The 60,948-nt window shown below is 36.8% G+C and overlaps 2 protein-coding genes, 2 long non-coding RNA genes and 1 pseudogene across 4 annotated transcripts; 3 read left to right on the top strand and 2 right to left on the bottom strand.

Annotated features, from left to right (window-relative positions):
• Window positions 1-904: 904 nt before the first annotated feature.
• Window positions 905-1,489, bottom strand: LOC148696910 (uncharacterized). Its single transcript, XR_015962112.1, has 3 exons — window positions 1,350-1,489; window positions 1,088-1,249; window positions 905-986 (listed from the first exon to the last, which is right to left on the bottom strand). It is a non-coding gene; the product is annotated as an uncharacterized LOC148696910 (long non-coding RNA).
• Window positions 1,490-3,705: 2,216 nt separating this feature from the next.
• Window positions 3,706-4,704, top strand: LOC148696909 (uncharacterized). The gene is made up of 4 exons (XR_015962066.1): window positions 3,706-3,740; window positions 3,917-3,972; window positions 4,074-4,158; window positions 4,248-4,704. It is a non-coding gene; the product is annotated as an uncharacterized LOC148696909 (long non-coding RNA).
• A 534-nt stretch (window positions 4,705-5,238) lies between these two features.
• LOC137721858 (serine/threonine-protein kinase TOR) lies at window positions 5,239-31,517 on the bottom strand. Its single transcript, XM_068460885.2, has 56 exons — window positions 31,269-31,517; window positions 30,578-30,916; window positions 30,419-30,493; window positions 29,836-30,107; window positions 29,151-29,310; window positions 28,884-29,027; window positions 28,585-28,754; window positions 28,269-28,473; window positions 28,012-28,191; window positions 27,216-27,368; window positions 26,817-26,938; window positions 26,580-26,679; window positions 26,388-26,483; window positions 26,011-26,141; window positions 23,573-23,675; window positions 23,313-23,495; window positions 22,974-23,066; window positions 22,811-22,846; window positions 22,332-22,430; window positions 22,141-22,239; window positions 21,821-21,983; window positions 20,033-20,157; window positions 19,861-19,913; window positions 19,066-19,189; window positions 18,774-18,959; window positions 17,949-18,101; window positions 17,725-17,877; window positions 16,096-16,167; window positions 15,856-15,984; window positions 15,688-15,749; window positions 15,361-15,458; window positions 15,088-15,197; window positions 14,844-15,017; window positions 14,104-14,169; window positions 13,289-13,357; window positions 13,079-13,189; window positions 12,341-12,481; window positions 12,124-12,252; window positions 11,833-11,998; window positions 11,535-11,749; window positions 10,845-11,051; window positions 10,401-10,514; window positions 10,103-10,306; window positions 9,795-9,875; window positions 9,179-9,253; window positions 9,036-9,102; window positions 8,796-8,956; window positions 8,479-8,652; window positions 8,049-8,177; window positions 7,876-7,959; window positions 7,230-7,291; window positions 7,078-7,150; window positions 6,858-6,992; window positions 6,252-6,425; window positions 5,910-6,175; window positions 5,239-5,482 (listed from the first exon to the last, which is right to left on the bottom strand). Exons 1-56 carry the CDS (start codon window positions 31,347-31,349, stop codon window positions 5,464-5,466), a joined length of 7,365 nt encoding a protein of 2,454 aa, XP_068316986.2. The 5' UTR covers window positions 31,350-31,517; the 3' UTR covers window positions 5,239-5,463.
• A 21,419-nt stretch (window positions 31,518-52,936) lies between these two features.
• On the top strand, window positions 52,937-53,584 carry LOC137724335 (agamous-like MADS-box protein AGL62). Its single transcript, XM_068463076.2, has one exon. It carries the CDS (start codon window positions 52,937-52,939, stop codon window positions 53,582-53,584), a length of 648 nt encoding a protein of 215 aa, XP_068319177.2.
• Window positions 53,585-56,953: 3,369 nt separating this feature from the next.
• Window positions 56,954-57,663, top strand: LOC137724901 (agamous-like MADS-box protein AGL62 pseudogene; annotated as a pseudogene).
• Window positions 57,664-60,948: the final 3,285 nt, after the last annotated feature.

Here is a 60,948-nt window from a genome sequence, read left to right as displayed (position 1 = left end):
CACTTCTCAAAACTTTGTAACCCCTCGCCGTAAAACAAGTATAATTTCTCAGAAAATAAACATATATACGTATGTACAAATATGCCAAACATGCTCCAAATATGCCATTCATGCTTGAGAATATGCCATTCATGCTTGAGAATATGTCATTCATGCTTGAGAATATGTCATTCATGCTTGAGAATATGCCATTCATGCTTGAGAATATGCCATTCAGAATCTCATACTCAAATATAAATGCTCAAGCGTAATTCACATCAATAACATATAATCTGGCAGCCGGGAGTCACCTAACGTGACCTGTACGGCTGCACCTAGAGCTCCACTCTCAACTCAATATCTGAATCTGCACACGAGTCGGAACCACCTATTGTGGTCTGTACGACAGGCTGGGTGTAATATATATATGCTCTAGTGCTACGATCACGTGAAGCTGGGCGATAAATCGCGGGTCACCTACAAGTCGGAACCACCTAATGTGGTCTGTACGACAGGCTTGCACCTAACTTGGATCCAAGGCGAGCATGCGGTGCTGGTGAACATACACGTGAAGGCTGGGCCCTGGCCTCGGGCGGGAGCACTAACACCGGGGGTGCAGATTATGAGCTCTCTAATCCTCTCAAACTACTACTGCATACAAACATGAATACCACTTACCTGGCACTTACCTGTGCGCCCACAGCACCAAATACACATATATAAATGTATGCCACTACTAATGCATGTGATGATAGTATTTCAATCGTAGCTTACCTGGGCCTCCTCAGCACCATGCAACAATATGCATAATTATGGTAATGCACATATTAAAATATGATGCATATATGACAGGATATTCAATTCGTATTTCTTTTAAAATACGTCAAGCATACGCATATATATATATATACTGAAAAATAACTGCCCACTCACTGATCACATCGACGTCTCGTAGGTCCCTGAACCTCCCCTAGCTTGGTTACATTCTTCCTCTGTATAATTTTCACCTATACAAAAAGTAACCAAATTGACGTTATTTAACGCACATACACCAAACATTCGTCCATAACTTTCTCATACGTTGCTCAATTTGGGTGTATGAATATACCACGGTGATCTACACGACGTCACGAACGCGTGACAATTTTCAGAACTCAATTTGGAGCTCTCACGCGCCCCCACGCGCCCTGTTCACGCGCTGCCCACGCGCGCGTCTTCTTCCTCGCGTCGCCGGACTGGTTCCGCCGGCGGTGGTGTTTTGCCGGAATTTCTGGGTAAATTTCAAAGTGTCATAACTTCTTCATTTCTTAACCATTTTCGACGTACTATATATCAAAATGAAGGTATTGACGAGACGAACAGATCCATACCTGCCTTGACCCCTAACTCGTCGTGGTTTCGCCGGAAAACCCCTCGAAAGCTCCGGCCAACTTTGACCACGATGATCCCGACGTCCAAACTTCTCCAACGAAGTACTCCGAGGCTCCTTGGGACCTCACTAAGACATCTATAAGCTTCAAAATCCCAAAAACAAGCTAGATTAAATTCGCATGAATAGTGTTCAAAACGGATTACCTCGAATGAAAATGGTATGGTTGTACTCGTACGAGCTTCACGAGTCCAAAAATGCCCTTGGTTCCTTCGATCCATCAAGGTTTGGGTGATTTGTGTGTCGTCCGTACGTTTTTGAAGAAAGAAGAAGGAAGAACGGAGCTTGGGAGAGAGAGAGAGAAATGACAGAAAAGAGACAGAGGGAGAGGAAAACACGGGAGAGAAAGAGAGTGTGTGAGTGTGTGTGTGGTCCTACAACACTACACAACACAACACTACACGTAAATGTAACGAACTAGGGGTAAAAAGGTAAATTCACACATACGTTTTTATAATCTCGGGACGGGATGTCACAATTTTAATAGTAGTTTTTTAATAATTAAATTATTTTGTGGGTTTTTATTTTTTTTATTTTTTTTATTTTTTAAAATTAGTACCTCATAATAGGCTAGCAATAATTTGATTCAATTTATCTATTTCTTAACACGTTCAAAACATCTTAAGAGACGTGTAATGTCAGTTATAAAAAATATCATTCACACGCGGATAATAAGTGATTAAATTAGTTATCAAATGATTTTTTTTTTTTTAACAAACGATATTATCTATATTAAGGGGGAGGGTGGGTTTAGCCTCACAATGGGCTAACAACAATGTGATTCAATCAGTTGTTTATTAAATATTATTTTCTCTATTTTTAATGTAAATTCTATAAAGACCAATTTTATTATGTGACTTCAGCTGCTTTAATTGGTTTATAAGGGATTTCTTCTAGCATGGTCTAAGATTATTCATTTACTTCAAATATTTGGCTTTCCTTTTGTCAATTTACACACACACACACACACACACACACACACACACATATATATATATATATATACACATTTAAAACGTGTAAGTCGCGCATAACACGTCGTGATTCAAAAAAATGTCTTCTGCACTCGCATGAGCGCATGCATAGAGGCTAGAAGTCCATAAAGGTAGTCAGTCATCAGTCGTTTCTCTCTCCCGTGTGTCACCTGCAAATTGAATATTCCCTCGCAATATCCACTCCTTCCTCCTCCCTTTCCTCTCTCATTTTAGAGAGGTTTTTCAGTGTGACCGACACATGAGGTGATACACCACGTGTCACTATACAAATGGTGGTATATGTGTATTAAAAGTTAATAACTTAAAAAATAAAATTTCTCACCACTTACATAAAAACACGTGGTGTACCATTACTTACATAAAAATATTTAATGTATCACTCGTATGCCCATTATAATTAAAAATTTCACCTCATTTTACTCTCAGTGTAACAAGAACATCATCCCAACAACCCCACTCTCGCACGCGCCGCGTGGAGTATCCGATCCGTTCGTAAATTAATCTCCGTAGTAGGATCCACCTCACACGACGCGCGATTCGCATATCTATATATAGTCGCGTACAGACGCTCATTGATCAAGGGCAAAGTGTGTTTTTCTTGGCTTTTCCATCCAATCTTCTTCTCCAGTGGGTATCTGGAATCTTGCTGTCTGGTGTCTTTCGCTTAGACAAATTTTAAATAGGGGAATATTCCATCACATATACCCTTTTGGGGTTGAGAGGAACCCAAAGTCAATTCTTGGTGCTTGCTTCTGTTTTCCAAAACTTATCAAAACAGTAATGATTTTCCCACTTCTGTCTTACTTTGAGTACTTATTTACAATCTTGTCCTTCATCCTCTATGTAATTGCATGGATGAATTTGGACTAAGTGGGGTGGACAATTTGCCCCTTCTTTTAGGTGCCTTTACATTGGCTAAACCTGCAATTTGTATGATTGATGGCATTAGGTTAAGATGACATGAGGTTATTTCTTTCGAATATGATCGATGTAAATAAAAAATAAAACAGTTACAGGGGTACAATATATATTTGGAAAATAATGTAATAACTATCAATAAAAGTAGGGTTTTTTTTTATTAGGGTTTTTATGTTTTTTACTACTTACCTGTTTGTTTGTCAGATGAGATGGACATTAAACAGGTTTGTCATTGCAGATTGTTAATTGTGCTCGAAAGCCAGACTCTTGACGAGTCGGCAGCCGTAAGCTTGACTTGATGATTGTATTTTTTTCAAACCTTGTATAAGACCATCTCAGACTAAAAGGTCAAGAGGGTCGAAAATAGTCCGAAAATAGTCCGAAAGCAGATGGTGCAGACCTGGACCCTAGTGTTGCTGGTAACATCCGTTAACAATGTTTAATATACTGGTTGTTATGAATAAAGCTTTGTCCCTATTTTCTTCTAACTTTTATGACTTTTCGTGCTGTTTGTAAATGCTGTTTCAATGACAACTTACTAAAACTACCTTATTGTTCCTTGGACCCCTTATTTAAAATGGCATTATTGTTGCAGAACTTCCTCAACAACCTTTGTTAGAGAACCTTGCAAGGGAGCTCCGCCAACGACTGGTATCTCTCTCTCTCAAGTTTGGCAAGGCAATGGTAGAAGTTAGCAACGAGTTCTTGTAAGTGTTCCGGCTGATTGTACTAATACTATGCTATTTCTCTAGGGCCTTAGGCTATTCAATGTCGATATGATCCGAGAGCATGGGACAAAGGATGTTTTTTATGTCGTCGACATCAACTACTTTCCAGGTAAGTACAGTTTGTTCACTTAATCTACTGTATGTTGACAATTGCAAAGTTTCCATGGTGTGTATTGAAATGTTTTGAACGAATTACAGGTTACGGCAAAATGCCAGACTATGAGCACATATTTACAGATTTTCTACTAGGCCTTGTGCAGAGCAAGCATAAGAGAATACCCGCTACGTAACCACTGCAAGTACCCACCGTATATGATGTTTCTTGCAGGCAGATGCACGCCTCCTCGGAGTTTGAGGAACACTTGCATCTTTTAACTCGTGTAATTACCGAATGCCCCTGTACGGAAGGTTCTTGCTGTCCGAGGCCTGTTTGTGTTGTTGCTAGGCTTACGAGTAGCAATTGTCTCTCCTGTACGTGTAAATTTCGATTTCATGTTGGGCATTTCTCGTAAAGAGTCCGACCTGGTGACACCGCCGCCTCTGACGGAACTGTGTTATAGAGCCCCTCTTTCCCACTGCCACTTCTCTGTCTCTAGGTTTTATGTTTTTGGCTCAATCTTTACATGAATTTTGATAGAAACTGCTCCCGAGTACATATTGCTTCTTCTTAATTGATGAACTTATGAAAGTTAAATATCGACTACAAAGCGATATATTGAAAAACTGGTCCTAGTTTTTGCAATTGAGATTAACGTATCTCCATCCAACTTGGAGTTCACCACCACAAGAAATTAATGGTTGCATACTTGGGCCAACTTATGGAATACAATACAAGAAGGGGAAGTGGGTTAACGTCTCAAACGTTATTGTGAGATATTAATCAGGGTTTTGATAACCAGTTCGTTTTTTGTTCTTTATTTGTATGTTAGTCGGAATATTGCAGATCATCTAAAAGTTGTTCAAACCGGGACACCACCTGAGAGAGTGCCATTCTCCTAGACCCTAGAGTCTAAGAAAATCATGGTCACCCACCGTTTGATTTTAACCAACACTGGAGGCGAAAGTACAACAACAAAAATTAAATAATCGCCTACCGTTGGATTAGAATAAAATAGCAAATGGCAGGTGACCACAATTTCCTTGGGCTCTTGTAGTCTAGAACATGACTGATCACTAATATGCAATGATATGAAACAAATCCAATCTTGCACTTTAATAATGTATTACATACACAAGCTACATAGGAAGAGATTTGTTTCGCGTATAGCTTCCACCTACTTTATACAATACCATTGGTTGGCATGGCACATTTTCTACAAGAATACAAAGCATACTCCTTACAAGGTCATGCTGTGGCCCACAAATACGTACAAACAATATATACATATACACATTATGTACAGTCGGCCGCTGCTTACCAAAACGGACACCACCTGAAATAAGCACAACAGCCGTTGTTAGACAAACGCACATTCTAAATCGGTATACAGAACTGAGAAAAAACACAGCATGACTTCGGCATCCAGATTGATTGTATTTCACCTTTGCGGCAGTTTATATTATTCCCACTCAATAATATAGCCATTCACCCAACGATTGCTAGGCGAGGTGAACAATATATGAATGTCGGTATTAAGTGTCTTTGATCCCACCAAACTGGTGTGTGTCAGATGAGACTTTGGGCATTGAGATCCCAAACAAAACCAATCATAGGTTGTCACAAACCAATAGACTTCATATGCCAAACCTCCATTCATGTCAGGCAAGGACCGAATGAGTACACATGCACATGTGTTTAATTATTCTAAAACTAGCTTTAAAGAAACTGGAGATAAAGAGGAAAATTTTCAAACATCTTACCCGACATAATTTTGGCATAAATTTTCACTAGATGATGCTTGGATAATCAACTTTTGAACTTGCTGCTTAACAGATAAACTATGATCAACTTCTCTACTGTCTCCAGAAATCAGCGTGCTGTGGTCAATTGCATGTTGAATAGAGCTGGAAGATACAGAGGAACTGGCAGAAAAATCACGTCCAGTAAGTTTACTCTTCATCCGAGCCATGACAACCACAGCAAGCTCATTCAAGACCTCATTAGCATCACCCAGTTGATTGACAGCCTACATGGAAAACCAAATAAATGAGCATAACCAAGAACATCATTTTGAAGCATCCTAGGATGAATTTCTGGAATACCTGAAGAAGTTCCCTTTCACGAGCACCTCGTTGAGGTTGGCGAAGCTCTCTATGTTGAGCAGGTTCTTCAGCACCCACAACAGGAGTAACATTACTATTTCCAAGCATTGACATTTGGGGAACTTCATTGAAGTTGAAGAGACGCCAATTGATGAGAGGATCATGGACAAAGGCCTGAAAACAGGTAAACTTAAGAATTAGCTTCCTTACTCAAGGATTTAAAGGAGAATGAATTTAGTGTTGTTCGTTCAATAGGGCACCATCAACGGTATCAACAAAACCACACCCACCCACAAGTCCACCCCATTACTTTGAAATTTTAGATGACAATTGCTTGCTGCGAATAGATGCTTTTCAATGGCATAATACGAAGGCTTAGGTATGTACTGATATCTTGACCTGGATGTTATCACCTATATTGCTGTAAATAATAGTTCATACAGCTCTTTGATCAATTCTCCTTGCAGGTTTATTCAGAAAATGCCCCATTGGTATCATAGTCAGCTTGGTGCTGAGTAAAATACTTCAGAATGAATGTATCCTAAATCCTAATAAAATAATATATAAAGGCTTACTGATCAAAACAAAACTATCTGGTTGCCATACCTCCATCATAGCCATAACGCTATCTTTATGTATTCGTAGGACTTCCATCACATTTTGACATGTTGAACGAAAGTTGCCCTCTATACCACTAACCTCCATTGCTTTCACAAGCATTCTAGTCAACCGAAAAGGGACCTGAAAATACACAAGTATTTATAGTGATTATCTGGAACTGTAAATTAAACATTAACTAAAAGCACATTGCATTGTAGCGTTATACCTTCTCAGGGAACTTTTCCCGGTTCATAGAGGCCTCAAAGCAGTCCCCAAAATCAATGTGCAAGATCTTCCCACTGTAAGCAACAGAATATGAGATCCAAATTACCAATCCACCGTTTGTTGGTCCAAATTTCATGCATAACAATTACATACCTGTAGCGGTTCAGCATAAGATTGCTTGGGTGCCGATCACCTAAGCCAAGAAGGTACCCAACCTGATATAAAAACAGTTAAGTCTATAATTTTACAAGCAGAATTGAGTACTTTGCCACCATTGTAAGAAAACTACGGACCACATTGTTATGACCAACCCCACATATCTCATGGTCAAATCTGTTCATTTTCATAGGTACCCATTAAAGGATCATCCACAGAAATTTTTTCCAAATTGGAATAGCTTCATCAACCGACCCCACTTAGTGTGAAAAGGCTTTGTTGTTGTTGTTGGAATAGCTTAATCATTAGATTATCATCTTTTTCACTTTCATGTTTATTGAAAACATAGGTTTTATGTATTATTCGGAAACAACTAGATTTTAGATTGTGTTGACCTTTCGGCAGGGATGATCTTTGAAAGAAACCTAGAGATATGGTTGGAATTATCAGATCACTTGGTACCACAATGTGGTCCTAAATTTTCTTAAAATGAGGGCATTCTCATTCGGCAATGGAGTCTTAAACTTTTCTTAAAATTAGGGCATTCTGATTCTGAATTTCATTTACATACATGTGTTTACGCCACAAAGAAAAACACATACATGCTCGTGTGTGCACTGCGTGATGCAAATAAAACACTTACCATGCTCATAACTGCTAAACTTCTCGTATAGTTTGTCCTCCTCTCCAGCCATACCTCAGAAGTGCGACTTTTCAGCCAAAGGACCTATGAAAAGCAGCTCTATACACCTTGAGAAAAGGTACTCAAAGCAACCAATGAATACATGAAGAATATGCATTTGGTTAGAATCATACCCTTGCAAGGTCGTTTCCCTCTGTATTGTGCAGGGCATACTCAAAGACTTCCACTTTAGCTATGAGTGGCAAACGATCATAATCCGGAGCAAAACTTAGCAAATACTTGTGCTCTTGATTTAGAGTGATCTAAAACCAAGAAAGCATTTATAACACATTAATACACGTATACCAAAGTTTAGGAACATGCCCCTTTACATACACAGACACACAAACGATTGTTTTATACCCATGGGTACAACACTACAACTTATCTTTGCAAACTGCCTTACAAGGAAGGCTGCCTATGTGTTTCTGCCTGCATAGCCCATAGGTACTCAGGCAATGCAAGACTATGCTAACACTCCCTCTCAATGTAAGGCTGGAGACACTCCGCTAACATTTAGGGCTGTCAGAAAAAAAATGAAGCAATTAAAGGGAACCAACTCACCTTTCTGGCATCTCTGTACTCCCTGATGAGCTGGTTAAGGGTGTCACAGCTTGGAACCCAACCAATTAGTCCACTGTTTGAAGACAATGGAATGACATCATATCGTTCAATGGAGAGATCCTTCTCCTCAGTTTTTGTTGAATTCTCCAGTAGTGTATTCACCAAACCAAAAAGCTAAAAAAGTCCCAGGTCAGGTTTTATGAGTAACTAACATAGCGAGGAGAAGTATTTAGGTCTATACAGAAAGACGAAATACAAATTTAGGAACCCAGTATCCAAATTTGTAACAATTATTTAGGTAAAGAGAAAGGGATTACCTGCATGACGCGTTCATCTTGGCGTAAATCTTCATGTCCCTTCAGCAAGAAGGCATAATCCTTACCATCACTCCCACGAATCGTCAATTTTCTTGGTCTTTGTTTGGATGTTATGACCAGAAGTTGGCATGCAAACGATGCAATTGTTACAACAGGAGATTCTGCAATATGAAAATTATCAATTTATTAACTCAGGTTGAATACCAATACATATCGATTATTGTGAAATTGTGTGCTTACCCGCACGATATTTCCCAGGAACAGCGAGCTCCAAATTACGACATTCCAACAACTCTGGTGAGACGGACTAGTAACCATATGTAGAGAAAAATGTCAGTGAATATATAATGACAGAAGTCAAACATGAAAGGAGATGTCCTTACCTCTAAGTCCAGAGTAGTAAGACTCTGCAGCTGCTTATCTATTCGTCTAAATACATGATAGTAAAGATCCCAAGCCTGATCAAGGCATGGTTTAAATATTTAGTATCTGAGATTATGACAAAACTCAAATAAAATTTTGATGCCACAATCCCTATGCTGTAGAGAAGCAGCAGTTAACATGCATATAAAATCCAAGAACTGTATTCACAAATAAACACAATTGATGAAGAAAGTTTTAACACAAATCATACTATTCACAAATAAACAAACTTTAAATCTAAAGGCAGAAGATGAGGCAAGTTAGCCATGAATGTAAGTGAGATTAGTTGAAAAGTGTAACAGGTAAGCTGTTAGAATGAGAAGGCTCATGCATAATACATCTAACTGACTTCAATAATGGAGAAAGAAATAAGTAAAGGAAAACCACGAATTGGTAAGTATGTTTCCACTGTATCTAGAACAAGGATCCAACTCACACACACAAGATAACAGATTGACCATTTATTACCTAACAGTTCGAGGATACTAATGGATTCAAGTCATTCTTGAAGAAGGACAAGGTTAACCAACTCAAAAAGTAAAACAACCGACATTTTGCTCTAGAAAATCTTCGTACCTGAGTAAGCTCAGCATCTTTCCCTGTTCTTTTAAATTTCATGCAGCACTCATAGGCCTCCAGCAATTCATGACGATATGCCTGAGATTCACACCATGGTGATGTACTCAGAAGTGAACTTAAGCAGAGTTCCAGTGAAGGTTTTGACGAGTGAGAAAGTGAGACAGCAGTTTGCTTAGGAAGGATATAATACTCTGATTTGGCGTTTAATTTCACAGTTAGCTATTCAAGAGGTTGGAAAAATGTTGACTGGCACAAGATGCAGAAACGATTTTAAAACCAAGTGCAACACAAGCAATGAAACCAACCTCAATGAATGCTTTCTCTTTTATGGTTGTATTGTTCTCTTTAGCTCCTTCCTCAAGCATTTCATGGAGTTGCTCCAATTCTTTTAGCATTCCCTCAATGTTATGTTCACCAAAATACAGGCGACTAGCTTCTTCCAGACCCTCATGCCACTTTTCATGCCAAAGTATTGCGACCCGGATTAGCTCCTTTGACACAAGCTGTGCCTGTAGCCAAAATCAACTTTCTGTAAGGGTTTTCTATTGCCAAACAGGGAGAAAGAACCGGAAAAGTTGCTGGAAATTAAATTGAACTATTCACCTGGTCCACAAGCACACCACTATGCTGCCGAACTTTGTCAACCACTTCTTGAGCTGCAGCTTTACGTAAATTACTTATTGATTTACATGCTACAAGGAGAGGGTACATAAGAGCCTGCAAAAGGAATTTAGTGAGTTTAGTACTTAAGCAAGTCTCATTATATGAATTATTGGCATTTAAGTTGCTGCAAGACATGCTACAGGAACTTGAGCCCAAAATGAGATTTAACCTACAAGTTAATTAAGGAGCAGTCGTCACAATTGCATACAACATGAAATTCGACAACAGAAGACTGAATAACTATATGAGGCATTGCAAAGGCGTAAAATACCTTGAGGCTACATGTCTTATGTCAAATGAAATCCAAAATTATAAAGTGAAAAGAAGTAACTAAAATAAGGAACTAGTCAGTCTGAAGAATGCTTTAGTTCATCAAAAGCATACCTGTGGATGACCTTGTCCAATCCGAACCAAAAGCGAATGTATCAGTTCCCTCACAGCATTGTTATTAGAATGTATCCTGGCGATTATTTGAGGCAAAACCACCAGCCATGTATTAATATTAACATGTGCAAACCCTTTCTGTAGTGCCATTTGCACTTCTGCAGTAGCTCCATGGTTGAACCACAATGTAAGAAGACGAAGAATATCCTGCACATAACAAATGAAACTGTATGATAAATGATATTTATGAAATAGAGGTATTATTAATGAGAATAGTATCTTTCCTTTTATGCTTCTATTAGGAATCAGGATATACAAATGCATAGTCAGATATCTATTATAATCCTCACAGATCAAAACTAGCGTAAGTTACTTAGATTCCTACCACATAACCCAATTTACACAGCATGGATGCCTCTCAGATTATAGAAAGTGCAATTTGTATGCAAGAACCTGAAGTTGTAGAGCCAGTGCAAAACATAGAAACCAAAAGGTTCAAAGAAAGCAGGTGATCTATATTAAAGAGAAACTTTATGTACAGAAATCAAGTGAAAGGCCCAGCTCTTCAAAGGCAGTACAGAGACAAATTGAACACTATACAAAATACCCAAATCTGGCTCAGGGGTGAACAGGCAAGTCCAGAATGGTACTCATGTTGCAAATAACACTTAGTCAAGGAATAATATTTACCTGTAAACTATCATCAACACCTTTAGTATTCGCTGAACATGCTATCGAATGAAAATATCCAGTGACCGCTGCAACAACAAACTGTGATGCGACATTTGCACAACCTCTTACATTATAAAGTGACATCACTGCTGTATTAAACAGTGCCCACTTGTGCCATGCCTTTGCCCATTTATTGGCACATTGAGTTGCAGTCCGGAAGGCATTGAGAATTTCTACACAAAATTATAGTTAATTAACAAAAGAAGATTGATAATTTCTGCAGTGGTTATCTGGAACTTAAATAAGCAAATAACACCTTCTATAGAATCATCATCCAATCCAGGAGAAAGAGCCCAATTCCAGTCTCCCAGTATGAGATGCACACGGGCGATAAGTGGAACACTCAGACTACTAGAGCTCATCAAGCCAGACGGGGTAACCGGTTGAATACTAGGTCGACTTGAAAGCTCTACTGCCAAATTCTGAACCATATTGCCCCAGCCAAACAATATACACAATAAGAAATTTTGGAAGTAGGTAGTGCATAGCTAGTTGAAGCAGAAGTACTTGCTCATTGGTGCTTACACAAAAAGGTAAAATTTTCTACCTGTAGCCTAGCAAATGCTTCCTTGCGCTTTATGTCCTCTCCAAGTGACCATTGGTATTCCAAATATGCAAGCATCACTTGTGGGGGCCCATCATACCGCACGCTTTCAGGAGATGTTTCAGGATCATACTGAACACAATTAAACCATGTTCAAACAAACAAACAAGATGAGAATAAATGCAATGCTAGCATCCTTTGATAATTATGTACCACCAACCTGTAAGAGTTCGACTAAAGTAGATCTAGCCTGACTAATTCGCCCACTTTTCCGACAAAGGTAAGCATACTTAAGCCAAGTGTCAATATCTTCTGTTGGAGGTAGAACAAGTGCTCTAACTGCTAAAAGCGCCTGCCATACCTGCATATTAAGTATGGTCACATTTAGAAGTAGCTGATGCAGCCAGAAAAGTTTCAGTAAACCAACCATGAGATGTGGATTGGCATGCATATGTTCTTGAACTGATGTTAATTACAGATAACCCCAGCCTGATGTTGTGGGGGCATGAAACATAACTAGATGGAACAGTCTAGCTCTCTTAGGTTTTTCTGGCCTAGCAGCAATCGCACAATTATTTTCCAGTATCTGTGGATATCAAGATTGTATATACTAGACTATATAATCACACAAATGCAGAAATAATGTCAAATCAATAAAATACATAAATACTGAGTTTTAGTTTTTGTCCCAGCTGTGACCAAGAACATATGGCCAGGTCAAACCACATAAAAAACCAAGAGCAAGGGCTGCAGAAGGTTGACATTAAAGGTCAAAATGTATATATCCAGAGAAGTAAACTTGATTACTTTGACTATGAAGTAACGATCTTAATCCAATAGAAAAAGTTAAAGAAGAAAGTTTATGAATCCAAATGTTACCACATTTCCCTTGGAGCCTTTTATTTATCCGTTCATTTATTAGCTATGCATAAACTAATTATAAATAAAGCATGTTCACCTCAACATTACGTTTTGCTCCTTGTATCCGCTCATTCCACATATTGCGAATAAGTGCTCGTCGTCCTTCAGCAACAGGGTTTCCCAGGGGAAGTGTGCAATAATCAATGACCTGATTATGGATTTTCACATTACGATTCATGCAACAAATATAGAGGGAACAACCTCGCTTCTCAACCCGTCTCCAAAAAGAAAAAAACAAAGAGCAAACCTCCTCAAGTTCTGACAGTTGCTGAACACGGACCATATTGCCATATGCACGTTCATAGCTCTCCAAAACCTACAAAGTGAAGATGTCAATAATCAAAATATCCAAAAGGAAAAACTATTACATGCGGGGGGCTACTGTGGTATCCGGTATATTACATTGCCAAGTTAATGATACTGAAAGTAACTCAGAAAGTTCTGCTGAAAATGGAATGTATGGCTTGCTCTGACCAAGTGTTTCAAACCATTAAATTGCGCGTAATTTTTTTTCAGCCTTTCAGATAAGCATAACCTCGGTATACAAACCTAACTTATAAACATAACAGACCCGTATTATTATATAATAAAGAACGCATCTTATAAGGAAGAAACAGCCAATCAAGTGGAAAACATAAAGGAAAGACAAAATCAATCCATTGAAAACAGGCATATGGAAAGAGGTAACAACTTTGTCCTCCCCATCTTTGCACCTAAGACTAGTAAATCCAACATACTGAACACTTGGACGCAGACACACCTATAACAACAGATGCCATTATTTCCTCTTCTGCTGTATATAGGTCATTCGTAGTTAAGCACAAAGGTCCCATACTGGTAGATTAACCCCCTTTTCTATAAAGCTCAGAACCCCACAAACCTTTGCTTTGGATTAAATTTAGGTCCATACACTTATACAGAACCATTCTGACATAGACAATATATTAGCATTGAAATCAATATGGTCATTATTTCTAAATCCCAGCTGAATGCTTCAACCCCATCATGTGAAACTCAATCACATGGACTCATAGTATAATGAAAAAAATATAGAAGACTCACCAAAGCAGCGAGCTCTGTTGCCAAGCATTTCCTAGCTCTCTCAACATACTCACGTGCTTCATCATACTGTGCCCGGAGACAACAGAAAACAAAATAGAATAGGTCAAATACATTAAAAAACAAAGAATGTTCCCAAATTGTTCAGGCACCCTTACTGGTTGCCACTTAGTATATCCTTTAGGTACAATGAGAACTTCAAAAACTCTCTCTTCTATAATCAATATTGTATATGATATATATATATATATATGTATGTATGTATGTATTATGTACACCGATAATATAAAAACTAAGAAGCTAACTTGACTGTATAACAAAACGTGAACTTTGAAATTCTCAATGATCACTGTCCACAATGAACAAAGAGGCATTCTGTCTCATTCAAATAAGTGGTATTTTTAACGCAAATACAGTGTATTATAATGACTAATCCGTAAAATAAAAAGTTTAACTAAAGTAGACTTTTTCGCATATATTAACCTATTTTGACTATTTGTTAATGAAAAGCATAAATGCTTCAATGGTTTTAATATTTTAATGTCCTGCCAAGCTGATCCTTGCTGATTAACAAATATTCTTACTCATGTTAGGTTCGATAGATATTAGAAAAACAGTAAATGGATGTTTCATGATCTTAAAATGGTGATATATAACTTTTTGAAATGCCATAAAGTAGAATCTATCACTATAATTATATTTTACGTTATCTAAATGTAGATTATGGAAAAAGTAAAGTGTACCTTTCCTCTTCGAACTAACAGAACAGCTCTAAAGAATGTTCCATAACTACTTCCATCCCCACTAGCAGCAGTGTTCCCCAAGCCCCTAAGTTTGGTTTCATCACCATCATCTAACCGTGACACATATTCTGCCATTTGATCCCACTCCCCCATGTTCCAAGCAGCATTAGCAGCCTAGCACAACCAAATTTGTTAAATTATGGAACTAAGGACATAAACAAGCCCTGTTTAATCACAAACCAACCATTGATGCCATTTCCAACCGAGCAGCCGGTTCAGCTGGGGTCCAATATTCCTTGAACAGGTTGTTAAGCTCCTCCCATTGTGCCAAAGCAGCAAGACATCGCATCCGACCTACAGAAGCCACCAATACAAACCATATTCAAAATGCAAGAAAGAATGATACCATACATAAAGATAAACGATTACATGATAATAACAGTAAATTTAAAGATACTTAATAGCACATTAAATATAAAGCGGCGTCCAAAACAACAATAAAATAAGCAACACAGACCTAAAGTGGCATCCAAAACAAGACGTGGACTCGATGCTTGAGAGGCTTTTTCAGTGTAGGCCTTGAGAGCATCGTCCCATCGCTGCAACTTCTCATACCTTAACAAGTAGAGAGATGCAGTGGACAAGGTTTTATATGAGTCATTCTTTTGCAAAGTTAGTAGAAACTAAGTTGCTTTCTTTAAAATAAATGACAATTCAGTAAAGGGCATGGAAATTTCAAGAGAAGAAAAGGCTCCTGAAAATCCTATTGTCAAAGAAAGGCAGGAAAAAAAGGGTTTGTTATAAGGGGAAGAAAATTCTTGGAATGTATACTATTAAAAGTTACCATGACTCCTTGAGTTGAACATCCAAATCTAGTTGGGCAAAGGTCAATATTCCAACTGCAGCCTGAGAAAACACAAATTTATCAATAAATGACAGCCAATGTTCACAGAAATATCAAACCTCAAAATATAGTTAGGAAGTGGCATAATGATTTTCTTTTCCATCGAACCTCATGCTGGTGTAACTGGTTGTTTATATGTATAAGATCTTCAACTACAGCAACAGGGTCCATTTTCTTGGAGCGCGCTCCTTCAAATTCCATTTCTTTGTAATGTAAGGCCTTTGCAAATGCACGACACTGAAATGTAAAATAGATAAGTAAACATACGTGAAACATGTAAGAGATAACAAAAACTGGGATCACCCTCCCAGCCTTCCCAAAAAATGTCAAAAAAAAAATTAACCGTACCTTTTCTGCAAGAGCTCCAAGCAGGCGAATGTCTATAGGAAGAGGCTTCTCATTGTGTTCCATGAACTCTGCCTTCAGACACAATTAATTAAACAAAATCAATAAAAATCCAACCAGGGAAACAGAACTGCTATCTCATGCAAGAGAAAGTTGATGCAGGTCTCATGCAAGAGAAAGTTGATGCAGGACGCAGTTTCCTTTTTTTTTCTTCTCCATATTTCCATACAGAACCTCTAGTTATTTAGTTTATATATATATAGATATACATAATACATGACATAAATAATAGAATATTATTGACTATATACATATATATATATATGTATGTATGTATGTATTGAGGGATACCTTTGTGGTGCTCATTCCTTAATATATTTCAATGATCCAAAGCATCTATATTTTAGTACATCATTCTTAAATCATCCTTGCAATAAATTGGCAAATACAATTTCAAAGAAACACTATTATGACTACCATTTAATTCAATGTCAAATGGTTTCGGATTGGGTGATTTTTGGTGGAGATGATCTTTGAGGAAGACCTAAATGATGGACGGTTGGATCGTTGAAATACGATGTGGAGTGGGCCCCACAAAGGTGTCCTTATTTGAGGAATCTCTCAACGGAAGGAGACTGTGTGTGTGTGTGTGTGTGTCTGTAGAACATACACAATTCCTTTTCTTCTCCATCATCTATATGATAATTTAGACTTAGAGCAAAAGGATGGTGATTTTTAACATTCCTAACAGATTTTTTTTTTTTTTTTTTTTTTTTCATTATTTGTTTGACAAGTGTTTGCCTAATTTTTTGCATGTTCGAATTTGAACTGTAGGTTTATTTAGATGTCACATTTGCCCATGAGATCCTAATTTTTTTTTTTTTTTTTTTTTTTGAGAAGAAATGACAACACTTTATTAAAAAAAATAACATGAATTACAAAATAGTGGATAAGAAATCCACCATCTAGCAAAACTAGCTAAGATCTCTCAAGTAGATCTATTTACAAGTAACATAACGTCAACCAAAATCATGTTACGGCTGCTAACACATATCCCACACTATATGAGAAAGAGAATAATCCCTGAACTCATTCGAAACTGATGCCCAGAGGGCTGCCGACTATCTTACTCTATCCCGTAGTTCTGCTACCCCCACCCCATTATAATCCTAATAGAATATAGCTTTCTCACACTTACTTAAAATCAGTCCCACACAGATAGCTTGGACAAGGGAAAGTAGGAGGTCACATTGGTGAGCCCGACCTAAAAGTTATCTGATGATCCAAGCTGTCTATAGTTAAGGATCATTCTTACAAAAAATCAGCAAAGTTGAACTAATTTTGCTATCAAATTATGATCAAACAAATAGACAAACACGATGTCTCCAATAAAAATTGACCTAATGGTGATAAATTGATAATAATCATGATATTCATATGTTAGCAACATATTACTGACACGCTCCTACTTAAACTATAAATGGACGCCCTCAACAGAAAAAAATTATATACATTCATCATACATAGTTACATACATATATGTAAATGTAATCATGAAACAACAGAGGCTTTAAGCACACCAAGCTAAAATCACACGACTCGTGGAGTAATAATATAATGAAAAAGGCATACCAAGTTAAGAAGTGTTGCCAAAATTTCAGGAGGTAAATTTGGGGATGAAAATGCCATCTCCAAACTTCCAACTAACTGTTCCTCACTAGTCTCATTTAGCTGTGCCCAACAGCTAACAAAACCAGCTGCAAATAGCTCCCGCCCAACAAATGGCTGCAAAAAGGAGGATATCAGAGCGCAAACTCCAATAGAAGTTACGGACAAATAATTATAACATGCAATACCTGCAGCTGTGCAAACCTTGCACAGGTTCGTAAAGCAGGAGAAGGAGATTCCTTCAGAAGTTCAATACTAAAATGTCTCATCCATTCTGCCCAATCTTCTTTGGTACTGCGCTGAGAAGCCTCCCCAGCAGTGCGTAATCGACCATCATTGACCTGTATGTAACTTGTACAAGTCAAAAAACAACTTACAGCCAAAATAAAAAGAAATAGTATTATCATATAAATATGAGGGCAAAGCCAATCAGACATAACTAGATATATGCATCTCGAAAACATACATAAGCAGCACACCAAAACCAGAACACTTATACTAGCATAGACCAAAAAATAATAGATCATGTCATAATAACCCTAGCAAATTCGAATAGCAAATGAAAAGAAACGTTGTCATGTTTAACAACCATATTACGTGCTAAGTTAGATGAACTTAATATCAAAATAAACATTCACCAATCACATGAACAAAAATTTAAAGAAAAGGTTGCGCAGTAATATATTATATGCACTGTGTTTGACACCAACTTCCATGCTTGCAAAACAGTTGCCACTAAATTAGAAGTGGCTACACTATACATGATCTGCTCGACATGTCATTCCTAATAATGTAATACTTTATATTTATAACTAAATGCCCTAGGAACTGCTAGCCCACTGCACTCAGCATGTTGTTCATATATTTAAATACCATCTCACAACATAGTGGCCCCAATCCATACCAGGCGTTTTCTAGGGCACTATATTGATCTTCCAAGACATTTTGACTGCAGCAGTGTGAAACACTAGAGCAAGCAACTTACAGAACGTGTAATCAAGGGAGAGATATACCTGATGGCCTCGAAGTTGTTTCTGCACATCTGACCCAACATCATAAGGGTCAGTCTCTAAATCATTCCAATTGTCAGTAATAACCTCTGCTGGAAGCCGTCGGCTTAATCTTTGAAAAGTTGTACTCCCCAAAATTAGAGGTTCATGTTGCTTCAACCATCCTTCAATTTCCTCGAATTCCTTATGCTGAAATGAAATAACCTTTTTTACTTAATCAGCAAAAGTAAGAAATCACAAACAATGTCTTTTTAAAAGAAAAAATAAGGCAATAAAGTTAGGGAATGAGGAAGACCCTTAAGCGATGTTTCAGCAGAAGTTTGTGTATTGATGGGATAAAAATTGTGAAGTCCTCCCCAAGGGCATGAGCTAGACAATAAAGGGCATCAACAGCATCCTTCCGGAGCTCGTCATTCTTGCTGTAACACAAAAATTTAAACAGCTACGAGTGTTAGATAAGTAACTAAAAAACAAAATATGAACCTAAATTCCATGGTACTGAAGATTCCCAGATAAGTCTTAAGCTACAAGTTATAACATCAAACAGAAGAAAAGGTTCTCCCAAATTATTCATAACATAAAGTGATAAAACCATTAAACACACCCTCAGACATATTCAAGGGATACACACCAACCACACAAAATGGAAAGCCTGGAAATAGTGAAACATAACACACATCCTCAACTTTAGGGCAATGCAATAACAGAATTAGAATAACAGAGTGAGCACTGAGTTAAAGAAAGATCAAAGTTGAAGTCTTGACTTTAATTGTTTAACCATCCATATTATAAAGTACAAATGATGTCTCAAACAAATATTTCTAAAATAAATATAAAAAAATTACAATGAAATGGAAGCAAGCTATCATTAATTGGGATTCACTGCAAAGGAAGGAGAATCAGTTCTAAAACAAGCAATAATAGTAGCCAAAAAAAATATAGGATATAATAGTCTAAAATAGTCATATAAAACAGGAGGGTGTGTTTAAGAAACTTGAAGACAATTTTCAACCAATGTCTAGAAAGACCAACAGTTGCACACGAAGATCAGATCATATAGTTAATGGGCAGGTTATGAAAGGAACCGGACCCATCTAAGACTAGCTTTAAGTGATGCACGAGAGAAGATATGTGACCAGTAACCTGAAAAAAAAAAAATAATAACAACACATTACAATGAACATGTTGTTCAAGAACAATAATCTGTCCAAATATAACTGAAGTACATAAAAAACAAAAGGAGTAGAGGGTGTGATGACAACCTGCACACGAGGGATCAGTTTCGTCAAAGTTTTAATAGCAGCATGTCTTATGTCCACTGAGGCATCAACTTTAAACAAGCGAATGAGTGCAGGAAGAAGAAGATGCATATGTTCATCCAATGTTCCTACATTTGGACACTGAATGAGTCTTTACATGTTGGCATACATATACTCCAGAACAGCAGATTCATATTTTCTTCGTGGTAAAAACGAAGCTTAACAAAATGCTTTTTTGAGCTCCAAGCCTCCAACAGAGGAAACCATAATATCCTTTGGAACTTAAAAGTCCCAAACAGCCAGCCATACGGCCCTTTGAAACAGAAGACCAAAAAGCCTAACATTTCCAAATCTAAAATGAAAACAAGCAATTTCGCACAATCCATTAATCCAAATAGAAAAGGCTACAATAAAGCTATCGGTTACGAACTTATAAATGCTACATTATAAGGTATCTAAAAATCTGATGGCCATTCACTATAAATTTCCATCCAAATATGATGACTAATCTATTTATAAGAAAGCAGACACAAATAAAACAAATAATCCCAGAGCTTTATGCTTATCAATGGAAGCCTTTCTTCCATCAGTCTAATAACTTCATACCCAATCACTTTGAAGTTTCCAGGTCAGTAACTACTCATGGTCATCCAATTACTACCCCAGATTGTTAACCAATATATGTACATCACTTGATGCTTAATTGATTCTTAGATTGTAGAATATGAATCTCAAGTCGTGCTTATATGCAGTAATTTTTCTCCCGGGACATTGTAGTTACCAATGGAACCCTGAATTATTCCAAGTTTTTAACATGTATCTCTGACAGCTACATTAATACAGCTTATGAACAATACAAAGGTGCAGTTTTTTTCAGTAAGGAACCATTTTATCTTCAGCAAATTCTCTCTCTAACCTGCAGTTATTAAGTCATCCATAAATTAAATCCTCTTACTCCCACTTTACCATGATTTAGAAATTAGAATCATACATTAAAACCACCTGCAGGCATTATTTTAATAACTCTCATAATCAACACAAAGGAACTGTTCTAAAATAACAGGAGCATACGTTTGCCCATTATTTTAGGTTCTACTATCTTGAGAAAAAAGACAACAATATTCAAGCAGGACTATCAAATATGAATATTCTACTTTCGCAAGTGTTACAAAGGGGTCAAATTTTCTAACTCTCGCTTGTATTTTACATGTAACTCACAAAATGAAATTCCTTCTTTTCCCAATCTGATTCTTTCTTGCACTTACTCTTTGAGAAATTGCATATCCACACAACCACTTTCCTTAAATTCAAGGCACCATTCTTTTTTGTAAAGAAACAAATTAATTATTAACAGCAGAATTTACAAAAAGTGGAAAAGAAATCCACCAACTAAAATCAAACCTAAAGTACTAAACTAGATTTCTCAAATAGGACTAATTTACAAAAATCAAACTTGAAACTAAACACATTTTACAGTTGCTAACCCACCCATCATTATAGAAGAGTGAGAATAATCCCTAAACTCAGTCGAAACAGATGCCCAAAGAGCTGGCCAGTATCTAACTCGGTCCCATAGTTCACCTACTCCCACTCCCTTAAAACCTTCCAAAGTTCTATTACACTCCATCCAATTCTTCAAGTCACCAATTTGATTCTCAAATATCTATGATACTTTCATTTCATTAACAAGCTAATCCAGTCTTATAAGGATTTTTTACGAGACTTGAAAAATAAGTTTCTAATATCAATAAATATCGATATTCACGGTAATTAAAAATGAAGAGTACTAACCACCAAACACTTCAAGGGTATGGAGGATGTCAAGAACATAAGTATAATCGTTATACCGTTCTGCATCACTTAGAACTTGAATACAACATGGAAGAATATCCGGAAGGTACGTTCGAAATTCATCATTGAGAGCCAAGCAAAGCTGCTCCACCAGATGCAGAACCTGAGAAAGATTACAGGAGAACAGAAAATAATCACAATGGGAATTTATAAAATAAAAATAAATAAAAATAAAAATAAAAAAAAACTATACTTTCAAGAACAAGAGATCAATCTCATGATAAGAGCAATTGTAACCAAAAAGAAAAGGTCAAACTAACTGGATAACCAAGTTGAGGACGGCCAGCAGCAGGAAAACTGAAGGTTGACCATAATTCTGAAATTAGAACGAGCAACTCATGCAGATATTTCCCAATATGCTGCACAGCACATCATGCCCATATATATAATCATCAAGAAATCATCCACAATCACTACATGTATGAAAACTTAAAAGGGGCCAAGACATTACCTGACGCACAATAGACACTAGCGTACCAAGCTTCCATGTTATAAAATCCTTTAAAGCATCATCACATGTCCGGACTATATGGAAGAAATCAGGTAAAACCTACAGGTAAGAAAAATAAAGAAGCATCATTTAAAGCCAAAAAGACAACATAAAAAGTAAATGCACCAGTACATAAACTGCTGATAAGCTAATAACAGGTGTAATTCGAGATAAAAAGAGACAGTAGAAGAGTCATGACAAATGAATCTTGTTTTTTTCTCCCGAAAATTTGATAAATGGACTTCCAAAGGCATGGAACTTAAAATGTGTTTTGGATAAAAAAAGGGAAGATAACGTATAACATAATTCACATCCACAAAACTAAGGTTTGACAGTAAAATACATGTGATTGTCTGTACACATGCTTTCACACACATGCTACTACATGTGCGTAAAGCATAAAACAAAACAAATCACAATTGAAATGTTTATACACTGACCTTTGGTAAGTATGGAACACAACCAACACCCATTGACTAACCTCGCAACAAAAAAGATAACATGAGACATCAAGAACTACACAAATAATAAGAATATAAAAGTAAAATCTTCTAAGAAAAGTAATTCAGAAAAACAATAACCACATTACTATATGCTAGATACCTTGAATATGAACATAAGAGATCCGACCACCTTCAGGTGGTAAGTAGCAAGTGAAGGGTCCCTAAGTATACGCATAAGGGAGTTGATTGCAACCTGTGGTCATAACATATGTAACAAACAACAATGACAGTCATTTATCATATTGATATGCATATTATATGAATGGATTTTAAGTTGTGGATCACCATTGTCCATTGATTGGGTAGGCAGCTCAAATGCAATCAGCGACAATGATGAGCATCATTGTAATCAAATACACACACACACACATATATATATAATTATATATACACATCCATAAAATAAAATACAAAAGTCCTAGCAGGTTTGATGTGCTACCGTAGAATAATAGTCTTCAGGCGTTGCAAATGATGGCCACAGGTCCATAGGCAATTCATCCGCAGATTGAATGTGTTGACCAGATTCACTGGCACTACATGCAACATCTCCATGTGAACCGGGCAGGCTTTGCTGATGTCGTTTATGCACATGAGGGTCTAGAGCACCCATAATTCCGAGAACCTGGTGAAGCCCAAGAACAGGTTAACATAAAAAAAATGGCTACGGTTAACAACCATGCAATCTAATTAAAAAGTTACCTTTAGTACTTCACGTCTTGTAGACCATGCTAATTCACCATTCAGTAACTTCAAGAGTAAGCCAAGTAACAGTGGATATTCATTGTATGGCGTTATGACATACCTGCCAAAATCAAAGAATAAAAGTTTCTTAACACAAACCAAAATGTAATACAGAACTTCATGAAACCTGATGCCAACAAAGTATCTCAAATCGTTGCCCCATGATACCAATAGGTGGACTGAGTCTATCTTCTACGGTTCACAGCCCCCAAATATAAGTGAAAACATTATACACTCATGGAAGTGGTTTTTTTTTTTTTTTTTTTTTTTTGAGAAGAAACTATAACAATTTATTAAAAAAGAAAAGTGAAATACACAGAAGTGGATAAGAAATCCACCAAGAACAGAACAAGAAAATCTCTCAAGAGGATCTGATTACAAGTAGGAAAACCTCAACCAAAATCACTTTACAACTGCTAACATATCCCACAGTATGTGAGAAAGAGAGTAATTCTTAAAATCATTCGAAACTGAAGCCCAGAGGGCTGCCCAATATCTTACTCTTCCCCATAGATCTGCCACCCCCACACCAGTATAATCCTCAAAAATTCTTTTGTTACGCTGCAACCAAATGTTCCAAAAAACTGCCGACACCAGACAACCCCACAAAGCTTTAGCTTTCCTCCCAATTCCTAGAGCCTCAAAATTGGTGCTTAGAAGCTCGAAACAACCCTTTGGAATGACCCAACTAACTCTAACCTCCTGAAACAATTTCCACCACAGTTGAATCGTGTAAGAACAATGAAGGAAAATGTGGTTAACACTCTCCTCCTTAGCTTTACACAAACTGCACCAATGGGGAGAGAAGCAAATAAAAGGGCTTCTCCTTTGAAATTGATCACAAGTGTTGAGCTTCCCAATAGCCACTAGCCACACAAGAACTTTGACCTTCGGAGGAACTTTTGATTTCCAAATCTGAGAAGAGGGTGGAAAATGTTGCACAATCCCATTGTTGCTCAAGAAAGAGCGATAGGATTTGCAAGTGAACAATCCTGATAATTCCAGTTTCCACCTTCTGTCATCCGCTCTTGATTGAGACAAGCGAACAATTTCCACTTTCTGTAATAATCTAGCCGCCTTTTCTATCTCCACCTCATTCAAATTTCTCCTGAAATCAAAATTCCAGCTCAAAGAATTGATAGAAAGATCCACAAAACTTGAGATGTTCTGGTTGTGCATTCTCGATAGCAAGAATAATCTAGGATATTGTTCTTTCAATGGTCCCCCTTCCGACCAACCATCCTCCCAAAACCTCACCCTCTCCCCGTTGCCCACCTCAAACTTGCAACATTGTAGAAACGATTGGAGACCACACGAAATATCTTTCCAGGGGCTGCCACTTGAACCCCGGACCGGAGGATTTGCATTCCACCCATTATCCTGCAGCCCATCCATGCTTCTTATCAACTTGTGCCAGAGAGATTTTGGTTCCTTTGGGAATCTCCACAACCACTTAGCCAGTAACGCTTCATTCTGATTCCTCAAATTCCCCACACCTAAACCCCCTTCCTCCTTACTTTTAATAACTATCTCCCATTTCACCAGGTGGTTTTTCTTTCCTTCCTCCACCCCTTCCCAAAGAAACCCTTTCATTAGTTTTTCTAGGCGTCCAATCACCCAACAAGGAATTTTGAACAAGGACATGTAGTAGATTGGCAAGCTTCCCAAAACAGATTGAATCAAAGTTAATCTACCTCCTCTGGATAAGAAGGCCTTCTTCCAACTTTGAAGTCTTTTTTCCATTTTTTCGAAGTGGTTGGCCATGCATAAAGCAATTTCTGTAACTAGAGTCTCAACCCTTGTTTTACCGCCTACAATTCTCCCTCTCCAGCAAACAAGCTTCTTAAAACCAAAGAGATGCAAGCATAAAGAAGTGACAACCTGACTCCATTAAAATAAGGTAGGCCACCATCTTCCTAGGTCACTAGAGCACATGCAAGACCTAATACAATATTATCTATTGTCGGCTCATACCATTTAACTATGGTTGGCGGGCTTCTTAACAACTTAATATTTGAGATTAACAGTTACTGGGCATAAGATTAGGTAGCCATGAAATCTTTTGTTTGGAAGGGAGGAGGCATGGTCCGCATAACCTGACATACTAACTTGAATACTACTAACAATAACTCAGCAAGGTATCAGTACTTCGGAGTAGTGCTACCTACACTATATTTGTTTCTCTTTTACCATATTGACAAACAAAAAGGAAAACGAGCCCAAAGTTTAATGACCAAATTGACAATTAAATAATTATTCAGTCAGATATGCACATCAAATAAGTAAATAAGCATAAGCCTCAGTGAAGCTGTTTCTAACCCAAGATTAAAGATGAAAATGAAAAAATATATATAACAGAACCTATCATAGAGCAATGTAACAAACACAGTGCATACCCAGTGCTCTGTACAACTTGACCAAGAGTAGCGACAGCCACTTCCCGTTTGGTGACAGCTGTTCCATCCAATAATGCCTCAACAATTAAAGGCATAAGCTCAGGAATGTATATTCGCATTGCATAACCACCCTAGACAGAAGTCAAAACAAAAAAGAGAACAGCATTTATATCAGCATAACACAAAACAATTATATAACAGAGAGAACTACTTTTCATATTCAATAAATTTGTTTTTGTTTTGTTGCCAAAAGAAAAATTAACACATTTTCATGTTCTTCAGCATGCATCAGACACCTCAAACCCACCACCTACCAACCTTCAATCCAAATAAAACAAATGAATAACACCATGAGGAATAAAGCCAAATATACCCACCACTCTAGCCAGATCCCCAACAGTTACAAGAACTCCACTAATAATGCCATTATTTGCGTTCACACCAGTGCCATCAGTAAGCCTTGCAACAAGTGCCTGAACAATCAGATATTTACCATGAGAGAAGGGGAAAAAACAGATCTATAAATGATAGGGGACTAAGATAAACAATCACTAAATGACTTATCAAACCTTGTGTATTGGAGCAATGTATGGAAGTATTAGTCGTTCACAGTTTCGTATTAAACAACCCAGTAACTTCGCACTTTCTTCTCGGCATTTGGTGTCTGCACTGCTGACATAGCAAGAGAAGTCAATATCTGACACTTTGACAGTTCATTCTAGCATTAAAATCATCCGTAAACAACCACTTATTTATTAAAAAAAAAATACTGTACGTAAACAAAATTGATGATCCTTTTACATCACCTTTGCTCCAGGTAAGTCAACAATTGTATGAGATGCCGACGAAGTGCTGGAAGAACATAAGCAGGATTTTTTTCCGACAATCTCCCAGCCACAGAAATTGCAAACTCTCGAACATCAAAATCCTATAACAACATCATAGTATTTTTTTAAGATGGATAACACAAAAGGACAGATCATTTTCACAAACTCTACATTACAAGTAATTTCAAATTAAAATTCAATACATTCCAGCAAAAACCGTACATGAAAACTGCACAATTATAACACTTTAAGCAAAATATCTAAACGAAAGCAAAATAAAAGAAAAACATCAAATATCACATGCATAAGCAGCAATGCCTACATTTCCAATATAACACTTTAAGTCATGAACACGTCTATCTAGAGTAAAAATCACACCTCATCATTCAAAGCAGCAAAAACTGCGCTCAGACTATCAGCCTGTGCCAAAAAATCATCAAAACCTCTATTCCCATGAAGTGAGGAAAATATTGAATGGCGAACAATAACATCAGCGTCTGCAACAGCTTCAATGAGAAGTTTTTCCACTATCTGCAGAAAGGCCAGTATCTAGTTAACAAGCATATACCAAGAAGGAGAAAAAGAAAACTAACATGACTATTCAATGAGATTTTGGGACTTAACATGATACATTACTTTAAAAACATTGACAAATTATAATTATAATAGCAGACTGTAAAAAAGCAATCCAAATTCTTAAGTCTAATGCATATCTAATGAAATACAAAACATTTAAAAGATTAATGCCTTTTATATGCCTCCAATTTGCAAAGATGGCAATAAAAAAGGAGTGAAGTACAAAACATTCATAAAGATTATTGCCTTCTCCAAGCCTCCAATTTGCAAAGAAGGCAAGGCAAAAAAGGAAGGAGGAAGGTCCTCACACTATGGCCAATGGACATATTTAATAGTTGTCATATGACCCATATCAGCATATTTGAACTGAAGGTGTACAACCAAAAGGTACGCATTTATAGGCAAAATACACAATGATAGAAAGTTTTCGTGATCTTTCCTACCAATAATTTGAGCAAAGTAGAGAAACTAGATAAATTGAATAAACATAGTATTGAATAAACTAGACAAGCACAAAATTGGTTTTACAGCCTACAAATGGTTCAAAAGAATCAAAGGTTGGAATGTTTAGCATAAATTTTAATGCTCAAAACCAAACCTCCTCAACAAGACGTCGTTGTTTTCCCCGATTAGACCTATCAGAAGCATATTGCACACCAGAAAAGGAATTTGCAACTAATCTGCAACAACATAGGGCAGCATCTTTCCGGATGGCTCCATCATCATCATCCAAATATAAAACAACTGATTCTCTTGCAAAATCAAGAAGGTCATGGCCCTAAATCATATACCAGCTTCTGTGAGAGACTATAGGTGCATTTAGGATTCACAATGGACAATGGTATTCACACAAACCTTGAAATTAAAACGAGCTAGAGTCTGCAAAGCAAGCTGCACAAGGGCTGAACCACTGAGGTCTGAGACTTGCTGAGGGATAGTCATTAAATTTCCTCTACCCATGCCAACGGCCGACCTTCCCTGAGAATGGTGGGATTTTGAAAGAACCACCGAAATGCTGTCAAGCAACCGATCTTGGATAGTAGGAAGCAAAGGTGGAATACTGAATTAACAACCAATTGAACAGGGAACTAGTCAGTGCACATGGAAGACATAGACTAATCACCAAAATTGTGCAATGTGCAAGGAGAAGTTCTTGAAAACCCCAGGCTACCTGGTAGTTATATGCTCAAGTGCCTCAACAAGCGTAGGGGAAAGACCAGCAGACAACATAACATCCAAAAGACCATGAACATGAGGTTCCATAGCTGGCCCCATTGCTTTTGCTATGTTTCCAACACAAGCCAAAGCCTCAAGAGAGGGTCTACCTCTACGTGGAGCAATCTGGAGAACAAATGATTAATAACAGTCAGAGATGTGTCCACTATCACAGTTACAACTCATAACCTACAACCTACATACACAGCACAGCAAAGATAAATATTATGGTGAGGACCACGATCGTCAACATACCGCATCATGTAAATGAGACGTTATTGTCGGCAAATAGTGGACAAGTTCCCCATCCAAAGCACCAGCCATCTCCCCAAGGGCAATAAAACCACTGGAGCGTTCAGCCGGTATTCGCAAAACGGCAAGAATATGATTCATACATATCTGCAAGAAATAGCAATCCTTACACATTCGGGATGACAAACAGTGAATATAAATGAAACAGATTTTGCCCCGAACCATTCTGCCCACCAGTTACAATATAATAATAAAGGACAGTTGACAAACCGTTAAGTAGTTTGTGACAAATCGATCTCGCAGAAAATGAGCAATTCGAGGTAGCAGCGAAGTTATGCTCAGGCGAACCAGCCTATCCCGGTGCTCAAGATATCTAAGGACAATTTCTGCAACTTCCCTGTACCTTGACATCATAAATTCACCTGTATTCCTGCCCAGATGAAATTAACTTTTTCAAACTGATGAAGGAGCAGTTGATGGCTGGGTCAAAATGTCAAGGTAGCACAAAGTAACACAGAACATGTACATTCTCACATGACTTAAAATAATTTAGGTTTCACTTGCTCACACATTGTGACCATATGTACCCATTTTGGTTTTCCTAAACTCCACCTAATAAAATAGTGTGACTCCTACGTCAGGGTCACATAAAATTAATGCAAAAACCTCATTCAGACCAGCAAGAATCCATCACATTCATAAATGAATGTGCACAATAACAAAGTCTATACCAAAATGGTAGTTAAAATTGCCTGAACATATGTTCACGTGTCTCTTGAAGAACTGATCAACACAAGCTAAAATTCATCGTGGTACGCATTCTGTACATATGTGGTAGGGTTTCATTTTTGCTTGGCCAATCTTGTACATATGATACTTCTAGTGAATAACAATCAATTTTACATTAGAAAATAATAACAATAAAAATAAAAACTTCCCCACAAGCTCTACCAACCTTAAAAGCTCTCCAACTGCAAGTAAAGAACCATGTATGCTGTGAACGGAAGCATTTCTACCCAACCCATCCTGGGCAGCCTCAAACATACAATAATACCATTGCACACGCCAGCGTGTCTCACGTTTCTCAATAACACCAAGGCAAGCACGTAGAGCTTCCACAGCTAGCTCTCGAATAGGCAAGACTGGATCCCTCAAAGCAACCCAAATAGCATCAACAAATTCAGGTACATGAACATTGAACACTGTTGAAGCATTTTCTGCCATTTCCTATAATAAGAAAACATAGAGTTACAGAACCATGTCCTATATCAAAATTTAATGAGAATAGCAAAAAAGAATTTTAAAATTAAAAAGCAAAAGTTCTTTGATATGAAACTGCTTTTTAAGAATAGAACTTTGATGGGATAACATGAAAAGTTTCTTTGAACATAAATGCAGTCTCCTCGGAGAAACAAACTCAGAACCGCTAATCAATACAAACAACAACAGCAGCAGCAGCAACAACAAGGCCTCACCCACTAAATGGGGTCGGCTGCTAATCAATAAATGAGTACAAAAGTAAAAATTGTAGCACTTACCTTCAAGATCAACACAGCAGCAAGACGGCGATACTCAACTCTATCCCCCCGCAACCAATCAAGAGCAAATTTTATCTAAGAGACCAAGGCTTATCAGATACTTGACTATTCTAAATCAAATTCTGTTATGTCAAGGGGGTACACAAAAATGTAACAAACCTGGCGTTCCACTTCATCTGCAGTCATTGCTCCCCCGGCCCTGGCAAGATGGCCCAGAACTCTACTAGCAAGGACCAGAATATCAGTATCACGCTTCACCTCAAAAACAGTCCTTATATAATTAGCAAACTTTGAAACTTTGGAAGAATTCTCTCCCAGCACCACATCTATCAACTCATCAATAGCTCTTAAAGCTCCCAAAGTTTCTGCAACATCACTGCTCTCCAGAAGAGACGAAATTCGATCATACAACTGATCCATGTAACGCGAAAACGCTTCTCCACTGAGGTCACGGGCTTCTTCTTCCAGATGCTTCTTCAAAGCTAGCGAAGCCCCATCCTGTGAAACAGCACAGTTTAAGCAGATTTATGTCCTCTGTTATGGAACAAGCATAAAAGACAAACTTTTTCGGGTAATCTTCGAAAACCATAGGGCCCTCAAAACTATTAGCCTTACAGAGTAGAGTGACCGAGAAAGTTCTTAAATTTGCCTACAGTAAATGAGGTGAGCTTAAAATTGGCCTATTATAATAGCTCCAATTACACTAACTCAATACCTAATTATTCGCAAATTCATAGCTTGCACTACCCACTAAACCTATTTGTTATCCACTTAAGTGAAAATTTTGAATTTCTCGGGAACCAAACAGAAAATAGGAAACAGAGAGAGATAGAGAGAACAAAGTACTGACCTTGGGGCTGCCGCGGGTGCAGAGGTCAGCAAGGATGCGATTGAGAGCGTCAAAACTGAGGGACTGGCCCGAGACCGCCATCTGGCTCAGGCTCCACAAATCCTACAACCCCAACTTCTCCCCCTCCCTCTCTCTCTCTGTATATCCAATTGCAATCTGATCTTCAAGGCATCGAAGCTCCGGCGGGAAAGCAACGGCAGATTGATTCTTCCGCTGGAGACGATGGGAAATATAGACGTTATTACGCTTAAAATTTAACGCAGGTGAAAGGAAAGGGCTAAAAGGGCTTTTGGGGTTTTGACTTTTGTTGGTGGGGTCGGCGGCTGCGCGCGTGTAAGAGTCGTTCAGAATTTGTTTTTAAAATAGTTAAAATCGTTTTTTTGTAAAAATATTTTTTGAACCAATTTTTAATAAAATGCAAGTCGATTGTGGAACTAGAAAATCACTTAAAGTGCTTCTTGCCAGAAGCAACAGTTGTGTACTTCTTGTAAGAAGCATTTTTTCTCAAGGTGTTTTAAGTAATTTTAAAAACACTTCCACACCCTAAATCTCGTTAATTGTATGGTTTGATGCCCATTCTAGGGCGATCATGCTCATTCATTATACCAAAACTCATTAAACCTCAGCAGTGACTTTCTCTCTTTTGTGAGAGTTCTCATTTCCTTTGTGAACGTTCTTCTTACCACCTGCGTGTGAGTGCATCTCCAGCTTCTATTCTCCTCCTCGCTGCCACCGATCCTAGCTATGGCTAGGGCTGGTGGTAGCCCCTTGCTCCTTTTGTTTTCCTTTTCTTTCCTTTTGTCTTTGCTAGTTTTTTCCTCTACTGCTGCATCTGGTTTCACTTCCTCAACTCCCCTTTCTTCCTTTCCTTTTCCTTCCATCTACTTCGTTTTCATCCTTCCACACCCTACCCTTTCCACTTGGCTCACTCCTCCAATGCTCTCATCCTCCAGATCGGCTTCCACTAATCCACACTGTGATGCAAATCTTCACGATTCCCGTTTAGGAGGGAGATGTGTAGAGCTTCGGATTTTTTCAACGCTCGGGTGTTCTCATCACCTTCTCGCCTCGACTTGGCCTTGTTGCCTTTGTTGCTCGTGGGTTGTTTCCTGCGAGCTTACCTCGATTTGTGGTGCCAATCCTCGATGTGCTCTTTGGCGATTGTTGAAGCCTTCTTTTTAGCCACTTTGAGGGCTGATTTGGTTTGTTTTCTGGCAACTGGTTCAAGTCTGTCCTTCAGATGGTAGCAACGGCGGAAGATGCTGCAGTAAAGGCGAAGGAAGTTGCGGCATAGGATGCAAGTTGTTGGTTTTTTTCTGTTTTCTGTTGGGCTTGGTTTTGTTGTACTTTGGTTCATACTTTTGTTGTTGTGTTTGTGTTGTATGTGGGCCTCTCTCTTATAACTATGTGTTGTTGGTAATAAAACTTGGAGCCCAATTTCCAAAAAAAGAAAAAGGAAAAAAAAAAAACTCAAAAACTTTTTTATCAATTTGTTGTTACTTGTACCATAAAGGGTAATTTTTTTTTTTTTTAATTTTATACAAAACCGCTTATAATTCAAAGTAGTTATCATACATTCGTCTTGTAATTTTTCTAAAAAAATTCAAATTAACTTTTTTAGAATGTAGATGTATTAAAAAGTTAATTTCGAGTTTATGTTGATTAAAATGAAGATCAATCTTTTGTGATCGGAGTTATTTATTGTATTTGTGCACATGAATATTCCACAAGGATCATATCACACAAAATTTGGGGTGCATTATGTATTAACGTAATTAATAGTTCAAGTTATATTTAATGTAATTGACAATTAGTCATGTGTGTAACTTAAATGGCAACGACATTATAAGAATTAAAAATAGATTGAATTGTCGAATCTTTGAGAAATTTATGCATCCTTCCCAGTTTGACTGGAGAAATAATTTATACTTTTGATGAACTATATAAAAAAAAACACTATTGAACGGATGCTTTTGTTATCAAATAATTGAAAGAAAATTTGACGTTTTAGGATACATGTTTGATTTTGCAAATAGTATCAAAGTAGCCATCTCTAGCTATAGAGTTGGGAATTAGATCCTCTCCGGATCCCCTCACTGGGGATCCCGAGGATCAATGCATAGTAACTGTTCATCAAAGATCGTGCGGCCACAATTGAATGTTTTTTATATTTTTAAAAGTAAAGCAGTCTCGTTTTGCGTGAAAAATATAAAATAAAAAACAAAAAAAAATGTGGCCGCATGATCTTTGATGAACGGTTACTATGCATTGATCCCCGAGATCCCCAGTGAGGTGATCCAAAGAGGATCTAAATCCATAGAGTTGAATCATTTTCTTGTATAGTGCATTTTTTCCTTCTTTTTTTTATTTTTTATTTTTTTTATCACAAAGACAACTTTCACTAAAATAAAAACTAGTACAAGGCCCAAAAAAAGCTGGGTAAACAGCTACAGAAAAAGTAAAGGGCCCAAACAAAATGAGAGCAGCAACCTAAAACATAATGGGAAGGCCTCCACAAACTTAGGCCCGAAGGTCGTAGAAAACAAACAATAAAAACCCTAACCTCCAGCAACAAAGACCACATCACCGCCGTCGTCACATCCTCAGAGGAAGCCAAACTCTGAATCGAGAAAATAGACACCAAATCCAAGTCTCCTTCACGAAACCTTGCAAATATATACAAACAAAGTAACATATATGAAGAAAGTGAGGCTAAAGGGTATGTAAAATACCCAACACTTGGTCTCGATGAAGATCCGGCATATGGGTTGGGGAAGGGGAATGAAGGAGGAAAGTGGATCTGATATGCAATTTCTGATTGGAGCCTGCAGATCTGAACGCATGATGAGATGGGGAAGAAGTATCACAACTGATGAAGGAGGAAGGGAAATTAAAAGACAGAAAGTAGTAAAAGTAGGCAAAAAAGGTCGGATAAGGGACATGAAGCCCAGGATAGTTGAGACTCGGCTCCACAAAAACTGAGATTAAACTCAGGAAATAATCGAGAATTCAAAAAGTAAGGAGAAAACTAGAAGAGGTGAAGGAAGAGAAGGAGGAATGCAGGGAAGGGGATGAGCATATGAGACGAGAGGGGAGGAAAAAAGGGAGGGGGCAAAGGAAAGAGAACCTGAGAAAACTCAGAAGGTAACTGAGAAAAATGAGGATATTAAGAAATGAAGGAAAGAAGGGAGGATGGATGGATGCCTCCAGCACCCAAGCCAAAGGCTAGGGCCAACAGCGCAATTGCTAGGAAAGTCTTTCACATAGAAGATTTTAGAGAAAGAAAAGAGGAGAATTTTTAGAGAGAGGTTTTCTTCTTGTTTCTTTTCTTAATACACCATTTTTTCCTTTTCATAAGGCAAAAGTACTAAAACAACAAATGAATTTAGGATGATACTACCTCATGGTTGAAGTTGAATTTAGGATGATACAACTTCAACCATGAAGTTATAAGAGCATCCTCAATGAGAGACTTTATATGGGGCTGGAAAAGTGGTGGATATAGGCCAAATTTAGAGCTCTGAAGAATCTTTAAGACTCTAAAAAAGAATCTTTCCCAATGAGAGGCCATATCTCTTTTAGGCTCTATATGGGACTATATATTTATTTATGTAGTAATTTGATTACGCTATAAATTTATTTTTGTCTTAATTTTTCTTAAGTTGATTTTTGGACATGTTTCTTAAAAATCTTTAATGAACTTTTCAACCTAATGAAATTCAAATTTTGACAAAGTTAGATTTCATCACTTATGCACCGTCGGATTAGGTTCTCTTATCTCAATTTCATCCGTTAGTTTGTTTCTATGAAATTAGATAAGATAAGATTTCACTTCACGACAACCATTGGATTGGATTATTTTATCTCAATTTCATCCGTTGGTTTATTTAGCACATTCTCCTAAACCAAACATGATAAGATATTATTTCACAACAACCATAAGATTGAATTATCTTATTTCAATCTCATCCGTTGGTTTATTTCTCTGATTGACACATTCTCCGAAATCAAACAAGATAAGATTTCATTTCATAAAAACCATTGGATTGGATTTATCTTATTTCAATCTCATTTGTTGGTCTATTTATCTAATTGACACATTCTTCGAAATCAAACAAGATAAGATTTCACATTCCGCTAATTGTTAGATAAGATTTCACATCTCAAGCTAACTCGTTGGATCGTCATCTCTAATGTCACTCACTCTTTATATAAATGGTATCACACTAATTTCATAATACATAAGCTTCTGATCCCTTTACTCTAAAAAATCTCCCAACCACAAAACTATAATGGCCTAACCATGGAATGATAACTCCTCGTCTGATGAAGGTAATGCTACTTTTGCAATGGCAAGGGCTATGTATTTGCAATTCTAGAGACGTTTAGAGGTTGCGCAAGTGCAAAATGAGCGGAAGAGAGCCATGTTCAATTTATGCATAATTACTTCTCTAACCCTCCATTGTCTCCACCACGCTTCTCCCGAGCCAAGTTTCACATGAGGTGTGAGTTGTTCAACATCATCATGGAGGGAGTCGTCAATTTCGACAATTATTTCACTCAAAGACTATCTGCAAATAAATGAAATATTTGCATTTGTGATTCATATCTTGTTGATTTATTCTATGAACTTGTTGTTCACTAACGATTTCTTCTTTGACCTTTTATGTTGACCAACTCTTCCCTTAAACTTATAATAATTGTCAATTTGCCCATTGTAGTTACATTTACAACTTATAAAGGTTGGGCGGGTTAGAGGTTGAACCCAATCCTAACCCATTCCTTAAATTGCATGTAACTACATACTTATATTAATGGGGTTAATTTATGTACTTTATCAAATTACATGTAACTACATACCCATTCTCTGAACTTTCCTGCTATTTATTATTGAAGATTCATTACCTGAATTAACCCCATTAATATGAAGAGAAAAAATGTTTCTAACTAAGAGGTTAAGAACATTTATTTTTACACTTGAAATTCTGTGTCCAATTCTTCCTTCTTGAAATATCCTTTATAAGAAAAACTACTGCTATGGAAAAAGATCTTGAAGTATGTGGCACTAATTTAGTCCATAATCTATAAATATCCAAACCAATGCACTTTTCTATGTAAATATGTGAACTTGCTTTTCCTAATAATAGCAAGATCCAAATGTCGATCTCTTAAAAAAAATTTAAACTTCAGGCATATATAAATTTGGATATTATAATTGTATGTATCAGTTAAACATAATATACTTCACACAATAATTATGTAGGTTTGCATGTGTGGGTTATATTATATACAAACATATACTCGAGTATATATATTCATTTAGAACCTACCATATAATAATGGACACCACTAATTGGGGGCAATGAATTATATAGATCTTACCCTCGTTTCCATGTTTTTTGGTATTTTTTCCAATGCCCATATTGTTCATAATTTTCTAATTCAGCAAGCCTACGAACTTGAGTGATCACGACATGAAAAATGAACTTTGGGTACAAAACAAAGGACACAATTGAGAATTGTGTGTCTATTTGACCATCAAAAGGCTGAAACAGTTCCCATTCTATATATGGCACCATTTATGGTGCCCGATGTAAAAAAAAAGGATTAATTTTAGTTTACTACCCTGAAGTTTCGTGATTTTCAACATTTGGTACATGATGTTTTTTTTTTTTTCATTCAAGAGTCATACCTCAAGTCTTAATTTTGGGACAATGTCATACATTCGTTAAGTTTTCGGTTAGAACTTTTGTTAACTGATCATGTGGCATCCACGTGAACAATAACTGAGCGCCACATGTTAATATGGGCCCACTTCAATATTAAAAAATTAAAAAACAAAAACAAAAACACAAAAAAAAAAAAAAAAAAAAAAAAAAAAACAACCCACTCGTCCCTCTTCCCCGATCCCCCATCTTCTCTTTCCCGATCCCTCCCACTCCTCCCTCTTCACCTCTCTCCCGAGATCATAAATTGAGCACCTTTTTGGGTAAAAAAATATGTAGAAAATTGGTAACCAATAACAAATTTAGGGATTTCAGGTTTCGGACCTTAAGGGCAAGGTAGTATAGCTTGCGTTCGCGAAGCTTCTTGAGGGTGTCGACGACCTCCCATTTGTAAACTCGTTTGCAGTTCTTGAGAACTTCATTAAGCTGCTGTCAAATGCTCACCTCTGAGCCACCGTCCTTGAACAGCCTCAGGTACAGAGCCTCTTCTGAGTACTTGTTTTTCTGGTTCTCCATGTCCTCCGAATCGGGAGCTTTGACCTTTAACGGCAAGGCCTCCGAGCCAAACCCTAACCCTGACCATACTTCCAAACCCCCAAAAGCCCAATTGGCCGCCCTTGTACTGTTGGAGGTCAATAGCCATGGGAATGGTGTCGCACATGGATCACCTGCAGAGAACAATCACCAAGAGATCGAGAACGACAAGAAGGAAGTCCAGGCCAATTCGATTGCTCCTGGTTTAGCTGAGGTGGAGGAGGTGAGCGAGGGTTCACCACGTGGCGGAGTTAATGGTGGTGTTGTGTGGGCAAGGACTAATTCGAAGCTGGAGATTGATTCGAGCCCTAGCAGCAGTGAGTATGCTGGCGACCACCAACACCACCACGAAGGCCGTGGGGATTCTAGGAATTCTAGGGACTTAGGTTCTGATGTTCTCAGATGTGGTGGAGGAGAGGGATAATGTGGATCAGGGAGGTGAAGAGGGAGAAGTGGGAGGGATTGAGAAAGAGAAGAGGGAGAAATCGGGGAAAAGGGACGGGTGAGGTTTTTTTTTTTTTGTGTTTTTGTTTTTTTTTTTTTTTAATCTTTTAATATTGAAATAGGCACATATTGACATGTGGCGCTCAGTTATTATCCACGTAGGCGCCACGCTATCAGATAACAGAAGCTCTAACGGAAAACTTAACCGATGTATGAAAGTGTCCCAAAATTAAGACTTGAGATATGACTCTGGGATGAAAAAAACTTCATGTACCAAATGTTGAAAACCACAAAACTTTAAGATAGTAAACTGAGATTAACCCAAAAAAAAGACACAAAACAATAATGGGCAAGGAAACCGTGCCGAGTGGGGTCAGATGACAACTTTTTTACTGAATATGGGCACAAAAAACAATTTGTCTCTATAAAAATTGTTTGTCAGCAACAATGTCTGTGTTTTTTCGTTTGTCTTTACCTCAAGCATACCAAAAAAATAAATTTAGGGTAAATCTCTGTTTACTACCCTTATATTTCGTGGTTTTCAACATTTAGTACATCAAGTTTTTTTCATCCCAAAGTCATACTAAATGTTGAAAACCACGAAACATGAGGGTAGTAAACAGAGATTTACCCTTAAATTAATAAAATTGTGGTAAATAATGGTATGAAGTTGTTTATTATTGTGCAGTGTTTTAGCCTCAAAATAAGTTAGCAATAATGTTGTTCAAATTCGTTTTTGGCGAGAACCGAACCTCTGATCTCTCACTTACAAGTAAAGAAGAATACCACTAGACCGTACTACTAAGTGGCGTGTTTTAGATTTACAATGGATCATTTCCATCTGCAATGAATGTTTGTTAGATTCGTATCTTTTTGAATTGCTTTTTAGATTGTGATCTTCCTACAGGTTTTTTTTTATATATACTTGATGAGATGCTTTTTGTCTTTATCATAAGTGTTTTTTTTTTTTTTTTAACTATATTAAAAATCCTTCATGAAGTGACACATAACCAACCATTGTGCCCTTAGGGTCATCGATCTCTGTGCAAAAGTCTATGGGTCTTCAGATAGACAAATAAGTTAATAATTATAAATTCATTTTTGTGACACTAATGTTAGAAATTGTGTCCAGTAAATATTAATAAATAATAAATCACTTTACTTCCCATTAGGTCTTCAGATAGACAATATATCTTAATAATTATGAATTCCTTTTTATGACACTAATGTTAGAAATTGTGTCCAGTAAATATTAATAAAAAATAAATCACTCTATAGCAAAAGAATACGTTGGCACAATTATGGATTTGTGCCTTTATTCTAGTATAAAACGTCCACACTCCTTTACTAATTTGTCTATGGAAAATTAGAAGGTTGCTTCATACACTTGTGTTTCTTTTGAATTCGATAAAGTTCTACATCATTGAGAATGAACGATAGGCGACGTCGCAGAGTTAGAATTGGAACTGAATCTCCAGCATCACATTCGTCTATTGCTTCAAACATTACAACAACAAATTTCACAACGAATCCTCCAGCTTAACATCCACGACAACCTGTTAATGCCAGACACATACCTCATTCTATTGATGATCAATACATTCTTACTATTGTTGTTGATGGTCGCCTTAGCTACGCATTACCCTCAAGGACGTGTGTTGCCAGCATGAGCATACCTGGGTCGGACAGAACAACACCCTATCAATTTGGTTTATGCTGAAACAACAATTGAAGAGTCTACTAGTTTTGTCGTTATTATTGAAGAACCACGCACTTATCAAGCATAAATTTGTCCTAGAAGCATGTCTCTCCCACATATGAACTCACGAAATATGCAGAATGTTACTGTTGAGATTTTAAGCAACGACGACGAAGACAAATAATATATTTTGTATTATGTTATATTTCACTGGTGTGTGAAAATATAATTATCTTATGCTATGCTGGACTCATTTTCGGTCCTTTTATCAACTTATGTAGTATTACAATATAATAATTTTTTATTTCTAATTGGCCCATGATATAGATACTCCCAGCATTATATATTTTTTGGTTTATAATTATGTTTCCTATCTAGTTCATACTGCACATTTCAATGAATTCACAGCGTAGCAACGCAAGCCTTATGACACGTTACTAGTAAAAGAAAAGAAAAAATAAAATAATAAATAATAAAAAATAAAAAATAAAAAAAAGCTTGCAATTGCTTTCATACTTCCACTTCACCCACAAAGAAAAGTCCTAATCTAAGCCTTCACATCTGGGCAGAGGAAAATCCAAGCCTACACATCTGGACAGAGGAATCATAACTACAACACACAAAATTATCTTTATCCCAGTAATTTCTAAACGGGCGATGCCTAGTTCCTACTCAACTATTCATTTTGCTCCAAATCGCACATTTGGTGTGGCTTTCTTCAAGTATTTGAATTTTATATATGCTCTTTTTTTTTTGTTCTTATTTGGTGGCTCACTTGGATAATCAAAAAACAAGAGAAAGAGATCGAACCGTTTTGTTTCTACAATTTGTTGGTACTCAATTTGTTTGGTGAAATTTTCTTTATGGTCTGATATATAGTATGAATGAAACAAGTATAAGTCTCTGGCAACATAAGTTGTAGGATTTCAGTAGCAGACTTCAAATGGAGTTCATTAAAATGAAACAAAATTATGCTCAGAGTAGTGTAGACCGTTAGTGACTTCAATGTAGATCACATCTGGTTTTAGTTGGTTTGTGAATTTTGGGATATTAGGTTGGATCTTTAGGAAAATTTTTATTTGATTGTCTCAATTCACTAATCTTATTGTGTAATCATATGTCTTATAATTTCATACATGCTTGTAGCTAAAGATGAACAAAGAATGGGTGCATCTGAATAGGACGACCAATGAATACTTGATTGGCAAGCGTGCATTCATCAATAACACTTTAGAAGTTACTGGCATTCAAGGAAAAATAAAGTGCCCCTATCGACGATGTTGCAATATGTTTTATCATGATCCATTTGAAGTCGATGAACACCTCTATGTCGAAGGTATGGATCCCCATTACATAGATATACCTTAGGTTGAACATGGCGAACAGGTGCATACTTCTGATAACGTATCAAGTCTAATTACCGAAGCTCTTAATGAAAGAAGCCCCGAAAATTTCATGGCAGCAATGCTTCACGATGTTTTCAGTAACCATATGCATATAAATGAGTCAGACCGTGTTGGTGAATCTTCTTCTATGTGTGATGAAACAATTGATGCGCACCAATTCGACAACATTCTACGAGAAGCAAACGGAAAATTATATCCAGGTAGCAGGAAGAAAAGGTTGGATTTTGTGGTGAAATTATATCAGTCAAAATTGTTATATGGAATAAGTGATGCTGCATTTGGTTCAGTGTTGGCACTAATAAGGGAGCATTGTCCTATGTGCGAAACTCTTTCTCCAAATTTGTACTATACAAAAAAGATTATCCAGGCTTTGGGTTTGGATTATTAGAACAAAGATGTGTGTCGAAATAATTGCATACTATTCTGAAAAAAAGCATGTAAATGCCATCGTTTGTGCAAAGTGTGGCGCTAGTAGATATAAGCAGAGGAAGGGAAATTCAAGAACGATCCAATGTACCAAGGTACTAAAAAAGGTTTTATGCTACTTTCCCATAGGTCTTAGACTACAAAGGTTGTACATGTCTTGTTACAAAACTAAGTCAATGATATGGCATTCAGAGATTAGAACTAACGATGGTGTTTTGAGGCAGCCTAGTAATTCTCTGGCTTGGAAGCATTTGGATAATATATATCCATATTTTGCAAGGGAGTGTTGCAATATCCGTCTTGGGCTTGCAAGCGATGGATTCAATCCGTTTAGTATGCATGGCAAACCCCATAGCATGTGGCCTATTTTAGTTGTAGTTTATAATCTTTTGCCTTGGATGTGCATGAAACAACCTTATATCATGATGTCCCTCCTAATTCCAGGCAAAAAAAGTCATAATGATACAATTGATGTTTTCCTGTAGCTGCTAATTGATGACTTGCGGCATTTGTGGACGACAGGTTTGCGAACATATGATAGTCACCGTTAAGAAACCTTCACCATGCATGCTGCCTTGTTGTGGACTATCAATGACTTTCCCGCTTATGCCATGCTTTTAGGGTGGAGCACTAGTGGTGAGAAAGCTTGTCTGACTTGCGGTGATGACATCGATTCTTTACAGCTTAAGCATGAAAAAAAGTTTGCATTCATGGGACATAGACGATGGCTCCCGATGTCACACAGGTACAAGAGACATAAAAAAAACTTTTAACGGATCTCAAGAATTTTGAAATCCCCCTAAACCAAGAACTACCATGGATTGTTTATTGGAAGTGGCAAGATTGACCTTCAGATTTGGCAATGGTGCAAGGGCAAATGGTCGTAAAAGGGGATGGAATGATGATGGACACGTTGTTGGTCAGTGGACAAAAAACATTATTCTTTGGATTGCCTTACTAGAAGGATCTCCTACTACGGCATAACTTGGAAGTCACGCATATAGAGAGAAATGTAGCTAAAAATGTTATTAGCACACTTTTGGAAATTGAAGGGAAGACTAAAGATGATATTAGGGCAAGGGTTGATCTCGTGGATTTGGGCATTAGGCATGATCTCCATCCATGGGTAGATGGTGCCCGTACAAAGCTTCTAGTGACGGAATACAATATGAAACCTAGGGAGAAAAGAAGGTTGTGCCAGGTTTTGGAATCAATTCGGGTGCCAGACAATTACTCTTCTAATATCAGCAACTGTGTTAATATTTAAGAAAATAAGTAATTGGCTTGAAAAGCCACGATTACCATATGCTGATGCAGGTCTTCCTCCTTATTGCAATACGAAAAGTATTACCAAAATTGGTTGTTACAGTGTTGTTACAGTTGAGCAAATTTTTTCACCACCTTTGTTCAAAAACTGGAATTGAAGAATTGTTCAATGGCTTGTCAAAAAGCATTGCCTTAACTCTATGCCATCTGGAGAAGCTATTTCCGCCATCATTCTTTACCGTTATGGTACACTTGATAATTCACCTTGCGGATGAAGCTGTTGTTGTTGGTCTAGTCCTATATCGATAGATGTACCCCATTGAAAGGTGTCAGTTTAGTAAAACACCTCCTCAGTTCACTTTCTAATTTTAGTAATTTTTTTTTCTTCATTACCTTTTGCTTAAAGATTTTTGTTTAACAATCAAGTACCTACATCTTCTAAAATCGTATGTGTGCAACAAGAGTCAGCCAAAAGGATGTATTGCAATGGCTGTTAATTTAGATAAATGTGTATCATTTTGCTCTATGTACATGAAGGACTCGGTTGTTACCCGTCGCCTTAGGCCTGGATGTAACTATGATGTGATGCAATGTGATGCACGACAATGACTTTCTCTATTTGGTAGCCAAGGCAAACCAGCAAGCCCTGTTGAAACTGTTTTACAAGAACGCCTAAGGTTTGAAATGACTCATCGTTATGTCCTTGTAAATTGTCCTCAAATGGCAGAATACTTAAGGTATGGTTATAACAATGACATTACCTTAGTACATGTTTGGTGGACTACCTTGGATCCTGAATTAATTTATGTGTTGGTCTTGTAGGAGACATATGTCACATGTAATTTCCACTCGTGGCATAAAAACTACTATATATGATGCAGAAAGAGAAGCTTTAGATAGTTTCCCTCAATGGTGTTGGGATAATGTACCTTATATTCCTATTAAGTTTTAGTATTAAATGTAGCACTCAAAACGGTGTATTTTTGTAACTACGTTTTAATTCAATGCAGGTACATAACATAAGGGCGAATGATGAGGTAGCTATTAAAGACGATATACCTGCATTGGCTGCTAAACCGATGCAGTGGGTGAACCGTTATACCACACACATCATGAATGGAAATCGATTTAAGGTTGTTTATGTTGATCGACATGCATGAACCCAAAATAGTGGTGTTTTTTTTAGCATCTGAAGTTAGTAGTTTTGCTACTACCGTCGACATGAATCCAAGGTATAGAGATGTAGATTATTATTCTGTTGTGATAGATATCATTGAGTTAGATTATCATAATGGTCAGAAGGTTATATTGTTTGACTATGATTGGTTTGATGTCAAGAGCAAAAGGTTTCATACTAAAAAGGATGAGTTTGGGTTCACTTTCATTAATTGTGAACATCGTTTACTACCGAATGACTCATTCATACTGAGGTCACAAGCAACGCCAAGTATTTTATGTTCAAGATCCTATTGACACTGATTAGTTTGTTGCTACCAAGACAAAGCCACAAGACGTTTACAACATGCTCGATACAGATATAGAAGACCCCAACACAGCTTAAGATATAGAAAACATGTTAGGGGATAATGATATAGTTCAAACAAGGCCATATGTTGCAGAAATTGTTATTGCGGAACGATTATCAGACTTGTAAAGATCAAGAACTTATATCTACTATGTAGCTTGGTCATGTATTTTGTTATGCAAGCTATTACATTAAGGAAAAAGGGGTTTAAACGTTTTTATTTTTATTTTTTCTCCTTGGACTTAGACAATGTTTTTTCCAGTGGAATAAACAAAAAAGAAAGGATTTCATTTTTTTTTCCCTAGATGAAACACATGATCTGCAACAATTTGACAACATTCTACAACGAGACTAAGAATTATATCCACGCCGTAGGGAAAAAAATTGGATTTTGTGGTGAAATTAGATCAGTCAAAATTGTTCTATGAAATGAGTGATGCTACATTTGGATCTATGCTAGCACCTACAAGAGAATTGTGAAGCCAAAATTAATCAAGAGGTGACACGTGGATTTTTAGGTGAAGAGGACAAAATTACCCTCGAGACACACCGGGTTTCCTACACGCAAGCAGTGAAGAATTATCCATCAACCGAGTCAAGAGTGCCCAAAATAGGTAACAAGTTCAAATTTATCTCTTCCATCTTTACTCCATATCCTCTACAAGGAAATCATTCCATAACCTTCAAAACCTTCCATATAAATTAAATTAATTAGCCTAATTAATCCATTAATTCCTAATTAATTCATTAATCACCCATTATACCAATTAATCACCCATTACACAAATTATCACCCATTACACACCAAAAATACCCCAAAGGGCCGACCACCTTTTCTCCAAAGGGGCCCGATCATGCTCTATATATTGAACCCCATTTTTCTCTAAAAAGTTAACTCCACACTCTTATAAAACTCCAAAAACTCTCCAAACATTTTTTCTCTCTAAATTCTAACTTGACATCGGAGGTTCTTCGGCCAAAGCCCCTCCCCCCCCCCCCCAATTCATCGTAGGCGCGTGAGGCTCTTGGCCTTAACCTAAGGTGTTAATTGTTTTGTAGGTGCAATTTTGTCCAAGATCAAGAAGGCAGAAATTTGCATCCACAAGAACCATAAATTTTCTCCAAAGGGGCATTTAGATCGGAATCCAAAAAATTGAGCTACTCTCTGATTGAGTCCAGTTCTATGTGCCTTCTCAGTTTATGTTCAATTGATCTTTTTATGTCCATTTTGCCCCTTTATAATCTAAATGAAAATATATTTAAATTTCTTGATTTATCCAAATTTTGAATCTTTAAAGCCTTTAATCTATTCAATATCAAAGGAAAAAATTTAAAATTAAAATTCTTTTTTTTTTGTCAAATAATTAAAATTAAAATTCATGGCACATTTGTCAACAACAAAATCTATTTGATATAAATTCCTGATAAAAGTAGATTACAAAAGAAAAAACCTATGATATAGGTACATAAATACGAAATATGTGATGAAGATATATGTAAATAATATCTAATTAAACTATGGTGTAGGTAGATAATGCAACTAATATGTGATGCAGGTAAGCAATGCAATAAATCTGTGATGCAGGTAGTTAATTTACAAACAAAAAAAATAAATGATACATATGCAAAATTGTGCCCACTAACTCTTATAATAATAATAATAATAATAATTAAAAAATAGTTGCTACAATAAAGGGTGAGAATTTGGGAAGCTTCCATTCTACCCTTTCTCCCACTTTCATCAAACAAAGCAACGACAATCCCTAATTTTATCTCTCAGTCCGTTTTACCCTCACTCTCCAAAAATTCGAACGGCGCTCCTCCCTGCTCCTCCTTCCAATTCGAACCCGCTCCTCCATCAAGTCCGTCCACTTCACCGCCGCTCCTCTATCCAATTCAAAGGCATTCCTCCGGCGACACACACAGAGACATAAGAGGCCCAAAATACAAGTAAGGTTTTTGAATTTCAAATTTTCAATGGGTTTTTGTTCTTTAGGGTTTAGGGTCAAATTAGATGTTTATTTTGTCGAATATGGTTTATGGTTTGAGGACAGTGGGTTTTGGAGGACGATGGGTTTGGGATTAGGAATCTAGGATGGGTGCAGGTCTTTGTGATTGGAAGGGTTTCAAGTTGGGTGTGCTCCGGTTTAGGGTGGGTGTAGGACCTGCATGTCATTAGGAGGGTGGGTGGGTAACAGTTCATAGGTTTAGGTTTAAGGTGGGTGGGTACAACGGCTACAACCGTGCGTCGTGTAGGGCAATGGTGACTGGTGGGTGCACTATGCATGAATTAGGATTAGATTAGGTTGGGCAATTAGATTAGGATGGGAAATAGGATGGGGAAATAGATAAATAATTAAATTGATAATTAGATTAGGATGGGGAAATTCGAAATATGACATTTGACAAATAGAACTAGGGTTGATTATGTTTATGTGAAATTGCAAAATAGGACTGATTATGTGAAATTGCAAAATAGGACTGATTAATATATGCTCAATTTCTCATTGCTCAGTGATTAATATATGCTCGGTGATTATATGACATATTGTTGTGATTAATGGGCTACTTAGTGATGCTTAGTGAAATTATGAGATGAGATTGTGGTGAACTTTGAATGAATTGAAATTAAGAGATGTGATTGTGGTGAACTTGTTGAAAAGATATTTAGATGATAGGATGATTGCAACAAGAACTTTAGGCCGAGACGTCTAAAAACACAAGAGCTTGATTGCTGGTTATGATGAGTTGAATATCTCTAACTCTTATGTTATTTTTTTTTTCTTTTCTTTTTATCGAAATCTTTTATGAGCAACCTAATTTTAACAGAACCTTAATATCAAGTCTTGCATAGACTATAGTTCTTGGTCTTGGGTTATGTCTTTTTTATTTTGCTACGGTAAAACCATTGATCTGACTTTAATTTCAAGCCTTGTTGGTTTCTAGTTTTGATTTCATGAAACCATTTTCTAATAATGTTTATATATTCTCGGTGTTCCCTTGTTCGTCAAACAAATATTCATGTGTTTGGAGCTTTGGATTGTTATTTTGGAGGTGTTTGAATTGCTAGCTTGGTACAAATACATATAATTCCAATATTTGGTTGTTTTTAACTTTGAATGACAAATCTTTTTCCTTTTGAAATATTTTAATTGATGTGTGCAGAGTCATAAACTTTAAACAGGTAATAATTCTTGTTGACTATATATTCATTAGTGTAAATGTATATTCTTGTTAATTGTCTATTCATTGGTGTAAATGAATAGTTGCATGGTGTTAACTGTATACTCATTGGTATAAATGAATAGTTCTTGTTGATTACACTTCATTTGCAATTTGCAATGTAGATGGCTAATCTGATGCTTGATGATGATGCACTTTTGGCATCCATGGAAACTCAACCACACTCCCAATTTGGTGTAGTCGCTCCAAATGAATTTGCAACCTACCAACCTCATAACACATGTAGTGGATATACGTAATCAAGTCGCTCAACTTCTTTGTTAGCCACAACTCAAAAAAGGAATAGGGAGTTAACAGAATACAGTGGGGCAAGGGAAGGCAAGAAAAGCTAAACTTCAACAGATTCGGTCAAGCTATTTCTCCTCGTGACAATGTGGCAGGATTTGGCCGCTACATAACCATGTTGGCTCGTGATGGTGGATTGATCCCAATTGATTCACCTGATTGGCGCCAAATAGATTCTTCAAAACTTGATCGAGTGTGGTTTTTGGTCCAGGTATTGATGTAATAGATACTGCAAATTTGTAAAATTTGACTTGTTGGATGCTTACAATTTTCTATGACAACTTAATTATTGTTTATGTAGGCCACTATAGACTAAACAAATCCAAGAGTTGCTGGCAAGGATGAGAAAGTCAGGGGTATTGTGGAAACGAAGTTACATGATCGTATTAGGACATGAAGGGCTAAACTCCATAAGTTGTATTATGTTCCCTTTGAGAACTCCGAGCAGAGGAAGCACTGCAATGATGCTAAGGTAATCCAGACACAATGGTAAGCCTTGTAGCTTATTGGGATAAAATTGAAAATAAGGTTTGTAAAACTTTTCAACATTTTACTTACTATACTTCATTAAACCTTATTTGAAATGAAATTTAAAGTTTGATAAAATGATTATTTTCCTTTGTGGTGTTCCTTATTTGTTGTGAACTAGTAGAGATGTGCAACTCATGTCAAGAATTGAAAAATGTAAAAGACGAGTCACATAATTGGAACAACAACTTTTGCTCAAATACAAAATGATTATGTGAGTGGATTCTTTTTCTATTATAATTTGATGTTGCCATGAATACTTGTTTTAGATAGCACTTAAGATAGTTAATATATCTTATGATTTGTTAAAGATGAATATAAAGTTACAGGAATAGTGCATCAGAACCTTAGTCTTGTTTTCATTCCTGTTATTAGTACATGGTTAAAACTTGACTTAGTTTATGTGATTTGTTCCTCATTTTGTATCATGGGGACCTACATCAGTAATGCCATTCTAGTAGCATTAGGTTAGTTTAGAGATGGTAATAAGATCTTTTTAAATTGTGGTTAGACCTGCCTCAAATTGATAATGCATTATCCAGAAAGTAATATTCCTCATATAGATCCGTGGTCAACATTCTGCTATCAAGGGAGTTGTGTTGTGGCTAATTATTTTATGTTATTCTTAAATTATTTTGTGAAATTGATTGAGCAATTATCTTTTTAACATCAGTGGCACCTCTTGTAGCACCCATGACTTGATTCATTACTGGTATTACACCTGATACATAGTTTAAATCAATAGGCGTTAACTAATATCTACAAGCATAACAACCATAGAAGATAAAGTTGATTGCAGTATTGTGAATAGTATCTCTACTTCAAAAGATGCATAACTACTTGCGTGATTTAAACACTCATCTAATATCAAACAGTTCAACACTGAATTACATGGAATAAGACATGCTTACAAAAACAGAGTGTACAAGTTTTCAGAAATTACATGCAATTCTAGTCTACCTATCTGATCAATATTGATTTTCTAAGACAACTTTGGGCCGGTCCAATGCAGATCTAATTCAAAATCTCACTGGACCTTTATTTTTTCCACCTATGCAGATTTAAGGGCCAGAATGTTGTTAGCGACTGGATCCACTAATATTTCAATACTTTTGTTTTCAACTGCTGACTTGCTTAGTGCTCTGTACAATCTTACAACATCAACACATCGACATAAAAGTAAGGACACATCACTAGATACAATCTTATTCTTGGGTCATAGTGTAGGTCTGCGTATTTATAGGTTATGACTAAGGTTTTAAAACATAAAGGTCATCTCCAGACTCATAATTTTGAACCTAACCCTCATATTAAGGGCTTTAAAAGTTGTTGTAGATAATTTGCACATGATATAACCTGCATTTCTCCTGGAGTTTGTATTTTGATTGGTACAAGTTAGAACTAGTCCAGAACAACCTAAAATATGCCAGTTGCCTTTTTAAGGCCTAAGGAATTCTCGTTTTATAAGAACTACTATTCTAACATAAGACATGATGACTAATGGGCATATTTAGAGGAAAACATATGTGTCGTATTCCATCTGCCAAATGATGTTTGTGTTTATATATAGTGCACTATATTTTCAATCATTGTAATTGTGATTGTTTAATGATTGTGGTTGTTTTCGGGATCTTTTTTTGTGTCTTAGGCTGAAGAACATGATGGAAGTAAACCTAATCGTGAGACTTTTTTCACTATGACACACACAAGAGGACCTAAGCAACTCCCAGTTGATGTTGAATATGCCAGAATGATGGTAATTTGTACATTTTCACTTGACCAAATTTATTTCCAGCAACCTTTAATGAAATTTAATGCATTTACGAATGATTAAGTCTTTTTCAAACAATTGGCGTTTGAAAGTCTGGAAGTGGAGGTTTGGGAGCGTGGTGAAAAGGTAACAATGAAGGTTCAAAATAGGATTTATGCAGAAGTGGTGGGGCTAGAGAAGTGAAATCAAGTGTGTGACTTTGGCCTTGGAGTTGCTTGGGCAGATGTACCAAGAATTGTTATTGAGCAGTGAGGTATTTCTAGGGAAGTGAAGTATCTTCGGGAAGCTTATGAAGCTCATAAACAAGCCACTGCTGTTGCGGAAGAAAAAATGACTCGTATGATGCATGAGGCAAATGAGAAAGCAAAAAAGATGAAAAGAGAGCAAGAAGAAACCATACAAAGGCTTAGGGTCGAACAAGAGGAGAATTTGAGGTTAGCAAAGGTACAAATGGCTAAGCAATTGAAAGCCATGTTGGCATATATGGGCATCAACATTGATTCATTTGGAGTGGGTGCTCTACAAAGTACTTCAACTCAATAGCAAAGGTGTGGAAGCTCACACGCTCAAATTTCAATGTTTTTCGAAGGAGGAGATGACAAGAATGTGCAGTGTGGACCTCCAGTTTCTAATGCTATGATGCGTGAGGACTGCCAAAGTGAGAATATTGGTTAGTTGTCATCAAGCAACCCTTGTAGATATGTATTTTGTTTATATATTGTTGGTTTAACCATTAGTACGTTTGAATTGGGGATTCATGCTTGGATAGGGGATACATGCTTGGATATGTTATATTTTGTTGTATATAGAGAATCCCGGGTATGTCCAGCATAGGATAACATGTATTTTTTGGTTTAACATTTGGATGGATTGTATTGTTCGGTTGCATGAATCGGTCTTAGCCAAGAACATGGGTTATGTAATATATTAACTTCACTATTTTAGTGCTAATGTTAATGATGCTAATGTTGATCTATGTTTAGTTTGTAATGGATGATTTGTAAGTTCCTCAAATTTGGTGGAAATCAGGTCTTGTGAGCAAGCTAGGATTGATGATTTCTATATTTAAATAAAAAAATTCCAATTGTGCTAAAGCTTTATTGTATTTATTAAAATATAATAGAGTGGCACAATTTTAAAGTTGTGGTGCCTTTGCTTTAATATTTATACAGCAATCTAAGCGTTTAAAATAGCAATTGTGCCCATCTTACACCATACATTCCATAGTCTTTATTAGAGGTGAGACACAAAATGGGTTGTATTTGTGCTTAGCCTTTGGGCACAAAACATCCTATTGTGTGCTATCACCAAAGGCAACGCCTATAGAGGCCACCAATAGAAATATAGTTGCTGCACTGTTGCTATTGGTATATGGGCACAATTATTGGTGCTTTTTGGCCTCAAAGGGCACAGATAATTTATGGTGCACGGTACTCATATTTTTTGTAGTGGATATATGGAAGCAAACTGAGATGCACAAATTGATATAGAAACTGGCCATATACCCCCGTTTTATTTTCCTCAATTTCAATTTTTTTTCTTTGTCCTTCCATAAAAAAAAGGGTCATAAACTAATGTTAATATGATTATTGAACCTTGTAATTACCAGAAAATTAAGTGCACAACTAGCATTTTATATTGCTTAAAAATATGCAGCGGAAACTGAACTTCAACTAGCGCGAAGTGCTAAAAATAAGTAGAAATAACTGAAGACATCCTCAGTCACATAGTAATATGGTAGAATAAGATGAAGGTTTATATTATATTACTCTCCGACGTTGTTCATATATTCTTGGCAAAAGCTACTGCGCCATAGCAGAAAATCTACAGTTTGCGCTCACTACATGGCAAATGCTCATTTGCAACTCTAAAAGTCGTTGCAAGTCATTTTGTAGCGTTTTTTGCAGACGTTGTATTTCGCAATGTTGCAAAAGCTCAGTATCATTTGCAACGTTTTTTAAGTCAGAAGAAAATATTTTTAAAACTATGTGACTCAGCTATTTATGTCTACACACTAGACTATATATGTACGTCGTATATTGTGATCAATTTGTGTACGTTTGTACACACCTATAGCATGCAATTTACAGTTTCATTTTCCAGATTTTCTTGGTGCAGCCTGGCATTATTACTGATACTACTTGTTTGGAAATTCCAAATAATCCAGACTAACATTTTCAACACAATTAAAAGCAAACTAGATAAGGATTGGTGGGTTCTTAGATTGTCAATATGTATCGCAAAGCTAAAAAGGAGTTCATATATTATTTCATCGATGATTCAAATTGACAGTTTGGCATGATAAAACATTTTAGGCGAATTCTTATCACCTTTATCATGTTCATGCTTGTATACAAGGGGCGGTTAAAATCATGAAGTATATACCATGTATGCTAAGAGGAAGAGATTCTAAATTCTCCCAAACTAGTATATTAGTAACTACATTCAAGGGTTTAAAAATATTGACAGCAAAGGATAATTTGCTGACATCTTTAACCCATAAAAATTTCCATCTAATATTAGATACCTTATTAGACTAAATGCAATTTTCAATGACCTTGGGTGACAGATGATGTCTACTAATTGAAAATTGACAGTACGCATATGACATGATTCACTAAAAAAAAAAAATCCAGAATTATGATTTTTTACCAAAGTTATAGTGAATTTCAATCTAGAAAGGCCAATATATACCCCCTCCACTCCACCCCTCCCTAAATCACACAATATACAATACCATTTCTCTCACTCTCTCCACTCCGTTGCTCTGGTGATTAGGTTCTAATCATCAGAGATTTTTTGTTTAGGTTTAGCCATGGCGAAGAAGAGCAAGGGAAGGCAAAAGGTGGAGATGGTCAAGATGGCCAATGAGAGCAATCTCCAAGTGACCTTCTCGAAGCGAAGGTCTGGCCTTTTCAAGAAGGCCAGTGAGCTGTGCACTCTCTGTGGCGCTGAGGTGGGCATCATTGTCTTCTCGCCGGGAAGAAGGGTCTTTTCCTTTGGGCACCCGAGCGTGGAGGCGGTCATGGACCGATTCCTCTCCCATGACCCATTCAATCCCCACCTTCACCCACCCTCTGGCACTATGCAGCTAATTGAGGCCCACCGCAACGCCACTGTGCACGAGCTCAATACCGAGCTGACTCAAGTCATGAACCAACTTGAGGCTGAAAAGAAGCGCCGCGATCAGCTGAACCAGATGACGAGGGTGAGCCAGGCTCAGTGCTGGTGGGAGGCTCCTGTGGATGAGATGCAGATGCCACAGTTGGACCAGCTGAAGAGTTCCCTTGTGGATCTGAAGATGAACGTGACGAAACAGGCTGATAGGGTTTTGATTCAGAACACATTGAACCCTAACAGCCAATTTTTTGTGGGGAGCTCAAGTCAGCAACCTGTTATGCCTCCTCACAACCTTCCCCATCCCAATGCATGGAACCACCCAGGACATGGACGCTTTTTCTGAAGGCGTGATGCTTATGTTGCTCGTTAGGCACTGCGACAGTCTATTTCTCTCTGCAGCGTGTGTTATTTATTTGTGTGCATGTTGTTATTGTTTTTATTTTATCTTGTTTGTTTGGTATATGGATTATGACCCATGTGTTGTGTTCGTTTGTTTTAATATTTTCATAGGTGAACTACAAGAATTTTTATTAGTAATGACGTTGTAAAATAAGGCCGTTTTAGGGGCCATAAAATATTTTTTTTTTAGAAAGCTTTGAATATTTCAGGTGGACTCAATTTGGTCATGCGATATGCGTCCAGTTTATCATTCTGTTAGAACTCAAATCTGCAGATGAGTTTATGAAATAAGACTTGATATGATAGGGTTTGATTGGATATTTATGCGTTAAACTTGTAAGTAGTCAAAATTGAAGTTTTAGCCAGAATTAACTTGATCTTAACAATTTTAGCTAACTGCTCACGAGGATAGATTGTCGCTTAAGTTAGGGTTTCTTGATCCTATATAAAGAAGGCTATGCGCATAAACGAAGGGCAATATATACCAAACATATCAAGCCCTTATTTGGAATTTTTGCGTTCTTACCAATTTTCGAGCCTATAGTTTTGATCTTTGTGACTTAAGGGATTGCCCTGCAGAGTTCGCTTTAACATAGATTTCTATTGACTCCATCAACTGTGGTTTTATGCGTTTAGGTGGTGACGTTGTTCTTGCAGTCAGAATTGTCATTTTAACTTGTCGTACATTGCATATTTTAAAAACTTGGTTTAATTCCCTATTGCATGGGTTTCTTTTCATTAGTTTTTTCTTTGTAATCACTTTTCTTGCATTCATTCGATTAGTTTAAACCAATCCAATTGCTTTTCGCATGATTTAGCTCTCCTCAAATAGCTTTTACATTCAAGACATAGAAAGAACAAAATAGAGCTTTCAGTAGATGTACTAAGTATACATATTCCAGTTAAAAATGCAATCGTTTGATTGAAAGTTAAAAATGCAAAGTACTCATAATTTTGTCTACTAAGAGTACCTAGTACTTGTTCCTGTTGCCTGGAAATTTTGGTTAAGCACACTCAGACTGCAAGTTGTTATATTTGAATCAATATTATCATAAAAAAATGGGCGATCATGCACTTTTTACCATGCATGTACCTCGCAGCTTCCAATATTCTTTGGAGGAATAATGCTTTACAAGTCAACCAAAATATATAAATTCGAAAATCTTGGAGTAAAATTCTACAAACCTTTACGTACACTAATCTTTGCCAAAAAAATGTAAGGAAACTCTCTTAAAAGTGAGAATCTTCACGGACTCTCAGCTACCTCATGTGTTTTAGCACAATGTTTTATAATGGGTAAGAAAATTAATTTTTAAACTATGAAGTGACATAGAGTCCATGGAGAGTCTCACTCAGTCTCTTTAGCATTTCTTGTAAGCCTAACTTGCAAGCAGCAACACTGTATGCCAATTCCATAACCTCTGAAGACTGATGAAAGCCTTGGCCACTCCATTGTTAGGGTTTAGGGTTCACAAGTGATTTGGTCCCGATAGGCCATTCATTCCCATTGAATCATTTGAAACAGACGCTTGTGTTCACATGCATATATGTCGTATTTGTTGATTCCACGAAAAGCAGAGGAAATTGTACATACCCTAATTTGGATCGGAGTTTAGGATCTGATATGGTAACATAAGGCGCGACGTGCCGTTTGGGGATCATCGTCGGAGTGCATATCATACTCTAGGGTTAAGACTATTGAAGCATTGGTCATGGTAGCTGAAACTCGAAGCTTATTTGCAGTAATTACTGAGTAAGTTAATCAACTAACATATTTGGGTTCCACTTCGGTACTACGAGCATTAAATGGCCTGAATTTGCTGGACCACAATAAAAACAATAATTCAAAACGCTCTAGGTCATCCAATCCTCGTAGCATAGAAGATAATAATAAATTATCAAAATGTATGAAAGCTTACAGGGATATTAAAGGCACCAGCTTTGAAATGGTGAGGTGATATCTTGCTTTTTTTCTCTAGAGACATAAATTAGATTTGGCATTAATTGGCTGTGATGTCTCTGTCTTTGCTACTCTCCAATAATACCTACTCAGGGTAAAAGACATATTTTGCATGCATGTTAGTAACATGCATAACCATTGAATTATATGTTATGTTTTTAGAAAACTTGGCATGCTTGTCGAATTAGAATAGATGATTGCATACAACTGTATTCAAATTTACAATTGTAATTGACTAACTGACTAAAAATTGATCATAACCTAAACCAAGTTATCTGTTGCTAGAAAGTAGTTTGAAGTTGGAATTGATAGGACGAACTACATGATCTAAATTTACAGTTTTACAACATAATTTTTGCATGAGAATATTAGTTAGTTTGCATAGAATATATATGAATGCGAACATATATAACAAGATTGGGTTAAGTTGCAAGACTAATACTATAAGGAATTTTTTTTTTTTTTCCCAAACACTCACATATTATGAGATCAAATTGTAAATATAGATTATTGATGACATAAAACTACAATCCAGAAATATGAAATGCTAGATATCTCTTGATCTATACTCCCGTTCGTATAGAGAAACAAGAAAGATAGAATGAAAGCATAAATAGTCGCCAAGAGTTTTGATTGCGTTCCCCGGAAAAAAGATGGAGAGGTGCACTGGTGAAAACCTCTCTTCCCCTCTGTTTTCCCTGATCGTAGCTATGGCCATCCTACAATTCTAATTTTTTGAAATTCTTTTTGTTATTTAATGGAAAAGTTGGATTTCCAGTAAAGACATTTTTAAGTTGGGTGAAGAGATAAAACAAATGGGGTTGAAATAAAATTTTCTGTTTCTATATTATGTCAATGATTTTTTTAAAGAAAACTAACGAAAAATCTTTAAAAACTTTAGTTTTAATTAAAAATGACAACTAAAGGAGTAAATGAATAGTATCAGGAAAGGTAAAAATGTCATTTTTCGTTAAAAGTGAACAGTACCGGAGTGTTTCGTTAAAACTTTTTTTTTTTTTTTAATATATATGTCAATGATCAATAGGTTATATCAGTTTCATAGTAATTGTACATTAAGTGAATAGATATTCATAACTTCCGAAAAGATATTGGAGTAATAATTTACGGTACTAATGTTAATATTGCATTGAGACCTCATTGGACAATACAATAATACGCCCAACATAAGTGCTATTTAAGGGAAATAATGAGCAAAATAACCCTATATATACAGGTCTTGTCCCTTCCAACCCTCACAAGTATTTGCACAAGAAAACCAAGCAAAGCATTTGGTAATCGTCATCTAATTATCTTCCTCACTCTTTTATCATCCTCCAGAGAAGTCTACTATATATGGTGATGAAGATCAAGAAACTAGCCAAGGTCGCCAAAAGATTGCCATTGCCAAAATACCAAAGAGAAATAATTTACAAGTCACATTCTCTAAACGTCGTTCAGGGCTCTTCAAGAAGGCCAGTGAACTATGCACGCTTTGTGGGGTTGAGATTGCAATCATAGTCTTTTCTCCTGCCAACAAGCCCTTCTCATTTGGCCACCCTGAGGTTGATTCCATTGTCGACCGCTTCGCTGCTCGAAACCCTTACCCTAATTTCCAAGCAGGATCAACAGGTTCTACTCAACAGCGTGTTGAGGCTCACAGGAATGCTAGTGTCCACGAGCTTAACATGCGGCTCACCCAGGTTGTGAAACAGTTGGAGGCTGAGAAAAATTGTGGAGAAGCACTTGATAAAATAAGCAAAGCTAGTGAAAAACAGTGTTGGTGGGAAAGGCTTGTGGACGAACTAGGGTTTCATGAGCTTCAGATATTGAAGGCTTCAATGGAGGATCTCAAGAAAAATGTGACTAAACAAGCCAATTGGATTTTGATGGAGTCTAGTGCTCCTGCTGATGCTGCTAATTGTTCATCATCATCACCATTTTTTCATAAGGAACAATGGTGCCGTTCAACGTGATGATCTTTGTTGTTTCGAAAGCAAAATTAAACCGACAGATCAAATTGATCTGCATATAGTTTTGGTTATGCTGGTCATGGTCTTTTCTGAGTTTTTTATGTTCTTTAATTTCTTTTGAAGGGGAGTTACAAGCTAAGGTAGCACCTCGCTATGATTATCATTATATTACTTTGTTCATCTCTCTTTCTATTACAAGCTAATGGATTTTCAATACTATCATGGACATTGTTTATCTAAATATTGATTGTCATTGAATCCCTTAATTAATTAATGAAAAAGAAACAAGTTTGTTACAGTTTAGTAAGCGCATGATCGATGCACACACTTATAGTGGCTAAAAGGCTTGTCCCCAGTGTCAGCGACTAATTCTCTCGTTGTAGGGAATGCGAACGAATCAATATAAAGAGGTTAATTAAAGGTGAATATTAATACCTGCAGGGTTTCACCAATCATTTAAATGGCATCGTTATTGTAATTAACTCTTCTATAAACTGAATTAATTAGTTATCTAAGTACTGTTACAGCCACGCGGGTTTGTTCCTCTTGTGTCAAGTTAGCTTACTGAGTCTATCGGACAACAGTTACAAGAAAAGGAAATATTTTTTCTCACTACTCTTAAATGGTGTTGATTGCCATTAGATGAGTTCACAAATTTGCGTAGTTGATAGATTAAATAACATTCATTTAACGGCAATCAATGTGGTAATGATTCTTACCATGACTTTAGGGGTGGAAATGTATATGTCTATAAACTTGTTGATGTGCATTATGATCCTTGTTCATGAGAGGGAAAAAACCCCAAACCCTTGCTGCTAATTACTAGATAGAGAGCAATACATGAAAAAAAACCCTCAACGGACGATCTTGGCTTTGGGATCGGCGGCACCGGCCCTATTGTCTCTTCCCTCTCTCTCTCCCTCCTTGTTTCTCTTATCTCCTTGTTTGGATTTCTATCCTATGGTTGTGGTATCTTTGGCAAGAAGAGTATTCATGCTTGTGGTCGCTCTCTCGCTTTGTGGAAGAGAACCTTTGTAGTGTCTATGACTTACATATCAAACTCATAGTTTTGAACGGCGGTTCTTGCTCATAATTGAGGTGGTCATTTTCATTTTTCTTTTGGTTTAAGGAATGGCAAAAGACTATGCTCATGAAGCTCGGCATTTGCTGATGATAACTTATAACAATATTTTTTGCGCTAACGATTGCAAGATCATCACAAGATGGTGTGCTCTTTTCCACATGATGCCTTACAAAGGTTCTACGGCTTACAAGGTTCAATCCTCGTGAGTGTTATCTTTCATAATAGTTAATCTATTATTAAATGATGCTTTGGAATCATAAGGTAATTTGGAACCACGATGTCCTTCTACTCTATGCCCAAATGATGGCGCTTTCTCATCCCATTATTGTTTTAAGAGTTATCATCTCTCACATGATCTTACAACGTACACTAAATGTATTTACATCTATGGATCCTTCATCTTTTTCAACATTGTTCATTTTAGATTTTTGCTTGTAGATACCCTCCCCTTGGGGTCATGTTATTTATATGTATGACTTGTATTTTCTTTTTTCATGAAAAAAATATTCATTCACTAAAACAGGAATATATTATATAGTTGATAATTTTATAGAGTGATGCTATTTGGACCCACAAAATTGATACTCTCTAATACAGGTCTCATGCAATGGTATGGTCTATCTCTATTAGAGAATGACAACAAAACGTGCTAATTTTGTGTGTGACAACAAAATGCGCTAATTTTGTGTGTATAAATAATTTTATTGATTTTATATCAAGGTGATAAACAAAGTATCTCCCCACTTCCCTAATAAACCTTCACAATTAATCAAGAGGGTGTGCTATCCACATACTCCTTTTTATTGCTCATCTCTTATTAATTTATGTCATTTGATCTTCTTTAATTCATTCAATCCAACAACTACAAATTAAGAGGGTGTGTATTGAGTAAAAAGGGTGTGTGGATAGCACACCTCTTAATCAATTATAAATTGAATCCTCCAAATATTGTTCCATTGTATCGAGATAATGAATTCAAATTCCAAATAAAACGATTTTTTGATATTTTTCCGATGTTTCTATACCTAGCCTTTTTCTTTAGTTAAACACTAGTTTTGTTGTTTATTAAAGAAAAAAAAAAAAAAGTCGGTATTAGCACTGCTCGTCATCCATTTCTACAAGTGCAATTTCTCCTTACTTTTATATATGAGATTGCAAATTAAAGAAAAGAGTTAGCTAAATGACATAGCCAAGAGGCTTGTGAAGCATTTATTATCCGCCCCAAATTCTGTGTTGAATTACCCTACATCAAGATCACTTGTATAAAAATAAAAATATCAAGTTGAGGACATCACCCATGCATCAATCCCAAATACGAGAAATGACAAACATGGCAATTGAAGGGAACCTCACAATTTCGAAATTGACGTGATGAAAAAAACGAACACATAATTTATATGATCAATGACAAAATAATTTTAATCTCATTAAAGATGCTCTAAATTTCGTATCTTTTATCAATTACGTTTTCTGTCACCCTAAATAGTATTTACAATTAGAACTTTGAAAACTTTAGCATTTATCCGATATGATGGTCTCAAATGTAAAATTGACAACCCAAATAACACTTCACCTCACTGTTGGGCAGTGGCAAAACCAGAAATTTTCGAGAGGAGGGATGGGACTTCAAATGGTAAAAGGTCCTAAAAAATTTAGACAACCAAACTCATTTACTAGCTAATTAAGAACATGAGCTTATCCAAAACCCTGTTTCATATGCATATTGTTTCTTCACTCTTTTTTATTCGTCATTTCTTTCATATATCTACATATTTCTCCTCTATTTATTGCAAACAAATATTAAAACGAAATAATAATCAGACGGGCACCTCCACAAAAGCCTATCTGTTGAAGCTAAAATGTCAAAACACCCACAATACATACATACATACATACATACATACATATATTAGAATAAATTGTAAGCGTTTGATTCGGTTGAGATTAAATCTCAACCGTTGGGTAAAAGACCTCACTCTCTCTTATCTCTCAAAGAGTCTGCACTCTCTCTCGCACTCAGACCTTTCGAATCATTTCTGCACTCTCTCGGTCTCTCCTCTCCTCCTCCGCTCTTTCAACAGACTCAACACCTCTCTAATCTCTCGAATCGTCCATGCACTCTCTACTCTCCTCCTCATTCTCCTTTTGCCAACAAACTCAACACGTTGGCCGTCGAGTCATCGACCACCACACTTCTATGACTCCTCCATATTCCAGATCCAGGTTTTCTTATCTGTTATTAGTTAATGTTAGACTGGTATTTCTAGTTCACTAAAATTATTTTGGTAAATATT

This window comes from Pyrus communis, chromosome 5, assembly GCF_041283825.1.
Source record: "Pyrus communis isolate YQ-2024b chromosome 5, ASM4128382v1, whole genome shotgun sequence".
In the NCBI taxonomy this organism is placed as follows: Eukaryota; Viridiplantae; Streptophyta; class Magnoliopsida; order Rosales; family Rosaceae; genus Pyrus; species Pyrus communis.
Note: the sequence above shows the minus strand (reverse complement) of the source record. Positions and strands in the feature narration are given on the sequence as shown.

Bases quoted from the DNA above. Each gene is read 5' to 3' on its own strand.
- LOC137724335 (XM_068463076.2), top strand. From the start codon at position 52,937: ATGGCGAAGAAGAGCAAGGGAAGGCAAAAGGTGGAGATGGTCAAGATG.
- LOC137721858 (XM_068460885.2), bottom strand. From the start codon at position 31,349: ATGGCGGTCTCGGGCCAGTCCCTCAGTTTTGACGCTCTCAATCGCATC. The intron at 18,102-18,773 runs GTATATCTCTCC...AGTTACATACAG, and splicing joins AACAACTTCGAGGCCATCAG to GTCAATGATGGTCGATTACG. The intron at 15,985-16,095 runs GTACGGTTAATT...TTTACATTTCAG, and splicing joins TTGGAGCTCTTGCAGAAAAG to TGTCGTGCATTTGCAAAGGC.